This window comes from Atractosteus spatula, chromosome 16 (assembly GCF_055471065.1).
Source record: "Atractosteus spatula isolate fAtrSpa1 chromosome 16, fAtrSpa1.hap1, whole genome shotgun sequence".
NCBI lineage: Eukaryota > Metazoa > Chordata > Actinopteri > Semionotiformes > Lepisosteidae > Atractosteus > Atractosteus spatula.
In genome coordinates this window covers 1,488,800-1,560,888 of record NC_142721.1, presented here as the reverse complement: position 1 = coordinate 1,560,888, position 72,089 = coordinate 1,488,800, and the positions used below count along the sequence as shown (strand labels likewise).

General features: G+C 38.2%; 3 protein-coding genes across 4 annotated transcripts; 1 reads left to right on the top strand and 2 right to left on the bottom strand.

Moving 5' to 3' along the window:
- Positions 1-32,482: 32,482 nt before the first annotated feature.
- On the bottom strand, positions 32,483-55,321 carry iftap (intraflagellar transport associated protein). 2 transcript variants are annotated; one of them, XM_088934841.1, is made up of 8 exons: positions 55,265-55,285; positions 54,684-54,739; positions 48,178-48,304; positions 47,438-47,586; positions 44,535-44,606; positions 42,367-42,433; positions 37,276-37,403; positions 32,483-35,292 (listed from the first exon to the last, which is right to left on the bottom strand). In XM_088934841.1, the coding sequence occupies exons 3-8, from the start codon at positions 48,278-48,280 to the stop codon at positions 35,182-35,184; spliced, it is 630 nt and encodes a 209-aa protein (XP_088790967.1). In that variant the 5' UTR covers positions 48,281-48,304; positions 54,684-54,739; positions 55,265-55,285; the 3' UTR covers positions 32,483-35,181. The 2 variants fall into 2 exon arrangements, with proteins under 2 accessions (XP_088790967.1, XP_088790966.1); XM_088934840.1 differs by lacking the exon at positions 54,684-54,739 and having other exon boundaries at positions 55,265-55,321.
- A 2,318-nt stretch (positions 55,322-57,639) lies between these two features.
- On the top strand, positions 57,640-59,235 carry rag2 (recombination activating gene 2). Its single transcript, XM_088935006.1, has one exon. It carries the CDS (start codon positions 57,640-57,642, stop codon positions 59,233-59,235), a length of 1,596 nt encoding a protein of 531 aa, XP_088791132.1.
- Positions 59,236-67,149: 7,914 nt separating this feature from the next.
- On the bottom strand, positions 67,150-71,189 carry rag1 (recombination activating 1). Its single transcript, XM_088934929.1, has 2 exons — positions 69,800-71,189; positions 67,150-68,891 (listed from the first exon to the last, which is right to left on the bottom strand). Exons 1-2 carry the CDS (start codon positions 71,187-71,189, stop codon positions 67,150-67,152), a joined length of 3,132 nt encoding a protein of 1,043 aa, XP_088791055.1.
- Positions 71,190-72,089: the final 900 nt, after the last annotated feature.

The window sequence follows — 72,089 nt, the reverse complement described above, 5'->3', positions numbered from 1 at the left end:
TATATTTGTGTAACACTCTTTAATGTTTCATGATCTGATGCTTTTTAAATAAGACATTTTGCCATCTTGGCTTGTTCATAGAATTATCCTCTTGCATTGCAAGACTCGGGCTCATCAAAATAATAATGTATATATCTACAATCATGTTCAGTACTTTGCATAACACAATAAAATAAAAAAGAGAGCCTGAACTTTGTGATTGCAAAAAACTGAAGTGTTACAGGATATTTAAATACTCAGCCTTCTCATCATCCATACCCCCGTGCTCTCCAGATGGAGGCACAGACAAGGTTAATATTAAAATATTAACAGGATAATATTAAAATATTAATGGGACCCCCTTGAAAACCAGATGACCCAAGTGCGCAAAGCTAGACTGGAGTCATAAACATCTGGTCACATATATTTACAATTACAGTTTCAATTACCAAGTAGACTTGTTGTGACAGATCCCCCTTGCGTGGTAGCCAAGTGTGGGGGCATCTGCACCCATTAACCCCCTATTTCACCTAAATACCATCACCCCAATCTGTTCTGGGCTTGCTGTTGAAACTGGCCTTCTTCTTGATCTTTCAGTCTCTTGGGTGTCTCACTGTGAGCCTCCATTTCTCACTGTCCTCCTGACAATGAGGATCCAACCCAAACCTGAGCCAATCCCCTCCTAAACTCACTGAACACTTATACAGGGGACACTAATTCCCTAACAACCTTGTGTGTGCTCTTCTTATGTGTTTGGGGCGGTGCAGTGGCTCTGTGGCTAAGGATCTACGCCTGTGGCTGGAAGGTTGCCGGTTTGTTTCCCGCGGCCGGCAGAGGAATCCTACTCCGCTGGGCCCCTGAGCAAGGCCCTTAGCCCCAACTGCTCCAGGGATACCGTATAAATGGCTGACCCTGCACTCTGACCCCAAGCTTCTCTCCCTGTCTGTGTGTCTCGAGAAGAACAAGCTGGGGTATGTGAAAAGACAAATTCCTAATAATTCTGCTGGAATCTTGATGTCACCCCCTAATTCTGACACACCAGCTGTGGCTGCTCCATCACACTTGTCTGCAGCTGAGCAGAAGGTGAGATCTGTTTCTTTCACTGACTTGACAAACCAGCACATAAAAGCAGGAAGGTTACAAAATCCACCCCTAGCAAGTGGAATAAACTGAATCAAAGAAGATGGAGGCCTATTTGTCTTCATGTCAATAATGAAGGCAGAAGAAAGAGGGCTTGAAAGGATGCTAATGGTAACAGCTAACGGGGTCATTTCAAGTTCAGTCCTTTCCTGATAAAGAATTATTCCTTTATCTTGGCTATTAACTGGCTATGAGTTACTTATAATTATGACTCTAGGTCTTATTAAATTTAAAGGTAGTTTTTTCACAGAAGCTTAACATTCTGTTCAAATCTTACGAGCATTCATTATCTTCAGGGCCTTCAACCAAGCAGTGAGGAATTAAATACTGATGATGATAGTTACGTGCATATCTTGGATATATTTTCCAGTTGTTCTTGTTCTAGATTTTGTTACAAAACTGAAAACCATTGTATGAATATTATAATTTTTGGGATAGTACCAACACACTTAAATGCCGTATATTGTAATTTTATGAGAGGCTTGAAAATGAACACTAATGCAGTAATAAAGGAGATAATGTAATTCAAAGGCGTTAAGAGGAAAAAAGTCCTAATCTTCGTGTAAAGAATCAAGTGCTTTTTTTTACCAATACATCTTCATGGAGAATATGTTCTTTTTCAGAAAGATGCATGTCAAAGCAAAAAAGGAAATTAAAAAAGGAGAGAAATCAAATAGGTCTTATTACATCAAATAAGCTTTCCTGTTAACAATAAAATAGACATAACAGAACTCATCTTATCTAGCAGAAAAATGTCATAAAGCATATGTACAGCCTTTTATGAAATTCTAAACAGTTAGGATTAGCTGAAAGAAAAATGAGGTGACAGATATATTAAAGGAATATAATGCCAGCATAAAAAAGAGACTGCCATTGTCTGGTATAATTTAGTCCCTCTTTTCTCACCAGGCATGTGGACTTTTCAAGATTAAATCCTGCATTTACATTGAAATGATTTCTATAGAAATAATAAAAAGTATCACTCCCTATGCCGTGTCCTCGAACAGTACCAAAAATGTCCAATTATTGATCTTACAGGCTTTCATCTTGCAATACAATACTAAGGGCATTCTAACACAGCGAAACTTGAGCGTGTAGAATATGGAGGCTTAATGAATTAATGGCAAAGATTCCTATGTCTTTACACAGCAGTAGTGAATAACACATAGTTGAAGACAGATCTTAGAAGACTTATGTGACATAATTTGACATAATTTATTTTTCCTTTTTTTGCAGTTTCTGAGCGTACTCAGCACAGTGCTAGTTGCATGCCCCTGATACCTTTCTTTTATGGTAACGAGAGACTAAGGGGAAGGCATACATTAATAACTGCGCAAAATAATGGAAAGTGACCTCCATCTATCCTCTACCAGGTCTCTATCATATTTATTTCATTCTCATCCATTATCATTCAGTCAGCAAAGCTACAAACTGCAGGAGAAAGGACAGTATTTGTTTAAACAGGCCCTTAACAGCTTTCTTAGAAATTAATAGTTTATTTTTTTAGAGGTTTAAATCATTAACAAAGGTGAAAAAGTACCATGGCAGTTACAGTTAGAGAATTTTGATATTATTGCATTATAGCATTTTTATGAAGTCAGATTATACTGTGTCATTAAATTTTATAACAAGTCATGGTTTGAAAAGGAATGTATTGGTAGAGTAAGGCATGTTACACCGTTGTTTAACATCCATCCGTCAATTTTCTAACCTCTTCCAATTCAAGGTAACTGGGAGCCAGAGCCTATCCTAGCAAGCAACAGGTGCAAGGCAGGATACACCTCTACATCTCAGGGCAGACACATAAACACTCTCATACCAGGGCCAGTTTTCTCTGAATTGAACCCAGAGCCCCAGTCCTGCAAGGCAGCAATTCACAGTTTAACATGCATCGTGAATAGTGCTCTTGAACATTAGGTTGCTGTAAACTAATCATTCCAAAAATCTCTTCCAGCCACTTTAACAAATTTTGTTCCAGATGCCCTCAACTTCATGTGTCAAAATCCATCATCTACAGTATTTTTGTCCTTCTGCATGAGCTATACTTACAGCACTAAATAAGAATGATTTCTAAAGACATTACTTTTAACAAAATACTATCAAACTAGCAAGCATACAGTACTTCCAGTAGAGTCCCTTAATTAAGCAGAGGTAGTTTCAAACAAATTCAGCTACAGAATATTAGTTGATTTGTCTGTCTTCCTGTCAGGTGTGCTTTTTTAACTCCTAAATACATATACTGAATATAAACAATTATTTTAGGCATTTCTGAACACATACTTATACAATTTCTCAAGCAATCTAACACATGTGGGCATGCTCACCCATAAAGTAAAGACACACAGAAAGAGGTTATCATTATACTGTATGGTGTAACAGTGAAAAGAGAGCTATTCAGTACATACAGCAGGGTACAGTATTTTATTACTGAGATGGTGTCTGGACATGTTCTTTCTTCCAGGTGTAATGCTGTACTACTCTGTCTATTCAGGAGCATTCACAATAGAAAGTTTGGAAACAGATTTACAAATTATAGATTCTGACTGTAAACCTCCCCTTCCCCATGATCCTTTACTGGATAAGTGGATTCAAACCTGTATATGAAATAATAAAATCACCAAAGTTAAGAAATAAGACAGCATCATTGATATATTTAGATACATTAGAACACATTGGCATGGGGAAAGGATCAATACTTGTACAAGCATGCCTGTGTCCTGTCACAGTGAACACAAAGAAAAGGCTGGGGAAATGAGGACTTGGATTCTTCCCCATTATTTACCAAAATGTAGAAAAATAATTAATTTTATTAATTTTAAACTTTTATCTTTAACTTGTATTTTTAATCTTGAAGTTTGATTATTTAAAGTGCCATATACAGTACCACGCTGCTGTATTCATGCAGTGCTGTGATGAACATGTTGTTTAACTTAGTAGTTAATATAATAAAGTACTATGCAAGCAGTATTTTCCTGCTAGAACTGTAAACTGTCGTGTCACTTGATCTCTTGTGCTTCTTAGGGAAGGAAGAATTTCTGTTTCTGCATTTAAGAGTTACTAAATATGGGAATTTCTAGTAGTTTATCATATTTTTATATTGTATGTCTCAGTACACATCTACTAAGGGGATGGCATTATAACTGTCTATAAACAACCACTTTTTATTGTCTTGGATGAGTGCAATTTTAATGTAGTTTTATTTAAATATTGGGACAGTGACGTGAAATGCCATTTTACTTGTTGAAGAGGAAACTGACATTCTGTACTTTTGCCTCATATTAATTTTTTTATCTGAATTATAAATGTCAATGGTATACAGCAAAAAAAAGACAAATTTCACTTTCCTGTCCTGATACTTTCCACCTCACTTATGAAGTCTTTATCAGAGAGGAAGTTGAAAGCACTCTATTTGATTTGGAGTGCCGCATGCAAAACAAGAGAAGGGTGATTATATTGATTTCCATGCCTCTCTAATCTTTCAGAATTCTTTAGGCAAAAATAATTAAGATCAAATGTGGAAAAAACAAACAAGCTAATGATGTGATAAAGTTAGTTGCAGAGTTGCAAAGCTAATCTGTGTATTTTCCTTAGCATTCTAATCTTTGGACCTGCCTAGGTTGGATCTGACTCAAACTTTGATAAATAAACTTTGAGTTAATAATTTTGTAGCTGACTTTAGATCAAAATAATAAAAAGAACAGCTGTAGACATGCAGGAACTGTACAAATAGACTTTGAAAGATATTGTTAGGGTGTTGCTGGCCTTAGAGATAATGTAATTGCAAGTTAATGGTACAGCTTTTAGGGTGGCACAGCGGTTAGCATTGCAAATTGTCAGTAAACTGCGGGTTTAATTCTGGACCTGAAGCACTGTCTGTGTGGCGTTTGTCTGTTCTTCCCATCTTCTAGTGGGTTGACCCAGTGTACTTTGGTTTCCTCCACAGTAAAAACACAAACTGGTAGGTCAATTGATTTGTGGAAAAAGTGGCCCTGGTGTGGGTGTGTGCATTTCTGTGTGTTCCCTGCGATGGACTGGAGTCCCGTCCAGGGTCTTGCACCTGTTGCTTGCTGGAACAGGCTTTGGCTCCTAAGCTACCTTGAATTGGAAGAGGTTAGAAAATTGATGGATGGATGTTAAACAATGGTGTAACATGCCTTACTCCACCAATACATTCCTTTTCAAACCATGACTTGTAAAATTTAATGACACAGTATAGGCTGACTTCATAAAAATGCCATAAGCACTACAATAATATAACAATTCTCTAACAATAACTACCACAGAACTTTTTCACCTGTGTTAATGATTTAGACAATATGGTGAAGCAATGAAAAAGGCTAACCAAGGTGAGAAGAATTAAGAGCAAGGAATTTAAATCAAGGACTATTGTTAAAATTGTATAAGGCACTAATAAGGCCTCATTTAGAATAATGTGTAGAATTTTGTGAGATGCTTGTGCACAATAAAAAATAATTTTAAAATGATTTGCCAATTAGGCTACATGGACCAAAAGTCCTGTTTCATTAGTAACTGTTCTTATGTAGAATATGCAGGATATAGGAGAATCCACTCACTCACTGTAATATGCAGTTCTCTTATGTGCCAGCTGTGTGTTCAGCCTGTTCCTCTCTGGATTCAGACAAATCGTCATGTGCTGCTTTTAAAACATCTTCAGGAGTTCTGCGTGTGAGATACTGTAATATACACCTAGCACAGTGATGTGAAAAACATCTCACATCCATTATATGTCCATTTCTGATAGAATGAGTTGACTCATCCCTGGCCTTCCGGCTGTATGAAATTTACCCAAACTGAGTTTTCTCTGGTGCACAGTGTATGTACGCATTTTTTATTTATTGTTAGTTAGGCAGATAAGCACATAACAAACCTTCTTAACTTTTGTTAAAAAATGTAAAATTCTGTTCATTCTGTTGCTGATATTACCTGATGTGTTAGTCTCTGCAGACACTGTACACGTCAAGGCGCTGCATCGAACAAGTCCTCATCTGCAGATTGATTCTAATGTCACAGTATTCAATGGCTTTGTTGCAGGAAAAGAATGTGACAGTTCTGCCAGGGATGTCACATTCAGTTTCAAGCAATGGCGAACGACCTGCGGTCTTCAGTCACCTGACCAATGGGAGGAATGCAGTGACAGTTTAGCTGCCTATGGAGAGGGACTCAAACCAAAAGAAGAGTTTCTGAAGTTTGAAGGAGAGCTCAGTTTCATTTTGTACTTTCCAGAACTAAGTCTAGTGGAAGCCTTGTAGGATGAAGCAGAGGGTTCCCTGTCAAAAGCAAGCATAACAAATTAACAAATTTGTATCTGATCAATAGCACACAGTATCAGTGAACCTGCTAGACAGGTAGACAAATATTTTCAGTTTCTTATAATGCTCAGTATATTTGACCATATCTGTCACATTCATTACTAATCTACTCTACCGTTTATATACTTTTTAAACTTTGCTTTTTAGATGCTATGTAGATTTAATTTAATGCTTGTCACAATGATTTACATTTTAATGTGTTTCCTTTACATCCCTATAATATGCTTCAATTAAGTTAACACTCTTTATCTCAGAGCCAACAGTAAGGGCATCTGCTGTATACATCAATTTTCTATTTGCTTCTCCCAATACAAGGTCATAGGGGAGCTGGAGCCCATCCCAGCTAGCAATGGGCTCAAGGCTTGGTTCACCCTGCATGGGACTCCACTCCATCGCAGGCCTCACTGACACTCACACCTACTGTAGGGCCAGTTTTCCCAGAAGCCAATTAACCTACTAGTATGTCTTTGGACTGTGAGAAGAAACCGGAGTACCCAGAGAAAACCTACACGCACATGGATAGAAAATACAAACTACACACAGTCAGCACCCCAGGACAGGACCAGAGCTGGACCCAGGGCCCCAGGGCTGTAAGGCAGCAATACCAACCACTGTGCCACTGTACTGGCTAAAGGCAGCCATATACAGTAGCATTAAAGTCTTTCTTTGTGGATACAACCACCATCAGTGTGTGACAGAACAGCATGGGTCTCTAAGAATGCAGATATTTCACACAATTGTTCCATAGTGAAATGTCTTGAAGCCTGAGAATGAATCTTTATAATTTTAATCAGACCACTGAAGAAAAAGAAACAGCCCACAGATGGCCCCAAGAGTCCCAGGAAGCCTTCCACAATACGTTATCTAAAACCGTGATAAGAAACCCAGAAGTCTGTGATCCAATATGCACAATCTCTTGCAGGGAATTGCCACCAGCAATATATTAAAGCATATTAAAGGTATTTGTTATTTTTTCTGGAGATAACAGTTCTGTAATTAAAATGCATTTTTCTATAAATAACAGAATTTGCACAGCTTTCTCTTGGCTTATGAAGTTTTCCTCTGGAGTAATTCCCTCTAATGAGCATGGGAACACCCCCTGTCTGATTTAATTAACCCTTTTGCTTCTTGAATGCATACAGATTTCAGCAGCTAACCAGGCATTTAAAGTCACTTCCACAAGATTTGCAAAGTTCTATTTTTTTGTCCCCAATGGTTATTGACTTATCATTATTTATTGCTGTCTGTGATATTGAAATAAATGTTGATTTAAAACAAACATGGTCTAAAGAAATCTTGCACAGATGGCTGAATCATTTACATATTAAATAAAAATATTCATATAAAATACAGTAAAGCTTTAGAACAATGATTACATTGAGTCTCCACAACTACAGTATGTCACATTGGTTTAAAGGTTACATCTTATTTTCATTGATTCTACTCTTAACTATGTATGAACTAATCTCAAAGTGCTTAAAGAGCAGGTCATGGACTTCCTGATGAATTTGTCTCACATGTAGAACTTTGGATTTTTGAATGGAGTTTTACTCTTATCCTGATATACTGTAATATCCTGATAATATTACTCTAATCCCAAATATACTTACTACTAAGGAAAGGTTTCAAAGAAGGAGTAGTGGGTAGCAGTAATGCTCTGTATTCATTTGTTATTGGATGTTATGTATAAGACATTGAACATATTCTTACATAATAATTGATTTATTTTCTAGCTTCCAGTGTGAATTACTGTAGCTGCTGCAATGTAGATGTTGTGTTTATATGCCTCATGTGTTTGGGACGTTCGGCTTTCAAAGAACAATGCAATGCTATTTATTTGGGTCTGCTGGCACCTGATGTTTGCATTGAAAACTAAAAAGTCATCTAGAGGACAGATGTGCTTCAAAAGTTTAAAAGAAATTAATCACTTGCACCACCATTCACTCTCAGTCATACAACCACAGATGTGTCTCCAGCAATATCCTGTCATTTATTGCCTAGCAACCAAACAATCAATGCATTGTCTCGTAAAAACAGCTTATAATCTCCTAATAGATAAACACCAGGTAGATCTGGCTGTCCCATCACAAGAATAGAATAAATCAATCCAAAACATAGAAAACATATATGAATAAGTACACTGCAGTGATATTGTGTGGAGGGACAGTTTCCTGACAGTTTCTCAGCTATAAACTCTGACCAAGAAGTAAGAAATTCTACAATGAAGTGCAGACAGATACACAAAAAATAATTGGCACTGTAAAATGTATTCACTACCACCTGCCAAAAAATTGAAATGGAAATGAACAGAATTGAAATAGCACATCTCTGATAGTTTCATAGTAGTTAATTTGTAAAAACAAAAGAGAGCTTTAGAATTTTTGCAAACTGAAAACAGTTCAAATTCAAAGGATTCATTCAAGATGTTGTGTTAAAACCCTAAGGGTTTACTAAATCTTGCAAAATTGGAAGAATGAAATCACAGTCTGATTTTGTCTTTTGTTTTCGTCTATTTTTAAAACATTATTTTACCTCTTGGCTTTTCTGCTATTAATATACAGTATGTCTGAGAACAAAGGTTGAGGTATTTTCTAAGCTGTTATATTCTCATTTCAAAGGACTGAGCTCTGTCTTTTTCCTCTATAATTCAAGAAGGCTGCAATTCTTTAACATATTCAGAAGGTTTTCCTTGGTTTTAAATAAGGTTTTCTAATTCATTTTTCCATATGACCAAATGAATTAATAAACATATTGATAAACCTTCAGGGGTTTCTCCTAGGCTTCTTATGATGTTTGACTTGGTTTGTATTAACTACTTGTATATTTATTGTCCTGCTTATGTGACATTAATATATCCTTTATGATAAATGTTTATATTCTGTAGGTGTCTCATATTCAAGCATTGTAAATTACATGAGGTTCGTATCCTTGGCAGAAGTCATTGAGAAGTGTCAGCTTTAGCTTTTTTCCTTTAAGTCCCATTATTTGGTATGTGTTAAATCCATCGGCACTGTTAAAATCTGTGCTTTGCATTCATTCATTGACTGACTGTAGATGAACTGCATCCAATAAGAGAATCTTAAGTTGGCATTTGGAAAAAAAATAATATCATCTTGTTAGAGTTAGGGTTAGAAAAACCATAAGGCTTTGACTTGAATCAGTGTCATGGTTATATTCCTAAAGTTAACCAGAGCACCACAATAAAACCCACCCCGACACAGGGAGCACATGTGAACTCTGCACAGAAGGTATTCAGGGTAGAATCAAACACAGCAGTGGAACAGCAGTGCTGACGTCCGCACCGCCATGCAAACCTATGCAAACCTATTACAATTAGCATAGCAATTTGCTTTGAATGTATGTAGAAAATACCACCTTTACTCATACAGTCACTCAAAGACCTCTTCATTTTATTCTGCATTTGAGCTCTCAGGAGACCCTTTTCTCTTCTTACCTCCTTCTCCTGATATACAAGACCAATGCCTCTGTTTTGAATATTACAACTTTCATGTCTAAAATGATAGACTACAGAAGCATCTGAAGAAAGAAGGAGTAAAGCTTTCAGTGCTGAACCCCCCTCTTTGTGTTGGGTTTCCAATTAGGACAAGTGCCAAGTGGGAATTCTGATATTTGTAGAAACCATCAAAGGGGTAAGTCCTTTGTATCTTCCCGTATTTTCTCTCAAAAGCTCAGGGGGGCATTTTGCATATTCTTTCCTGTATATTGGAGCATCCTAATTTGTAAAATAATAAACACTTAATGCAAAAAAAAAGATTGTACGCCCTTTGGCAAATAAAGAAAAAATATTTGCATAAAATAATATCCTGATTTAGGTAAATATTAATGAACAGACAGGTTGAAAGGTGTTAGAAATATCAAGGCACAAGGAGTAAGACCAGAAGGAGGAGAAGAAAATAGTGATTATGCTGACAATGAAGATAAAAACGGGAAGAGGACTATTGTACTAGCTCACTGCTGTACTCGTACCTAATCCCAGCGACACCGGAAAATGTACATTTTTTTTAGTCATGTGTGAATATTATGAACAGATTGTTTCTGTGAGACTCTTCATGCCACAGAGACATTGGTAGTATCTACAGGAAGTCTACATGAGGTGTTGATGAATATTTCTACTGTCACCAGTACTATTTGAGAGGGTTCTTGCTAATTTTAAACTTCATTTAGATATTTATAAAAGGTACAATGTTGAAGAAACACTGACCCAGGAGGAAGTTGAAACAGAAAGGAGCAGGGCAGTGGCTGGTTGAAGTTGTCAGTGACAGGAGCCAAGATGGGCATGCTGAAATTAACCCCAGTCTTTAAAATGGTCATTGTACCATGCATGTAATTCTAAATGAAATATGTGGTTCCTCCCTTTGTGAAGTGCACACACAGCTAAAAGTTACACTGTCTAGGTTGACTGCTGTCTCTAAATTACATGTGTCTGTTCTGGTACAGTCCTGCCACACACCCCGAGTTTCCAGGATAGAGTTGCCTCAACCCATAAGAGGAGTAAGGGACTTTCTAATAATGGATGGATGTATTAAATAATTACTGTATAGTACATGAGGTTATGTAGAACGTCCATTCTCATTAGTGTTGTAATTGTATCAGCATTAGCAGATGTTAATGTTGCTCTATGTGTGTTTTTGACGTCAAGCTGAAGTGAGAAGGGATCGACCTTGTTGTTTAAAACGGTGTGTCAGCCCTAACTTTTTATTCTAAAAGTGTATCTAGACTGCTTTCATTTAGCAAATGCCTTCGTCACTTTGAAGCCAAGAGGCATTTCATGTTTCTCTGCAGAAGGGGCATTACAATTCAGCTTAAAATGCACTTGTTTCTTACAGGTTATTTCCAGGATCATATACAGTTATTTTCAATGCATATAAAAGTATGTTTCTTTGAGAGTAACACAGGTTCATAGAGAATTTTTGCTGTTTATAGTTTGAGGAGCAGTGCACTTAAAACTTACAAACATTGGAAATACAAAATGAAATCATGTCCAGCCAATTGAAATAGTGATAAAACTGATTTGTTGCAGTCTTAGTAGGTGAAATTTACTGTATAGGGTTAAAAATGATTTAATTTAACACACTTTTTTTGTTCTTATATTGTTATTTGACCTTATATTTGCTTTGGTTTAATATTGGTTTTAAACTATTAACTGTGCTTTGCCACAGGAGATAACAAAATTAACAAAGTATTGTTACACATATGGGGTTACAAAAATAGAGAATACAGAAAATGACTGAGTAGGTTCATCAAGAATTAAGATAATTAATCATAACCCCCAACTAAAGATTTTGCCAAGAATGTACCCGAGTCGTTGGAGGCAGTTTCTCCCCACTGAGAGCACATTGCTGGTAGTGGTGGAGAGGATTCCCATCACCTGTAAAGCTCTTTGAGTGGAGTGTCCAGAAAAGCGCTATATAAGTGGAAGGAATTATTATTATTACACCCTTGACAGGAAGCCAGTCCATCACAGGCTACAAACAGACACAAACACTCACACCTGGGCCACTTTTCCCAGAGTACTCAAAAGAAAACCTAGTAAACACAGGTAGAAAATACAGTACAAAGTCCCCACAGACAGCAACCCAAGTCAGGGGCTGGACCCAGGGCCACAGCTGTGTGAGCATATCAAACCACTGCTCCACTGCGCCACACCCATGTGAATATCTGAAAAGCTGAATATCTAATAACCTATGGAATAATCCTGAAGGCAAATAAAACATAAATAATTTGAAAAAAGGGAATGGATTTTCACCACTTCTTTCTATAAAGGATGAGCAAATAGCAGGCCATGGTTAATATTTTACCAATATCATTACTATACCCATTATGTATTTATTTGTAATCTGTATTGATTCTAGAAATAAACATCCTTCTTTCAGGTGCAATATATACAGTATATGTTGGAATATTGTCAAGATATCAGTTTCATTACAGCTCCTGTGTGCTGGATGATCTTAAGCTTCCAACAGAGGTCATTCCAGCATTAGAGCAGCAAAAGAACATACAGTAAGACAGGTCACAAGTTGAAGAATGGCAAAGGAAATTACATTTTTTAAAGGAAAATAGCAGCATTTTTGCTCCTGAAATGAAAGTACTGAGGATCTGGAGAGATGTTGATTGTTCTGCTTCTATCTTCATTCTCTTCTCATTGATTTCAGAAAGACTGGAGTGGATTTCAAGAGCTCGCAAAGTACTTTTTTGAAGGTCCTGAGTTACAGATGACAGAATGACCACGTGCCCATGCTTGAACTCATATAGAATGACCAATGACCCTCACTCGGATATTACAGTGGAATTGATTTTAAAATCTGCATATTTCTTGTTACTTAGCATAAAAAATGCACTTTTCTTGCTTATAATCAAATTCACAATCAAATGCTCACACATATTGTATCACAAGAAAATTGAATTTCAATCAATGAATGTACAGTAGAACAAAATAAGGCCAAAAATATAATCTCTTACTATATGTTTCTGTATGTAAATACAATTTGACATGACAACTTGGCATTCGGCTCAGTCTTGATTTGATTCACATGCATTAAAGTGCAGAACATATTTTCTTTTGAAACACTGCCTATGAACCATTACCCTCTTATTTTTGCCTGCATTTGCATTTATGATGCTTTAAAAAATCAAATCCTTCCAGCAGCTGTTCGGACTGTGCTAACGTTCTAATAGTTTTATTTTTGGCAACCCTGTAATTCACCGGTCATGCCAATAAAGCTCTTTAAATTGAATTGTGCTACTTGCTTTGTGCATTCAAGACAGCCAACCAGTAAGAGCATGTCAGCTAAGGTCAGAACTTCATATGATTACATAACAATTAGAAGAGCCTTATACCTATTGTGCCACTTAGTGAACTACTGTATATTCTGAGATGGTGCCATCCTTCTACTGGCAAGCAAGCTCAAGCGGGATCATTCTGTCATTCTGTGGGGACAGGTGTGCTCTCCATGCATGGTTTTCTCTTTCTGAGTGTTCTCTGTCCCTCTTTTTCCAGGGAACACTAAACAACCTGCACAATGATGGACGTTTCCTAAGATGGGTTTTTAAACTGTCTTATGGGAGAACTGCACCTGACTCAACATATTGCATTTTACAATAACACAATGCCCATCCATCTCACTGCCTCTTACTCATCGTTTTCAAAAACTATTATTTTGCTCAGATACTTCCAGTTCCCAACCACTCAGAGTTATACAGACAAACTGCTCTGCACCCCAGTGTCACTTTTAATAAAACTTTTCTCACTGAGAAACTAAACCTATGAAATACTGCCAAGGACACATTCGATATCTGCTAGTGGTTGCATACTCTATACCACAGCAAATCAGTGATCACTGTCTCCCTGCATTCTCTCTCTTCTTTATAAGTCTGCAATGTCAGCCATGCTAAATTAACAACGCATTCAAAATAATTACAAAAATGTTTGAAATTTGCACCAGACCATTATTCCTATTTGGTACAAATTACCAAGATATGTCCAAGAATATCCTTGACTTCTCTTTTGAAAAGCCCATTCTAACTGCCTTTACATTTTTATATTATCAAAATGGACAGTCATGATACTATTGAAAAACAGTGACCTCAAAGCCATGCCAAAACATGTCACTCCATTTCTGCCTGTGGATGATATAATACCTGACCTTGTGTTTACAGAGTCACATTACAGTCTATTACTTGCAGATTTTGCAATATGCAGTAACTCCTAAGAAACACTGCTGAAATCAAAACAAAAAATAACCCAATAAAAATAATAAAGTCCTTAATAAGAGCCTAAAAAAACTCAATAAATCTTGCTGAATAAATATAAGGTTATCTCACCCAAAACTCTATTCAATAACATTGCATCCTCTGTGTAACAATAAAACCAGAAGATACTGCAATTCACATCAAGCCAACATTTCAGCTTTAAACTCATCTTTATTATATCAAAGTGGACTAGCTACTTACTTACTAATACAGCTGAGCTGTGAAGACTTCTCATTGTCTTTAAGTAATAAAACAAGAGGCCTTTAATACTACAGGTAGATGAGAAATGTTTTTTATGGAAAAAAAGAAGAGTTGCATAAAATTCATAACTTTTACCCTGTCTCCTTATTGTCAGGGTTTTTACAAATTGTCAAGGATGAAAAAATTATTGTATGCAAAATTCTGAAATGACTCAGGTTGAGGGTAATAAACAAGAATTAAGGCCTGCCATACAGTAGCTTCGCGTATCTTGATTCAGGAGGTGCATCACTCTTCCCCTGTGATACTAGTGAGTACCGCAGCACTGCAGTACTGCAGCCGAGAATTACCTGGCACAGCTGAGATCTCTATAGGACCGTCTTCACTCAGCAAGCAGTCAGTCAGCTAATTTGTCTGATTTCCTTGTTTTCAAACTTGTTATCCCAGCACCATTCCCTTTGTGTGTCAGCTCCCTCACTAGAGCAGTTCACAGATCAGAGGATTTGTAATTAAGAAAAAGTTGAGACTGCCGAGTTACACCACAATGGAAATATTGCTCTTTGTGACAAAGTGGTGAGTGGATGGCATACTGCTACACATTGACACATTGCACACTGGTTGTCACAGATCAAAATACTCCATACCGCATAGAAAGGTTAACACTTTTCCGAGCCTTGAAGAACGTCTTTACAAAATGCACTGAATATATGTTTTAAAAGATTCCACAACTACAAAAGAAAACTCTCAACAAAACTTGCATGCCTGATCTCAGGCAACAGATGAAATCCAATTTTTACTGTAATTGCTGTGGTGTCTGAGCTTCACAGGCTAAGAAAAGTCAGAAGAGAAACAGTCTTAAACAAAAGGTCTTTAGATCTGGTCCCTGAAAGTTACTGTACAAGGTCCATTAGCTTTCAGTACAAACCAAAACTCAATTAATTGATTAAAAAACACTCTGGTTAAGAGTTGAGCTTTATGATACTGTTAATTGCAGCATCCTATAAATCACATGGAAATTTAACAAAGGATCAAAAAACATCCTTTGCTTGGTTTGGTTTCTCTTTGGCTACCAGGAGCCAGTGCGTAAATCATGGTTGTTTTAGATCAGATGTAATCCCACTTACTCTGTGTGTTCTGAAAGGTCCTGTACTGTGACCTATTTAGTATTTACTTGTTGATCATATCTCTCATCATTATGGACTTGGGCATCATTTTATGCTGATAGAACTCAGGTTTATTTGCAGACCAAATCAGATAGTACTGCTGCAATTCCTGCACTTTCCTGATGCCTGTCATTTTGACATAAAGATATGAATACAACAACCTTTCTCAACATAAGCTTAAGTTTATCTTAAGAGGTTGGTGACTATGACTCATAGTGTAGTAAAAGTCAAACAGCACCTGTTAATGAAAGTTAGAAACTTTGGTTTAACCAAGAAATCAAGGTTGGTGTTACTTTCAAACATGCTGTCATCTGAAGTACGTTAGAATGTCATAATCTTCCATGTACAGTACAGTACATGTAACACTGCTTAGATAATATTTAAGCTCAAGTGCTTAAATTTTGATACAGTACAAGTCTGTATTTCATCACATTCAGAGTACTGTAACATCATAATAACTAAGGTTCTAGAAAGACTTTAGTACGTTCAAAATTATGCAGCATGTATGCAAACTACAATTACTCTGCATCATTAGTCATCACACCTTAGAGGATTTGAAACTTCTCCTGTTCAAATTCTAAGCACTGAATGGTCTAGCTTCAGGGCATTATAAAGATTTATTGAATGAGTCTAGTTCAGCCCTTGATCTGAGATCTGCTGATTCAGGCCTTACTCTGCTAAAAATCAGGCTGTACAAAGATGATGGAGCTTTCTTATGTGCAGCATCAGGTCGGTGTAACTTACTGCCAAGACGCAATTCAGATGAGATGACGGTAAAGTTTTCCAATATAGTTTTAGTCTTGGTTTTGCTAAATTGTTAGCTTTTTTATATTATTATTATTTTTTGTTAATGTTGTTGTTGTTGTCATTGTTATTATAGTAGTATTATTTATGTATGTGTTTTAATAGTTCCTTTGTGCCCATTGGATCATGTCGACAGCATCCTAAGGCATAGGAAAAGCCAGAGACTGCTGCCAGGGTACTGTGTTATGCACAGTCACAGTTTTGGCATTGATTGGACTCAGATGTTCTAACATAGAGGTTAATAAACAAATCATGTTTATGGTGTGACTGATGACAAAATGTTTAACTAGACATTTCACATGCATTTCTTACATGACTCAAACGCTTCAATCATGTACAGTACAACTGTTCCATTCCTATAAATGTTTAATTTGTTATTAATGTGCCTGTGCCAAATTGTTAAAAAAAAACAGGTTATCCACTTGCTGTATACAGAAACTCAAAGGGTGTGTAACCAAACCAGAAATTTATTTTTATTTTTCCACCCGATTTTTTTTTATTTTTCCACCCGATTGATTGATTAAACCAAGCTTGTTCTTTACAGAATTATCAGCAGCTTGTCAAAACACTTCTCCCCATGTTGATGGAAGATCACTGCTCAAAACAGCAGAGTAGGCATCACGAGTTCAGCCTGGTGATTATTGATGGAGGTTTCAGCTAAGCCTTAAAATACCTCGGTCAACATCCTTTACTGTGAAAATGACTGTATGTGAGAATGACTGAGAATTCTTGTTGTGGCATGTTCAGTGCTCAGTGAAAGTGATGCTGTTGTGTTCTTTTTCTCTTGCAAGAAATTGAAGGTTCTTACGGTGCTGTTTATATTAGTTCTGAATGTTCCTTTCATCCACATCAAAACCTTTGTTATTTTTTTAGAACAGTAGAAAAATTTTCAACCATTGCCAACAAACTTTCTTTTGCTTTCTTCTTCTACTCAGAATTCAAAACCAAAAAGGCTCTTGCAGGTGACACTTTGAATGACTGGAGTATAAGCAAATGATAATGCAGAGCCAAAGTAAGACTTGATGACTGACACCCTCTGAATCACATGGAAACATTAAGCTGTCAGAAAGATGAGTTTGAGCAGATAGGAAACAAAAAGTATGATATGAATAAAAAATAAATAAACTTACCAGAAATCCAGCAAATGATTTCACGAGCATTTATCAATTGAAATCAATCATGTTTCAGAATAAGTATATTATACATAGAATGCTATTACATAACTCCACTAATTGTGACCTAAACTTAAACATCAACACTTTTCAACTGACTGAAGGCCAGGAAACAACAAACATTACTATTGCAAAAGAAATGTCAAATACTGTACTGTATATCCATACAGTTGCTTAAACTGCTGTGGTATAGCAAAGGAGGAAAACAAAAAGAATAAACATGAAAGAGATAAAGAAAAACAAAAACAAATCAGTTTCTTGTAACAGCTCTGAAAAAAAGAACTATAATATTTATCTGAAAACTGCAGGGAAAATAACAGTTTAAGCAAACTGGTTGGGTTTTAAACAAATAAAATCTCTTTCTTGCCAGAGAGGTCAGAATAGGCTAATTTAATATATGTCACTTGTTCTCATGTACAGGAGATAGTAAGCAGTTGGGGCCTGTTGTGATATTTATGAAACAAAGAAGGCAGAGAGGCAGGAAGTGTCTCTTGTGACGGCCTATTGTTGAGACAGGCATTGTGATGGGTAAAGAGGAGGCCTTTGAAAAGCCCATAGACAAGGGACGAACATGGGGCTGTGTCTGTTAATTCGAAACCAAAGGAAATGTCACATTTCCATTTCAAATTGTAGCAGTGCACTGACTCACAATTTGCTATCAGTCAGAGCGAGGTCCCTTGACATCTCCAGACACCTTCAAACAATAGCATTCGGGCCCAGCACCTAAATCTTTTATCAGAGAAAATTAAAAACAATACATATATAAAATAAAATCATCAGCCAAGGAGCTGGAATGAAAAAATACTTCTGCTTTGGAAATGTCTAGTAGGCCCTGCTCAGCGGCAAGTGAGGGTCATCAACCAAAATGCCCCTCATGAAGAGCAGACCTAAAGCTGTATGAATTCAACAATATTGGCTATATGATATAAATCTTTAAAGAGTTTTTTTTATGGCCAAGGGTTTTACACAGACTGTATTCCCTTTGCCGTCCTGTGTTCCCATCTCTTTCCCTCTCAGCAGGTCCCTGTCGTAATAAAGTATTGTTCTGTTCTGGCGGGTGAAGAAAGCAGGGTCCTTTCTCACAGAATGTGACTATAGAGACATGGAAATACATGTCTTTTACAAAGGCTTCTCAATGAAATGAGAAGGCACCACACAATCTGAACATCATTTTTTGTTGCCTTTTTTATGTCCTTTGCAAATAAAGTATGTCATTTTCAAACAGGAATAGCATGAAATCTCTAATTATGTACATGATTTTCAAGCATATGCTGTCCCAACCCCTGACTGTGAGCAGGAGAAAGGAAGAGCAAAACTGGCCTGGAGAGTCAGACCATACAGTATGTGATATCACATAATCTTCCTGCTGAGGAAGACCCAGCCCTGGGACTTGGAGAAATTCATCACTCCCTGAGGAGACACTGAAACTTGGAGCTCTGAGTTTCTTATCCTAACAGCAGCACAGATCTGCATATCATGCATACACCACACACATCTAATAATGATTGATAAAACTGTGAAATCTGAAGTGAATCTGTTTGAATGCAATCAACCCAATGGTAAAGCACCACCTGAATATTCGCTATAGTTATGTCCTGATTTGCAGGCTAGGATTGCACTGGTGATTTTCAGTTACACTGAAAGTGTTCCTCATGCTCATACAAGGGTGAAAGAAAGGGGGAAGGAGGATGCACAGGTAGTGGGCAACAGTGGAAACAATTGGGTAAACAAGAAAGACCAAGTATGGTGCATTGAAAGCAGAGCTAAGTCGTTAATTAAACAGCATCCCGACCTGCTTATGTATAAAAATCTGGACAGGCCTCATTGCCTTTAATTCTGGCTTGCATGACTGCAAGAAGAGACCTCAGTCACTTTGAAACAACAGTGTTTGCTGGGGCTTGTTTGGAAGACGTTTTTGTGACCCAGATGGCTGAAATTGCTGATGTGTCACAAGCACCAATGTCTAAGGTGGTCTACATGGATCTCTGAGGCAAAGACGTTAAAAGGAAAGGGCATCAGTGGGCAGAAGCACTGTGATCATGATACACGTGCATCATTTTGAAGTGCAAAAGAAACTGCAGAACAATTGATCGCAAATTTTAATAGGTGGCGCGAGCAGCCAATTTAATCAAAAACTTTCTTCCCAGAACTCCACTGAGTGGGACAGCTCAGCAAATTTGGGCTAAAGTATACAAACTGCTCATCACAATTGGCAATGCACATTTGAAAGTCTAGTGGTGCAAAGAGCACAGGTAATGGAATACCGAGCAGTGCAGAAATTAGATACAGTCAGAAGACTCTCCCTTCACTGTGTTCTTGTTAAATAGATAAGTGCAAGAATGGCACTAACCTAAAGACCTCTACAGCCTGGAATACTGGCTTCAAAAGTGAATATTGTTGGATACATTTTCATGGCATGGTTTGGGTACACTCCTGTCACACTGATCTGTACTTAGTGATTACCTTCACCACCTGTGGCATTTCTTACCTGCTGGGATGGCTGTCCTCCAGGATGACAATGCCTCCATCCACAGAGCATGGGTGGTCATTCAGTGGTTTAAGAAGCATGACACAAATGTTATCATGCCCTTCTCCAACAGATCTGAACCCAATTACTAATTTCTAGGATATTCTAAAATGACACCTTTGACAACATTTTCTACCAGAACTCCATCAAACAAGACGTAAAATATTCATAAATCATTAACTGCTTCAGTCCTAAGAAACAGTTGTGGATTTGACCAGTTAGGTAAATTAGTTCAATTTAAACCAAATCAAAAGTGAAAAGAGTATATCTGAGAAGAGGAACAAAACAGCTGGATTATTAAAGATTCCTCAGCACCAACTACAGTATGTCAACACATAGAAGCTGCACAGAATCAGGATCTACTTATCCACTTCAAATTTTCTCCAATATTTCAACACCCATAAAAGAATAAAAATAATGACTTTTTATATTGCTGTTCTTATAGAGAATGGCATCTCATGGTATTACTGTTTCCATTTCACAAAGTCCATAAGAATCATCTTCTTTACTGTCATTGCTACTGCTGTTCTATCAAATGTGGTAAACAGAGAAAAATAAAAAACAGCACAAAACAAAGCCTAAACCACCTTTTATATAGATGACTGTCTTGACATTACAACTCCTTGTTTCCTCCTTTTACAAAATAAATTAAACTACATCAGTAAAGATTGCCTTGAAGATTTTAACGTTAGCCTTGGCTGCTTTCATTACTTGCAGGCAAAGTGGGTGCAGTAGATCTAATCGTGCTCCAGAAACCAGGCCTTTGCGAGAGAAGATAGAGATTGAAATGGAAAGAAGCCTTTTTAATTTCCTGCGCTGACTGGCAGCTGCTGGACCTGACTCATATTCCATGACGATACACATCACTACGCCCGGGACTCTTTCAGCACACAACTTCCACTAAATTACTTTTTTGGTACTGTTCATTGAAGTCCTTTGAACCTCTTAGGATCTTCAATAGCCCACAGTCTGTGTAACATTGCTGAATATCTCTAGGTGTCTCTGGTTCCCAGATATGTGCAATATTGTCACAGAATTTCATATTAACCCCAAAGGGAACTTGATTTTAAGTTGCTTTTGTTGATTAATTTGTCACACCTACGTTCCTGATGTAATACTCAGATGATCTTAATTATTTTACTGCCATCACAATTTAGAACATTTTGCACAGCTCTTTCATGGTAGGAAAACGTACAAAAAGAAGGAGAAAAAGATGACACACAACAAGCTAGTCAATGTGCTGTCTAGTAAAAATCAGTAAAAATAACTGTAGCAAAACCAAGTTCTTGAGTACACACTTCTTCAACTCCAGAAATAGTATATGTCAGTGTTTTGACATACAAATGCCTTACATACACCTTTAGCCAGATAAGGATTGCATATAATCAGGAATTCCTTTATTGTTAGGATTTTAAGTGAGGGGAAGCCCTATTTTAAAAGAAACAATCATAAAGTAAATAAAACCATCTGGCCAAAAATGTAAAAAATATCATTTTGGTAACAACCCTATATAAAAAATAAGTAAATACATATCAATCAACATAAGTTCAAAATATAATTAAATGTAGATAAAAATTGACCATTTTTAAGTATTCAATCGACAAGGTATTATGCTGCTCCATCCCAAGGTGGCCGGCGGTGGTGCAGCTGCCGCCGCCTGTTCACTCTCCGCCATACCGCTACGACAAACGCAAATCTGCGTCATACGCGATTGTTTCCACAAATTCCACATAATTTCCGCTAAAAAATCTGATCGGTTCCAACCAAACTGCAGTCGTTTTCTTTGCTCGGTGTTTGGAACTCTGCATCGGTGTTTTTTGCGGGTCTGAGCAGTCTTACCCATCTAGCAAGGCTGCCGTTCCCTCAGCCAGGTAGGCTATACCAAATATCTCTCGCATTTAGTGGGATCTAATCAAACTACTGAAATTTGGGAGAAATGTTAGATCCTCATCTCGTATACTTCTGCTAACCTGCTGCACACATATGTCTCACACCCAGGACTTCTTGTTGTGTATCTTGCTCATATGCCTCAGGCCTCCCCACCTGCACACCTGCAGCATCTGCGTGGCTCAGTTCTCATATACTGAGGGGAGGGAGATCTGGGCAGCCTCACGTTCCTGGCTAGACTGCCATTCCCTTACTGGGCAAGCTGCACCACATACACTCTGTATACCTCTTCTCTATCTCACATTTAATAGGATCTATCTGAACTACTGAAGGATATGTAGTACTGATGTTACCTGGTAGTGATGTTACCTATTACCTGTTTCCTTTTTACATTTACGTTGTAAAATGTGTTCTGTAGTTTTTGGATAATTCCATTCTGCTTTTTGAAACTTGTGTCCCCAAGTTGAACTCTTCGTTTCATTTCTAAGGAATTACATTTAAAATCAATACAAAAATATTCTGTATGTCCCCTTCAAGGTTTGAGTATTGAGTACTCTCCATGCTCTTGCATGTTAATCGGAAGATCTTTTTTGGGGTAATTGAATAGAGTTTTTAAAAAATACTTATTTCCCATCACTTTGGTGTTGCCTGTCTCAATTACTTGAGCCACTAGCTGCTCTGGCATAGAAAAAGGACAGGCTTGTTTGTATTTTTTTTTCAGTTAATTTTGAATTTATAAACTGAAGTACATTTTCTGTTGCTCTTCCAAATAAACATCATTTTTCCCATTTGGTGGCAAAGACATTGAATAGCAAAAGATCTAACTAACCAAATGCTCGGGGGCATTATCGAAACAGGACTTTTTGAGATGGATAATTACTAAGAGCAAAGGCACATTTAATCCGTCTTCTCTGTTCAGTTTAGCCAACCTTCCAGACTCCCAGTCCTGATACTGTGGTTTGTGTGTAGTTATGCTAATCCTGCTCTTCTTGTTCTCAATGCTATGATCCTGCTAGGCATGTCTTCAGGGGACCAACTGCATGAACTGGTGATTGTCAGCCCTAAAGACATTACATAAATGGCTCTCTGGAGACTCCACTGCCCACCCAATGTAAGGAAACCCCCTAGGGCACTGAGCATTTATTACTGCATGTGTTCAATATTTCTAAGGCACATTCGTGTTTTATAAATCAATAGTATGTTAACACATTATTGAAAAATAAGTTACAGAACAAAAATTGGCAACTTCACTCCACACCTTCTTCATACAAGGAGGGGTAAATTTAAGCAGAACAGAATTGCTCCCTTTTTAAAGAGCATGACAACAAAGGTACAATTGTATGGCTAAAAACAATCGGACATGAAATAGATGCCTCTCTCCTCAGAGGTAGTTTTTCTAAATGTATAGTTTCTTTCATGCTTTGCTTTGACACTCTGCTTCAGTGGAACAGCATTGAAAACTGTTACAGTTTCCATTACATTTGCTTTGGCATATTTCGCAAGTGACAGTGCTGAAGAACAAACTCCCAAGCTACTCACTTCAGTATCAAAACCGTGTATGAAGTGCAAGATTTAGAGTGCATTGCAATAAGTACATTATGTGAAAGTTAATAATAGCATCAAAAATTATTTTGAAATTGGCTTTTTAATTACTGAAGCCACCTAACATAAAAGGATCTTTAAAAAATAAATATCAATATAATTTCAGGATATGTTCAAAAAACAAATAGAGGGATCTCAGTTACTGTGAGAAAAAGAATTCTAGCATTAATTTAAATTTTAAAATTATGGTACCCTTTGAATTTTCTAAATGTTAATCTCCATGTTAATCATCATTGATTATCTCATCAACATGAGGCCAGAGATTTTCATCCACTTCACATCTGATGTCTTTATTTGCAAGATACCATGGGGAAAATCTGTTCTGAGTGCCTTGTCCACCACTGGGACTGCTGCACAGTGAGGTCTTCACAGACTTCATCCATGGCCTGAATGTCTACAGGCATTAATCCTTACACCATGAAGGGTGGCTTGCTCGTGAGGGCAGTGATCATACATCTTCCTTCTTCAGGCAGAAAAAAGCTCCTCTCTATGGTTGTGAAAAGATGAATAACATAGTAGGAACATCACAATGGATGTGCAGTAAACAACAGTCGTAGTACCGACACTAAATGACGGAAATTGATATTGTCCCAGACCATGACAAGTGTAATTGCAGCATTTTGGATCAACAAGGCAATTGTGCAGCACTTTCAGAAAGTACAATAGCAGATGGACTAAATTGGAGAGACCTAGCACAGGGCTTCATGCCACAATTCCTTTTATGGTAGTATGGTAACACACATCATTATATTCCCTCTGCACTGGCCTGGCACACCGACTGCAGCATGCTGGCTAATAATGGGCTGACCAGTGCCAGCACTGGCGAGCTCCAAGCCTGCTGCATCAACAAACAGGAGCTTACAGCAGTCAACACTCGCATTAAGCTCAATGTGTGTGAGATACTGGGTTTAAATTTGTATAACAATGTTCACCTCCATCCTATTGTACTGTAATGCACGCAGACACTTACGCTGCTTATCTAATATGCACCTCACTGCTCATACCAAGTATGTTATAATTGCAAGTTTCTGTACACTTACTTCAAAGTGTTCATGTCAGAATGCCATCACTCCTTCCTAATTTTGTTGAAGAGGCACCAAATATTACTGCTTCATAGTTACTCAGAGCCTTTTCGAAATGTGTCCACTTGTGGTTGTGTTGATGGCAGCAATCCCCTGTAATCATGTTGTGCTGGATGTCCTTTAGGCAAATGTATTTCTATGCCAGCACTGTAAACATCTTCTGTGCTGTAGTGAGAATACTGCCGTGCCCACCACTGACATCTTTCCTTTAGATTCTGAAATACACAATTTAATTGCATGTACAGCATTGTATAAGTGACTTGCCAATCCTCAGTCCAAAATATTCTGGCGACTGAGACTACAGCTGGTCATCACATCCATCTGTTCTCATTGTCAGATCTGTATTGCTCCATTTTAATTTCAGGTGACGACACGTATTTGTTGTCGACTTTGATCATAACCACAACTAGGACCATGAGTTTGAACTCGAACTCAACCATCTTCACATCCAGCAATATCATCTGCATGTTGCATGTTGTTACAAACTACTGCTGTTCCCTCATGGCCTGTTGTTTAGTGGTGATTGTCTATTCAGTTTCCTTACATTCTCATGTAGACAAGACCATCTGCAACAATGAGCCGTCAGTGATAAAATAATTTACTGTTTTGAAATTAAATTAAGCAATTAGCATCTGAAATAGATGTGAGACAATAGTAACGAAAGATCTGAGTAGATGATTAAACATTTTCAGTTTACATGTAGCATGATTATGTTCTGCATGTATTATTCTTCAAAATTTACAACTCAGTTTGGATTGTTTGTTGTTTTCACATACGTATTGTAACAAAAATCTGTAAAACCTGCAGATTCTTAAGAACACTTCTAGTAACTGGAAAAAAGCCCATTCCTTTGCACAAGATTACTTTGTTCCTGTCGGTACTGCCTCTCATGCATTAGAAAACTGTAGCAGCTTATTACTGTACATTGGTGGAAGTATTTCCTGCAAAAATGTCATTCATAAGTAAAATAACACCAATGTACAGTACATCTGACAAGTGTTGGTGCATTTCTAATTGATTATTATTCACCATCCTCATGTTATAAATCTTTGTAGAGTTGAAATAATAGAATTGCAATGTGCAGTATTTTTAATAGTGCTTACAATTGCGGTTCCCCACAAATCAGTGAAGAGTACCATACCAATCCAAGGACTGGCTGGAAAGAGTTGGGAGTTGAAGTGTCAGGAGTCGAAGCCATGTCTCCTGACACTGCTGACAGGCTCATTTGGGAACTTGGAGAAAAGACACAAAACTAAAAACTGATATGACTGCTGGACGAGTTGTGAAAGGACTGCAGTGGTTGATCAGGGATAGATGGAGGTGAATGCTGGGAGACATGTAAGAAGGATGCAGTACTAGTTTTTAGTTTTGGATTTTAGGAAGATATGTTTTTTTTACTTTTGATTTAGTTTCCTTTTCAATTCAGCAGGAGCTTTGTGGCTTACTGAGTCATTCAAAAGAAAAAGGAGAGCCATGGAGAATAGTACAATAAGGTCTGTCTCAAAATGTGAAACAAACATGAACGTGATTAATCAAGAAGTATGGTATTCATATGTATAGTAGGCAAGTAGACGTGTGGTTCTGACAGGTTTTGACTTCCTGTATGTTTAAAACTCCATATATCAGATGCAAAAAGAAATAAAAGCACCATAAACTGTCAAAACAAGAGATAAACTACTGTAAATGTATACATTTGTATACAACAATTGCGGTCTTCAATGGATTTAAACAGAGCTCCACAGACAGACAGTGTTGGCATTATTTGGCTCTACCGCCCATTGCGTGGATCCAGGTTTTCAACACAGAGGGAAGGTCTAAGTTGGCAGATCTAGGACAAAGAGTTAGATTATACTTAGGATAAAAACTGCTCTTTATCTTAAGTCCTTAAGATAAAGAGAAGTACAAGCATAATTTCAACAAGATGCAAAATGTAAATAATAGTAAATGTTCCAGCATAGAATCTTGTGGAAGATCCAGGGCAAGACGGATAACACAAATTTAAAGCAGTATGTTTCATGATTTTTTTCCTGGTAGACAAATAGGAGAGAAAATAATAATAAAGAACAGTGCCAATCATCTCTAGATAATTTCCATGTGATCCTTTAGGATGCTGTGATGGACAGGATAAAAAGCTGCAAAGGTCTGTAGTTGAAGAATATTAAGCAACCCTGAGTCAAATGTCATCATCAAGTTATTAAGTATTAAATTAAGGACTCTTTTAGTACTCTGTCTTTTTGTCTTAACCCTGACTGAAAAGGTTCAAATAGCTCATTAGATCTCAAATGAAATTGTAATTGACCTGCCACCACCTTTTCTGAAATTTGTGCAAGAAAAATCAAATTGGAAAGAGGTTGGTAATTGTTAACAACCAAATGTCCACATTTCATTGTGCCTTTACATGAAAACACATACTGTAAGTTGAACAATAACCATTTGCTAAATTGAAGACATTGCTTAATTATCACTAGGCACTATTAAATATAAGAAAATAATTTCTTAATTGCATTTTCTTATTTTTCAGTTACTCATATCGACAACTTTGTGCTTGCCCTGTTAATTTGTACATCTTCCTAATTTACACAGATGTTTTTTTAAGAGGTCTATAATGAAACTCAACTGTTCTGTACATCCCATCAGTGGAATCTGTGGCTGACAACAAGAAAATAAACAAATTATGTTATTCTGCTCAGTTTAACACATTAATTTGTTTCAGTTTAGAGGTAACATACCAGGCCCATCCTGTCTTAAGGTGTCTGTTTGATCTCGGGCAGTTGGACAAGGCTAACCCAGACCTGTTCTTATTAGAACATATGTGACAGAAGCAGATTTTAAACCTACAACACAAGTCCAAATTTAATGGATTCACTGGTAATGTAACTTCTTTCAGCTCAGGGCTATGGGGGAGCCAAGTCTACCCATCAAGCAATGCAGAAGGCAGGGTACACTCTGGATAGGGTGCCAGTTCATTGCAGTCAGTCCAACAGACACAACACTGACACACACATTCACAATTCCAGTCCAGGATAAACAGAGAAACAAGGCCCTGAGGGAACAAGTAGAAATTAAGACAAGTTACATTTAAGTCACTTCTTTATTCTATTCAGAAGGGTGTTGTAGCCAACACAGTCATGTTGTGGAATCAGATTTCCTAGGATCCTCAAGAAACAGCTTTTTTAAGAAAGAAAACGTAATCAACTTAGTCTGCCTTTCTTTCTTAATTATTGCCTCCACTAGCTGCACCACTCAACACCTCAAATCATCCTGCTGTTGTGTTAAAATGTTAAATCATTGTTACAAGTTTCAGATTCATAGGGTCTTACCAGAACTCTTTGCCAGGGGTCTGTCTATTTTAATCCTAAAGAAATCAGAGCTTCATCTGGTCTTTTTAAAATCAACCACAGTGCAGACCACGGCTGTGTCCTAGGGATAAGATAGAGAAGTGTTATGAAAAGGAAATAAAGTTAATTTAAATCCAAGTGACGAATCAGTAGACCCCACAAATACACTTCATTTTGAAGAGCAAATAAACTTGTATGCTGCCTGCTCTACCATTACTCATTATATATTCAGCATTTAATTTGGAAAAGCTTGCATCTCATGCCCAATGATCACTTATCTCCATTATTCAACAGAAGTAAAAAATCTGCTTTTAATCTTCTAAGCTGTAAATGTACATAGAAGGCAAGGCTTTTTGTTGAGTGTTGTTTTATGTACTGTACATAATTAATGCACGAGTCAGGAGCACCAAGTGGCTGTTACATAATTTGTGCTGTTTTAAAGAACCACAGAGAGTTCTTTTGAAACTGAGAAAAAAAAAGATCTCCGTAGTATTTCATCTGCCTTCCCAGTTTCCGGACAAACAATGGTTCATACTTTCAGCTCTGTTCCACCAAGATATTCAATTTCCAAGGACATCAGGCCTGCATATTCAATTACCAAGGTTGTGGAATCAAGGGGAAATTAGTAATGTAATTTTGGGAAATGTGCTGGGATGGTTGAGCCAAAAAGCACAGCTCTCCATCTGAGTGTAGCACCTAGGGCTTTCATGACACTTTCCTTCCATTCTGTATCAGCTGTGTGTGGATAAGGTCAGCCTTCTGGGTTTTCGTCTTCATTATAGCATTCCTTTCATGATAGCATTTGTTCTGTAAACAAAACGTCGAACAGTAATATCAATTGAGCAATGCAGTCGGGCATTCACTGAAAAATGTAGGCCTCATGAGGAGACAAGGTATACAGCAAAGGGAATCAGTTGTGTGTTCCAGTGCTTAAATGCATTGATCCCTTTTCTCCATTAAGAATTATGACCATATTGTGTGTCACGTCTACCAAAATGAGAGGGAAAATATGCAAAATGTACAGAGAAAGCTTTGCTACTCCTAGCACGGTGTCATTCTCTCGTCCTCTTTGAAGTCCAGGGGTTACTTGGTAACAAAACCCAACATGATCAAAATAGGCACTCATAGTGTATACCACAGAAGCAAAAGTGTTCTAAACATCACACTTCCTCATGCCAAATGGAAATAAATTCATTATTTAGGTAAATTACACCAATGGCACCACATGTTTTACAGAACAAATTTCTACTTCATATACTCCATAAGACATAGAGTGATCCAGACCAATCCAGGGTGGAAACCTCTGCCCAGCCTGTGCAAGGTTTTATCAGTGCTGTCTGCCTCATGAACCACTTTGTGTACACCTGGGCTTTAGGTCTGCGGTTCGGGCATCATTTATTTACTTCTCAGGTACGCTCCAAGTACCTGTGTGACCTGTCACGTGGCTTCTGGCCCGTTCAACGTTTATAAACGATAATGTGCATGCAGGTGATGATTGTCTGCAGTCACATCGCTGATATTTATTACTGGAGTTTAACAAGGAAACAGGGCCTCAGGCAGGTCACACTTTTTAATCTGCAGTGACACCTGCTGGCTGAAACGAGAAGCCCTTGGAAATGTGCTTACGGTGGGCACAGTACCTGTACATACTGTACAGTTAGAGCTGGTAAGAAATGGCAAGTTAATTTTCTTTGTTCGGTACTGTATCCTTCTAATTACATGTCCTACAATTCAGTATTGTTGCCAATGTTAATATATAGTTTGGACGATATATACTTCTATATCACAGCTTGCTGGGATGAAAAAATGAATATTGCAGCCTTGTATATGCAGTTTGTACATTTTAATAATGTCCTGGTCCTTAAAAAAGACTGAATTATATGTTAAAATGGCACAAATTAAATGACGTACATATTTAAACAAAATTAGTGGAATAGTGTGATCTAATGAAATACAGAAAACATGATGAAGCAACCCAGTGCTGCTGCTTATTCTCCTGTGTCTATGTGTACAGACTGTCATTTTATTTGCTGTTATCTTGTATTTCTTTTTTCTCAGGTTCTCAAAAGGAAACATCTAAGAACACTCTAGTCTCCTGATAGAAAAATGTTATCTTTTTAAATAATACATCTTAAAATTGTTAGTAAACAGACTGGATAAAAAGACACACATAAAGGTATCTGGATAATATTTATCAGCCTAAACCCCATACATACTTTATAATGTGAAAACAATCCAAACACTTGTTTCTGACACTACAACTAGAGAAATAGCATTACATTATAAAAGACATTTAAAGAGAGTTTTGTACCAGTGAAATTTCTTCCAAAATGCAAACATGATTCATTCAAATTGTCTAACTTTCAACATCTTTAGCTGGTTAAAAGGAAAAAAGCAACAGGTACAGGGAATCTGCATTCATATACACAATATACAGTATTTCTGCATACAATAATAGTACAGTTCTTCTATTCTTAATGCTCATCTGGATATTTAGAGTTGCCAGGATCTTCAATTAACAAAGAACACCTTCTGCTCAGTGCCTCTGAACAGTGACCTAGGTAGAGCATTTTTTAAAGTGCAGAAAATTATGTTTTATGGCTATTCAAGCACTGACCTGACATTCCTGTAAAGGAACTTAGAATAATCAAAGAGATGTGGCCAGAGAGATGACTGGGGCTGTATTCCTGGGCCAGACAGACACATGAAAACACAAAGTCCATGCCAAAAGGGCAGAACAGGATTGGATCTATCTACTGTTGCTGTCTGCTGGCTGTCTCCCATCTGCCAACTAAACAAGCCAGCTGAGCCAGAGCTTAGCATCAGTCTACTTTCAATATTCTCATTTTGGTTAAATGTATGACCATCAGATCAGTAGAGTAAATACATGCTGGCAACATCTTATTTAACATCTGAAGTACCAGACAAAGCACTTTTCAGACCTGACAACCGTGGCTTATCTGAACCTCTTGTCATATCCCCCAGCCCACCATCACATTTAAGTGTAAGAAGTGGATGCACTTTCACCCTTTGCTGTAGATTTTGCCACTAGATATTAATGACACAGGACAAACATATCCTGCCAGAATTCATTAAAATGTAACAAAGTGTCTATATAGTAGCTGTAGTTATAGTGTTGTATCAGTCTGCTTTTAATACCCCTGGTTCCACTATTGTTAGAAGAGAAAGCAAAACTCAAGAAGGAAGCCTAAACCATAAAGCACATCCAAGAAAAGCCTTACTCTACTTAGAGAAGTTCTTCAAATCTTAAAAACACTGATGAGAACTTCAGTACTTAATAGTGTTGGCACGCAGTATGAGGCACAGAAACCAGAAGAAGGCTAATCGCTCCACATCACAAAGTTGCTTCATTTTTTAAAAATAGAATATGTGCTCTAAATCAAAGAAGTGTGTGTCAGTGCCATCAGTGGAGCTGGGGAAGATGTCCCGAGAAGAGTGCTGTATGCAGCTCTTGAACTCTTCCATTCATTTGTGGAACACGTTTAATTAAAATCAGACCTTACAATTCAAATTTTAGCAGTGCTATATCGTTATCTAAAATGTGAAAGCTTAATGTTCTTAGTAAATGAAAATTCCAGCAAGACCCGAGTAAGAGTTGAGCTCAGTGCACTAAAACTAAAGTGTCACTGTTGTGCCTATTTTACTGCCCAAGGAAATACCCTTCCCCAGTCCATAGGGGGTGGTACTGCTCTGCCCTGCTGATGTCCTATTTCACTACAAAAGTACTGCCTGACTGTTCCACTCTCTTTTATTGTGTTATGTCCTGAATAAAGTGCATTGTGCATTTGGATAAACATCATTGCTTACTCCACTCACAGGAATTAAAATTTACTTTAAACGTATTAGATGCCTCTTCTGGATTGTGCTTCATCCACGTTCTTAATCACAGGCTAACTTATTTCTATTTCAATTGGACGTTTCTTTTTTCCATTTCATTCCTGCTCTTAAAATGCTGAACCAGATCTGTTATTGGTATGTACCCTGCAGGACCACACGCTGGTCCACTAGCACATGTACCGTAGGTGTGCGAGCTGAAATCTAACCAATTGGAGGTTGACTAAAGAAGAAGGAAAAACACAGGTTCACTGTAGGAGGTGTTTGACAGAGTGTCATTTTCAACAGTGTCTGTGCAATTGATCACCTATTAAGAGCTCTTTAATCAAAAATAAGGGAACAGATTCTTAATTAGCAAGTTGAGTTGTTGGAAATAATGCACTTCAGGGCATTCTCAAAACCAAGCACAGACTTGCAGGCACCAATTAGCACTGATGATTAAGGGCTCAATTGTAACAAAAAATCAGTAAACACAGGGGTACCCCAGGAGTAGTACTGAGAACAACTGAACTAGAACACGGAGGGACATAGGATAAAATAAAATCCATTCAACGATTCCTTTAATTATAAATCATGTGCATAGAAACTAACCAATAAAACAACATAAAGCAAATGGTAGGACACTCAAGATTTCACATCCAATTCATACATTTAATATTAAGCTTGCTGTAATGTTAAACATCAAATAAATTGCATAACATTTATAAACATTTATTTTCTGTCTGTCTGACTAAATCATTAGATGCATAAGGGTTATAAAGCACAGAATTCCAGGGACAGTACTTCAGAGATAAAGATGATTCTATCTTTGCATTTTGACCCTGCATCATCATCATCCCAATCAGTCAAGGTATTATCTTCTGCTGCAGCCTTTGAATTTCTTTTATACAGCAGACATGTGTGCCATATTGTATATTCTCAAAGCAACAATATACTTCAGATGTGCTTTATTGTCACCTGTGGCAACCGTCTCTATCCCACAACAGAGCACCTGCGAGCAGGATTGCCCTTCCTATCTCTCCCCATCTCTCTGCGGCTCTGCTAACTGAAGGGCTGCGGTCGGACCGTGGCAGCAGGGTGAGGTGCCAGCAGGCAGTACAGTATCTGAGAGACGATCAGAAGGCAGCCGGGGATTCCACCTGTTGTTATTCAAGCCATACACGGCTGGCCTGCCCCACTGACTCTAGACACAAGCAGCCCAGTGTTCAAAACTTCAGAGTTTCATGCGTTTATTCCACTGGTTGATATCAACTGCCTTTTGACATTTTTAATCCCAAACATCCCTGTTTTCCCCCGAATACAAACGTTTTTACTGCCAGCTGGAGGGAGGTCAAAAATGTTCTTTTCCCTGAAGTTCCTGCTATGAAATGAGCCAAATCCTCGCCTTTGTTAACACATCCTCATTATGCAACTGTTTTCTTTTGACGATAAAAAAGTTGCACAAAATACAAAAATAAATTGTATTTTTATCAATATTTAATTGGATGTGTGCAATTTCCCCCTTTGCTCCTTAGTTTTGGGTTCAATTCACAACTCGAATTGACCTCTGCTCTTGACTTTCTAGATTTCTAAACCATACTATGACAACAGACTCTTCATCACAAGCTATCCAAAACAACACTACAATAAATGATAAGATCGATCTTGTTTTTTTATTATCTATGGTAGAAAGATAAACATTTATTCTCATTACATTAAAAATGACTTTAATTTTATTTTCCAAAAAAATAATAAATGTGCTTTTCTAAGAACATCGTTCTTCTAACAATACTGACCACTGTGCCACTGTGCTGACCTAGTGTCTTACATGTTGAAACAAAGACAAAAGCATGTGGCAAACACACAGGGTGATAATAGGAAACCAGGAGCACATCATCACACAAATAGTACAAAACAGTGTGAAGGAAAACTGCACCTTTTCAGAGACCCAGCTTGATTAATGTCTTTCCAGCAATCCACTGCACCTTCACAAATCTACATTAGTAGAAACACAGATTCATTCAAAAACCGGACAGACTCTGTAGTACCATGATATAATCTGTTTATTTTTTTCTAATCTTTAATTAATATCATGACCTTCATCTCCACAAGAAATGTTAGAAGATGGCAGACATAAATAAAGGCAAACATATTTTGTCACTAAATTAAGTTATTGCAATTTCAATGAGTTAATAAGACATAGTTTCAGTGACAGTAAGCTACCTTAGCAAAAGGCTTCATTAATAAAAATCTGGAAAAAAAAGTGGGGAGAAGCAGAAGAAAAAAGGGAACGTGGGGCAGTGTGTGATGCCTTTGGTATAGCAAAGACCTCAGGAAATGCCTGCTGTGTTTTTCTTGTCCACATCTCTTTAGTGTTTTCATAATGTTTTGACACAAATGGAAAGAAAGGAACGGAGCTGTTTGCACTACAGTGGCCCAGAAATGGGTAGGTAATTATGGCATGCTTGCACACAGCGCTGCATACAAAAATGAATGTATTCCATGTGAAGTGGTTTTAAAGGCAATTATTTCAAACAGAAAGGAATACACTTGTATAGTGATTTAAACTAAGAGATGTTCTCTAGCGTTGTATATTTTTATATGTCATTAATTTGATTTCTTATTATAGGACCTGACTGACATTCACAATTAACGCAGTTAACTAAATATCCACTGCCAAAGCATCATAAAAGCACTGCAGGAAGACTGAGCTTGCAAGCCGTATTTCTGTATTTATGTCCAAGCCATTAGATTGTGGCAATGTTATTCATGGTGTGTTCTCTGATGGCGGTACTACCACATGTCAGGGAATTTTTTCATCCTGGATTACCACAGTACTGTGAGGCTCCTGAATTAATATATCTACTTTTAAAGCTTTTCAATTAGTTGCAAATATAGGTTCATATAAAAAACATCAGATCAAAACACCAGATGTGCTGGAATAGAGTGAAAAGTGTATTACAATTATGTTTTCTTGGCATATAATGGCTTAAAAAAACAATTGGAAATTAGCAAATGTGTGAATTTTAGAATGTGCCCGTCTGTTTGATCTCCAACTGCTGATAAAGCTCCAGACTTACAGTATGTTTGCCCCCACTGGCTAAGCAGCACATTTCCTTGTAATGAAGGAGATCCAAAGAAAAGCCCTGAGTCAAAATTGGTACTAGGTAACTGGGTCAGGCTTTAGGATCCTGAGCCTTTGGTGTCTCTTCAGGAAGTGTCTCAAAGCAAGGCCCTTGGATGTTAGCTGCTTGATGCCTGCTGACTCCTGGATTCTTGTAGTGTAAAGCAATCTTCTCCCCCAATGTCATTACAGCTTGTTCCTTGCCCAGTACAGCTGCCACTACAACCTGCATCATCTTGGACTGTGGGCTGGTGCCTCAGGTTGGAGGAATTTATGTGAAAGCACAACATAATCGTAGTCAAAGTTCTCATCTAAAGAGAAAGGGACCACCTCTGTCACCACCTGGGAAAGAGAGACAAGTTTTAAAAGTATAGAATTCCTTTCAAATTCACAAAATGTAGTATTAATAATAACAACAATGATACAGATTACAGTTGTTCAAAACGTCTGATAAAGTTTGCTGTAGCAAACTGTAACAGAATATAATCAGTTTTGAGGAAAGGTAAAAGTGCAATGCTATGCCAAGGTTTGTTATATTGACAGAAGCCAGCACAGAGACACAATAAAGCTGTGACAAAAACACAAAGCGCAAAATGGAGTAGACTAATCTCACTGAACATCTGCAACAGATTTCTACCAGTGATCAGAAGTATTTTCTGGGAAACCGAACAGTTCTCCTAGATTCGGGGATGCTCAGAATTAAATATGAAAGGAGTCAATATCTGACCAGAAAATGTATTTCAGTTTTTTTTCTATTATGTTTTTTTTAGGATTGCCTGCACTTTCTTAAATTTAAGTTCTGATCTGGCTCATTCTAATGGCTCATCCATACAAAACAGTTCCTTGTGGAAGACCTCTGGTAAGGGTGGATGGTGGAGAATCAAATTGTATCCCGGTAAAACTCAAGTAACCCTGTAACCCCACCACACCGGAGGCACCCAGTCTAACAGTGCCTAACACTAAACTCCACTGGCTGAAAGAAGTCGACATAAAATACCTGAAATGACCATTTAAGGAAAGTAAAACGAAAACAGGAAAAGCTTCTCCTCAAAGTAGTGTTTGTGGATCAGTGTGTGGCACTCTTTCCTCTAACCTACAAAATAGCAATTGATATCTCAGTGTGGAATTCATATGGTAACAATAGGTGCTGTGTCCAACATACACACAGTCTAATTAAAGACCTCATGACACTCTCTGAAAGAGCACAGACACTATCCTCAGTTACTGTACCTGATTGAATTCCTATACTTTTTTATATTATTCTAGCCTGTCTGAATTATCCCTCTGTTTAATTCCTCTTTTCTCCATCTCATCTTCTGAGAGTAACAACTATCTGCTGGGGACCCCTGCTTCACTGGGAGCTCAGATCAGTCCACTCTCACTGATAAAGTACTTTGGGATCCTTTGCAGTCAAAAACATTATTTCAAGGAATTGTCATGTGTATATAATGCAGCATTTTAACAAAATATCAGCACAAACATCAACTGCAAACACAAACATTTCAGTATTTTCTGTTCAGTTTTTGGATGTGGTTTGTTTGACCTTTTGAATCTGCAATTCCTTTGTAAGGAGAAGATTAAGATTCTGGGTTTGTGACATGATAGGTTATAATTTGCATCGCAGGCATGTGAATTTACACACTGATGGAGACACATGGTAAATAGGTATATTTGTAAGACCAATGTGAAACTCTCAGGAAGGAAATGTCTGCTCTAAACTGGTTATTTGCTCAGTTAAATACCCTTTAGTCACAGCTAAGCCATGAAATGCAAACCATGATGAAAGACCAGCTTGTTTTCCTTTCCCACTCTACATTGAAGTGTGTTTTTTGGAAAACACAGCCTCATACTGTCAAATAGCTTAAGCTGATAAGACATACACACACCAAAATTATATACTGTATGCATAAATAAATAACTAAACATCACATGAATGACAATGGAAAATACAAATATATGTAATGTTAGATATTATGGGTTTTCCTATTTCATTTCCACACCTTACAATGTTAAAAACTAAATCGCAGCTGCTGAGACTCAATATCAATTATGTATTATTTCTATATAAAGGTCAAAGCTAACTAATGACTATGAAACTGAAAAGAAATGTAGAATTTGGGTGAAGTTGGGTTCATTTCCTAAACCATAAAGTTATTAATCTCAAGGCTGTTTCCAAACATCATTTAACTTCCAATTCAGGGCATAGGTTATGCCTGATTTAATGCCAGAGATGAAAACACAAGCAATGACATGAGAATCTGTAAAGTGGTAAAACGGGATGGAGGGTATTTTGTGAACCCATTACTCGCCTGGAAGCACCCCTACCTCACACTCGGAGCTTGAGGCCTTGAGCTGCTGTTTCCCCGTCCTGCAGTTCAGCTGGGTGTGGCGTAGAAACGATGGTATATAAGATGGCGCCTCTTCCTCTGCTTCTCCAGGAAGTGTTCCCTGAGCTGGGGCCACGACAGAAAGCAGAGTTGAGCAAACTGACCAGATGCATTACTAGAGCAGACTGCGTGAGGATCCTTCAAGGAAAATGTGGATGAGATCTTTGGGGCAATAAACTGAGCATGATGGGTCAACTGACCCCCTTTCACCTGTAACCCTTTTTATGTCCTTATTAAAAACAAATTTTGTACCCAGTGGACTTAACAGGAAATTTGCTGCAGTCGCACCTTTGTTGTAAACCCTATTTCCTCAGCTGCCCTGTGAACCCAAAAGAACTGCAGCCTCCAGAAGGACCTGCTGCAATGGCAGCTGCGTGTCACCCAGGTGCTACACCTCAATAGTGGAAGAAATGTGTCCCCGCTTATACTGCATATAAAATACTTTGGGATTGTTTGGAATTTAAAATGTCCTACATAAATGCAAATAATTATTATTGTCATTAGTAAGACACTGAGATGTCCTCCTAAAAATGTTCATAAACTACCTGTCAGCTACTGCCTTGCAGCCACACAAAATTTATTTCTTCTTTTTTTCAGCATGGAATAAACCTATTACTTGTTCCTTTGCAGCCTACGCATGCTGACGTAGCTCCCCACCTGAACTACAACAAACAGAAACAGCCACATGATCAATTCTACCACTAGTGATTTCGGGAGTTGGCACAGATCTAACCATGAACCTTAGCACTTACTAAGCAGTGCTCTACCAATAGAGACACTATCACTAATCTGTACGTATGCATGCATGTATGTATACAGTATATGCATACACTATGTACTCACATACATTATGCTTCTGAGAATTTTAAATCAATTTATAATAACCACAAAGACATCCTTAAGATAAATTTTCAGACACTATTTATCATTATGTTTTAAGTACATTAAACATGATCCAATTGCTTACATTGGTCACATTTCCAGACCCTTTCATCACAGGACCTTCTATTATTAACAAAAGCCTGTACAACCCCAGGAGCAGCAAGCCAGTTTTATCATAAACCTGCTCTGCATTCATCTCTCTAGACAACCAGAATAATCATGCATTCCCTGCTGAGAGAAAAAGCTCCCCCACATCACATAATAGGCTACTGTAATACCAATGACATTACCTGATCTACCGCCTTATGTATCAAAAATCCTGTACAATCACTGCCATGCTGATTCTACGTAGACACCCTTGACTCTATAACCTTTATCTGTGGAGGTAGCTAACCTTTCAAATTCATGCATTGTACAGTAAATAGAATGAGTTGCATCTCATGCATAGAGTTAGCAAATCACATAAATGAAAAAAAGAAAAAAAAACTAAATAAAACATCGAATGCCAAGGAAGAAACAGATGAAATTCCCGTTTGATGTGTCACCAGGGAGATAAGGCTTAATCTCCATTGAAACTAATCAACCAGCAATAATCCCCTTCATTGGGGCTGTAATGAAATATAATCCAAAAAATGTGAACGTGGACCTTTTGATAACACAGTAAAGCATCTGTGAAGTTAATCAGAAAAAAAAAGTGTTTGTTCAAAACGACTGTCAAGAAGTGATTTCTTATTCTGACATGAGAAAAGGACTTAAAATGTAAAAGCCATTAAATATTGACACTTCTCCCTTACAGCCTTTCATAGCCCTGTAGTCAGCCTTGGCAGTAAAAAGGATGATAATCCTAATTAAAGCAACTAATTAGTTTCTCAGTGGAAGCCATTAATTACCAGCAGGGAAATAGACAATTCTGATGCCTCCCAGGTGATGATAGCGTGGTTGAACTGGGAAGGCAGCTTGCCCCATGCTGCAGCAATAGACAGGGCTCCAACAGGAATACAGACCAACACGTACCCCACAAATGCATCACTTTCTGCAATGGAAATTGAACACAGAATCCCTGGCAACAGCATGGAAAGACTGCAGCTATGATGTGAACAAGCAGCTCTCCATCCCAAGTGACTCCCCTGGCTCCCCAGGCCGTGGTGTGGCAGAGGAGCAAAAACACAACAAAACACGGAGCCCCTGGAGACGTACCACCCTTAAAACATCAGACAGAAAGCGATAGGTAGGATTTTTTGGCAGCAGCATATCACAAGAACACAACCATCCCAGCACAAGTTGTTTGAGGAGACATTTTGTGGCGAACACTAGAATGATGCCATCAATAATGCTGGGAGATAAGAAGACACCAGTGTGCTCTGGGTGAGGAATTAAAACTAACCAACAAGTGTCCGAGGCATTAACAAATGGTGGATGTGGCATGATTAGTGTACTGAGTGGGGATAGCCTTTGAGATGCTACTGAAGAAGAAGGAAGGGGGAAAGTTGAGGTGGCTGAAAATTGAGCTGAGAAAGTAAATGCAGCACAGAGGGTTTGGACACAACAAAGACAAAAATAAGATTTTTGTACTAATAAACTGAAGGTGAAGGGAAAACTGACCAAAGAGGGCAGAAGTACATGTAAGAGAATGGAAGCTCTCCAGACTGGCTGTATTAAGTGATAAGAGGTTTCATCTATCAGATTAAAGCGCACCCTCTTAAGATTCTATGGTTTTACAGGTTAACACATATCTGACCTTCAACTAGTGCTCACCAAGTCCTATATATACAGTACAGTCCTATACTCTCCAATAGACAGGTGGATGCACACTTCTTGATAATCACTAATAATGTTCATTTGTTTAGTAGCACCTGATTTTAATTGCCTTCCTGGTATGGGAGCAGTAAGGGTGCACCTTGATTTTCACATTAGGCTACTGAATGTTGGCTGATTTTTTTGTTTAATAATGACAAAGCAAAATGTGTGTGTGTGTTATCTGTCACTTGAGGTTAGCTCTATTTACTGTTAGGATTTGGGGAGGACCAGGTGAAGGTCAGATGGTCAGATATGTAAAACCAGAGAATCGTAACGCGGTGTACTTTCTTTTGCATATCACTGTAAGGAAGTTGAGTGAGATTCTACCTACATGAAATATGTTTAAACACTGTTGCACTTTTTCTTATCATTTGGGAGCCTGCCAATGCTAACATCCTTAAGGACAGACAAAGGTCCCTATATGTTTTCATGTGATCCTCTCTTCCTCTTGTTTGCTTGAATTGTCACATGCATCACCGAAGTACAAGGCCAAAGCTACACTGGAGTGGCTTAAGAATTGATCAGTGTAAGTCCTTGAGTGGCCTGGTCACAGTCCCGACTTGAAGTCCATTGAGTGTCTGTGGGAAGACTTGAAAACCGTTGCCCACAACTGATCCCCAAGCAGCTTGAGAGAGTTTGAGCAAATCCGCCAACAACGGAGCAAGCCTGTGTGCAGAGCTGGTAGAAACTCACCTAGGAGACTTCCAGTGGTAAATGCTGCCAAAGGGGCTTTCACCAAATATCGAGCTCACAGGTCTAAATACTTATGCAATCAGCATATTTCAGTATTTTCTTTTCATTTTTTTGAGTTACATTCACTGCAAGTTATCTTACCCTTTAAAGTCTTCAGTTTGAGGAAATTAAATTTTAAAAAATGTGTATGCATCATTTTGTAATTTAACAAAAAAGCACACCATATAAAGGCTCTGAATAATTTTCCAAGGCACTATAATCAAATTATGACAAGGTCACTATTAAACCTACAGTATAAGACTTCCCCTGAACAATGTACATCCTTTCATGACAAGCTACTGTAATTAGTTAATATGTTGGTGGAGATCACAGGAGATATTTCACTTACCTTTTAAACATTTAACATACCCAAAGCAGACATGAACAGAGGACAGGAACTCATTGATATCTTCCATGTGTTAATTATTAAAAAAGAAAATTTCTTAAAATAATACATTCAGAAGATATAAGTCAACTTTTTAAGCTTGATTTTATAGGGAAATAGTTATTCATCTACTAAAACAAGATTTTTAGAGAATGACTAGCTCTGCAGTGTATAGGTTTAATACTGAAGTGCAATGCAGAAAATGAATAATTGTCTATGCTAATCAGTGTGAAGCTAAGTGTAGCAATTTCCATTCGTCAGCTTATTTGAATGGCAGTGAAAGTGTTGGAAAATTCTATGAGTAATGACATAGACCAGACCTCAAAACATGACCTCCTCTCTTGAACTAGCAGTAGCCCTTTCAGTTAAATCTATACTATCTGGAGTCCTTAAATCATTTTATACTACTACAGTATAAATAAAAGTTTTTTTTTCCAATTTATAAATAAATATTTTATCACTTTAATATTCACCATGTGTAGCATGCTAGTGTGAGGTTTTCAGGTTCAGGGTTCGACTTCAGATTTAGGGTGGTCTTTAATGGGGTTTGGCATGTCCTCTGCATGTCTTCCTCAGGACGAGACATCCAGGCTGCAGTCTCTACATTGTGTGTGTCCTGCGATGGCCTGATGTCCTGTCCCAACTCTAACTCTGCCTGCTGCCCTGTACCTGCCAAGTTACAGGAGGCTCTGACGCCTCGCTCCTCTCTAAAGATGAAGTGGTTACTGAAAATGCACGGAACTCAAATGAATATCCATCACTGTGTGTGACAAAAATTTCAACAGCCCCTAGATAGTAGGATAGTTCTCCTTAAAACTCAGGCTCAAAGCTTACTACTTTCTAAAACATGCCTGTGTTTCTTTAATGTTAGCTCTGTTTAAAAGCAAGGAAACTGATCTCAGCTGCAGCAAAACTAATGTATATACTGTACCAGAACATCACAATGAAGACTCGCTCAGAGATGCTACAGCTTACAACACATGGCTGCATAATGTTATTTTAAATGGTGTTAAAGACCATGCTTGTTACCCATAACAGCTAAAACCTTTACCAGCCATCTGTTGTACACACAACTACTAAGGGCTAAGTGTTTAAACAAACATTTCCATGTTCCATTCTTCTACAAAATTAACTCTTAGGAAAAGAGAACGGAATAATTTAATAATTTCAGACAGTACATTATGTAATATATGACCTGTGGAAAAAGGGAATACAATGTATAAACTAGTGTACCTGTTCCTATGGTCAGGTCACTTTCTTCATCACTGCTTAGATGCACAGATTCCAGGTAGTTATCCAGCTGTGAAGAAAAATGTCAACTATAAATGCATCTCCTATCACTACCAGACCAGTGTGGGTATTGGCACGTTTCACTTTTCAAAATGGATGGTGAGTTTTTTTAAATAAAATAGTTTATATAAGACATATTTATATCATTATTTCCACACAGTAGTCATTCAACTGTTATATACTGAGCATTAAAAGACACACCACTATGCATGTCTGCTTCTAGATAAAGTTTAAGGATTCTGGAAACTGACTAAATGTTTTTTCAAGTCATTCTGATTCACAGATCATTCATGACAGACCATATACACCTGGGGAGATTATGACTTTCGCATAAGAACTAAATTACCTCATTAGAGAGAAAGTACAGGTGATGAGATCCATTAATCTGTTAAATGCAAAAGCCTGGTAAAAAACAAAAAAGAAAAACAGAGAAAGGAACCAATATGCTCTGCCTATGAGGTGAGAAGTGCCTTCACACCATCGGCATATTGGAGCAACATCTCAAATGGATTTACTAACAAAAGAGACAGGATCTCTTTTGCAGTGAATTTATGTTTTGTGCAGACCTCCCTGGTGAATGTCAGTGAGCATGACGCAGACAAGCAGAACAATATTTTAATTGTGGTGTACAAGATCAAGATCAATTTATTAGCCATATATAATTTCTTGCATTAGAAATTTGTCTTTTCGCATACCCCAGCTTGCTCTCCATGAGACACACAGGCACACACAGAGAGAGAAGCTAGGGGTCAGAGCGCAGGGTCAGCCATTTATACGGTGCCCCTGGAGCAGATGGGGTGAAGGGCCTTGCTCAGGGGCTCAAAGGAGTAGGATTCCTCTGCCGGCCGTGGGATTTGAACCGGCAACCACCCAGCCAGATCCTTAGCCACAGAGCCACCGCTCCGCCCCTGAAAAAAGACCCATGGATGGAGAGGGTGGTTCCAGTGTGACAGCAATCTGACTACATGGTGTTACACAGATTAAGTCCTGGGACCTCACTACCTGTCTTTTCTGTGGGCTCATCCCAATGTGACAAAACACCAGCAGAACTCCTCATGCTGCTCATGCAGCAGAAGCTTTCTTGGAATCTGAAAATGCGAAGGGTTTGCTGTAGGTACAATAGTTTCCAGATTTTCCAGACTTGAGCCACCATTTTTGGGATGAGCTCAGACAACATATCTAGGGCTCAGAGACCAGTGAACAGGCACATGCCCGCACAGACTCTATAAGAGGGATGAAATGGATTCCCACAAGATAGCATCTGTAACCTAGTGCAAACTGTGTGTTACAGATGTACAGCTTGTATTGCTTCCAACAATGATTACACATACTAGTAGCCTGTAATCTTTACTGTAGACTCCCTGTCGATAAACCCTGCTGATGACAAATGTTTATCTGCATAATGAGTTTATCTAAACCATATCTGTTCCAGAAAATACCAGTGTATCTGCTACAGAAAAGGTTATCTTTTTCCTGATCATAACTTGGTGAATTTGTCACAGTTGTGCTTCAGAAATAAGGTACTATATATACTGTATAATACAGTATTTCCTTTGTTTCAACTCTGTGACAGCTCTTAACACATTAACTGCATGATTAGTAAATTACCACTGACTAAGGCTGTGAAAAAGAACTGTATTGGAATGATTGGAGAGTCTAACAACTGAATGTTGCTGAACCAAGTTACTCAAATAAAGTCAAAAATTCTTACACTATTTAATGCTTCATCCAAAGAACAGAATAACAAAATTAAATAATTTCAACTGAGAATACAGTCACCTTGCTTTATACCATCCATCACCCTGGTCAAACTGCCAGTTTCACTGCCTGGCAGTGTATGCGAAATATAATACATCTGAGAGGTGTGATTAACGCAGGTTGGAAGAAAATATGCGGGAGAGAAGACTCAAAAATCCCAAAACAAGAAAGCAGTCAACAAGAAACGTTATGTCAAATTAACACATCATTGCTCTGAATAAAGCAGCGTAACGAGAGAGCAGGATTACTGTACTAAGAGCTACCTACAGTATGCCAGTTTCATTCATAAAGGTACAGATAGAGGGAAAAGAATTTCCATGAGCACCTACTGCAGAGTTTAACACAATTCTCACCTTTAGCTTTCCAGCCAGGCTCAGCTCTCCACTGTGTACACTTCCCATCCTAACGCCTGCATCCAGCACAAACTATAGGCAAAAAATATTGATATTTTAAAACATATACTGTACAGTACAGCAGGTACCACAAAACAGTTGTATTTTAAGGTAATGCAGTATACTGTATCACAATGCATTAATCCTTTACACCACAATATAAAACAGTCTTTTAATCTAATCTGACTATATACAGTCCATACTATCTACCTATCTATTCATCTATACATCTATATGTTATCCATATTCTGTCTTTCTTCGTGATAAGGTCAAAAAATACCTTCAAAAAGCAGAAAAGCAGAAAATCCAAATTGGGTATAAAATGAAAAACTAACGCCAACTCAGTCTGGAAAGGAACAACCAGCTCTGTTACATACAGGACAGTAAAACACAAATGGTCTCCAGCAGGATGTCCAGTTTTCATATCAAACCATTAGGCATGTTTCACAGGTTCCTCAATTAAAACAAAAAATCATTGATGACATATTCCATTGTCAAAACTCAACTGCTCACTAAAGACTTCTTCTGCTTAAGTCTGTTCACAAGAGTTTCTACAGAAGTATGAGGAGGCTTTCTAATTATTTCCCCAGTGTCTCTGCTGTGATTACACCATGTTTTACAAATGCACTGAGCAGGCACTTATAGTCTCTCTGAAATCGCTTTGAGTCATGAGCTCTAATGGATAAAAATGTTTTATGTCAAAAATATACATTCTAAGAACTTAATCTGATTCCCAGGACGAATGTATTTTTCTTAGTTTGTGACATTTCTTGAGAGACGAGCAGACAGAGCACTGCATTAATGCAGCCTTCCTGCACACAGTGCTCTTCCCAAGGGCTGCAGCTCTGCTCTGGAGAAACACTGACCCCTGATTTGGTCATTCAGCCTCACTGTGCTTCTTCCCAGTGGCAGATCAGAGCACAACCATGAAATCAAAGGATAAAGTGTGTAAAGGGCTCTCCTTTACAGAATGGTTCATACAGTACGTGCCTGGGACACACAACTCATTCTTTGTTTCTAAACTTGATTCCCTGGGATCCTTAAAGAAAAAAATGGTTAATTAGGTGCTGTCAAGTAAATTAACAAGCTGGGCTGAGTGGCTTCCAATTACCTGTAAGCTTATTCATCTAACCATTTTATCTTGTCTAGATAAGACTAGATATGAAGATGAAAACCTCTTAAAGAGAAATTAACGAGAAGCTCCTCACCTTATAAAAAGATCTTGATGAAAAATTCATTATTTCATATACGAAATTAAGCAAATCCCACTTCCTTAAAAAGGGGAACTTGGATCTGAGTCTTTGAAGGAGGACACCACAATGTGCCTTTAGCTCTTATGGAGGGGATGCAAATTAAAATCAAATATGCATATCCTCTCCCTTAGTTCAGATGGTTTTGTAAAGACTGTAACATGTATTTACATGTAGTGATTCAGTCATAAGTCTTTATAATGTAAATCCAAATCTTGTAAATGATGTAAATCTAATGTAAATGCAAATTAAAGCCAACGAACCAGACACCTACTGTATGTATGCTGAATTTTTCACAATAAAGGTGTTTCTTAAGATCTCAGTCTGAGGAGGAGTATATTTCTTTCATTTTTTCACTTTCGCTTTTGGCTTTGGGTTTCACACTGATGTTGAGAAAAGCATGCTGATTTCTAAATGAGGGGAAATCTATTCATAGAAGCCTTTTAGAACTATAGGACAGCAATCTCTGAACAATGTTATAACATGTCTGCTGTAGGTTCCTACTGTAAGCCTTTTCTTCTTTGCTCTCCAATAATATCTATTCCTTCTGTATATTTGAATTTTGAAATGGGCCAAGCATTTAGAAATAAAAACATTAAAATCAATGTTATAGTGCTTAATTACACTGCACCCTAGAGTGAATCAGAGCAAGGGCATCCTAGGTTGCCTGTTGTTATTAATTATAATAATTACCTACAAGTAAAAAGCAAGGGCTTTTCCGTGCACATCTTTTTTGAACAAACCACAAGACTTGCTGTACAGCAAACAGCTGAACTTTCTTTTTGTTCTCAATCTCATCCTGAGCGTGTTTATGGAAAAGTACAAAAAATCATTCTAAGGAAACTCAATTATAAATTGTAATAATTACAAAAAAACTGAAAAGCTTTTAAGAATGCACATATAAAGAAGCATAGGAAAAAAATGCAAGGATCACATACACCAAATAGAGCACAATGTTTTCAAATGATAAGATTGAGAGGGCAATAATGTAACAGATTGGAAAACATCCTTTAGGTCCTGAGTCTCAAGGTCTCTAGTTATGTGGTCATTTAAGATTGAGGGCAACATTTATTGCATAAAGCCTTGAGGGAATGAAGACAGATGATGCAATTATGAATTCAAATACCCTAGAATATTCAAAAAGGCTTTTACTCTCATTATCACTTGATGAAACCGATACATGTCTGTCTTGTCATGACAGATGTCATGTATATTTTTCCAATCCTTTTTCCTAATTTGATTTTTTTATACATGAAAAATGTAGCTTTTTCTGGCTTGATCATTTACAGTTCTACTTAAAAAAAGGTACATTCTGGTATCTGGAATCACAATTGATATGAAAATTACAAAATGTCTTTTACGATGTTGACACATTTTGAATTCCACCAATTGACTGTAAAAACAAACGGTGTCAAACAACGAATGTCAGAAATGTACCTGGGGCAAATCATATCTTTACAGGTGACAGGTGAGGAAGTCAGGTCGTTGCAGTGCATGTGGTTAATAAGAGAACAGAAAAAAAGCCTTTAAGTTGAGCACCCCTCCACATTAAGCCTTTAGATTTAAACAACGAGGCTTAAGACATTTAAAGGAAATCTATAAACAGTGAATAACCTCCTTTTTTTCTTCAAGGCGCACTGCGTGACAAGGGGATGTTCTTGTTCTCACGTCAGGTGTTGCCTTCTCATCCTCGTCTTCTGAACTAACATGGGCCGCTTGATGCACCTCATCAGATACTGAAGTCAGCTCATTGCTCCCTGTGCCTGTGGGACAAATTACTGCAGTAGAGTGAGATGCTACAACCCCATTGTTCTGCCTGCTGCACTTTTACTCTGACATACTCTTCTGTTTCTTGAGAACCACAAGTCCTCCAGTAGAATCAGACTCTAAAACAGCAGAAAAGGATGATGGATGTGAGAATCTGGAGAACACAGTTTCATTTTCTTCTCTGCAGTGATTTCAAGTAACAAACGTAGAAAACAGAACTCAGACTTATATTAGAATCCAGAGCTAAAAAATGCACTTAAAACCATTTCATACAATGCTTTCCCAACATTGTAAACTAAAAATATGACATAATTTCCTGTAGAGCTAGCTATTCAGATGTGCGAATCCGAACATCTAAAATGTTTTGTGTTTTATTGTTTCTTTCCACTTCTAAGGATGAAATTACTACTTGTTCTTTTCACAAACTGACACAGCTACTCAATCTAACCTCTTCATGATACTTTCATGTTCAGAGTTGATGAGCTATTTATGTTTTGACAACATCCACATCTTAATGATGCTTTGCAACAAGATAACAGGGGTAAAAGTCACGTTTCCTTTCAAAAGCATAACGCCCTGTTGCTGACCTGGTGACAGGTGGGTGAAGGAGCCCAAAAACTCCTGGTATGTCTGTTCAGAGGAGCTGCAGAAGAGGTGCAGGGCTTCCTGAATAATCTGCTCCAGGTCCATGGAGAATATCAAACTTCTGAGCACCTGGAAGACACAGAGAAACAATATTATACCAGAGATCACACTATCTACATAACATGCTTAGAAATGAATAAGCATCATACGACGTTATGATATTTCTGCAAGAAAAATAAATAAAATGTATCCTGATTTTATCGTTATTTTATTATATTCATTATTTTGATTCATTTTAATTTGAGACATTTGAGAGTAGCTTGCAGTAGTATCTACAGTGTTGCTACAGGACAAAGCATTTCCTTTCTCAAAATGCACATTGCCAATGCCCTAGCCCATAAAGGGATATATTCAAATAATGTTAATTACACTGCTCTCTTAAAAAGTAAATATCAAGGGCTATTACTGCAATGAGAGAACAGTAATATACCTGCAGATGCTCTGATTTTCTGGTGAAACCAATACCACATAAAGCGCGCCCTCCTTCTGCAGGAGTGTATTTCCCTTAATCAGCAAGTATAAAAATTACTTTGCTCAACTAGGAGCAGACAGCTTTGTCATCTGCTTTATTAAACTATATTAATTTTAAAAAATACAACGTCTACATCTATTGAATATTCATTTATTATAAAAAATAGTAGTTAAAATTTAAACAGGATTTTTAACTGTTTCTAAAATAGTATAAGTGCCACTTTTCTCCTTAAGAAGGGGAAAAAAAAGGGAAAATGTATTTTTGTGAGTGTATACAGTAGCCCCTACAAAAGTACTTGAAAAATTTTCCCCTATTAATTCTCACATTTCCACAATATCATTCCCTTCTGGACTGGTAATCAATTATTTTCATCTGTGTTAACTGTATGGAAAAGACGAACATATAGTGTATGAGAGACTGTTTTGGGAAAAATAAATTGTTGCTTTTTAGGTTGACAATTTTACATAGCATCTCAGTGTTCACAATAACAAAAACAGGAACTGGGCCAATCAAGAGTAAAAAAACATCTTGGTTTCCCAGAACTGCTAAACAATCTTCCACTATTAAACTGCCCTTGAACCAGGACTTTGTTCAATCCTATCAACCTGGAGGACAGATTAAACCACAGCCTGTCGTTCAGAGCACATCAGTTTTGCAGCCCAGGTTACAGGTGTGAAAGAAGATCTGCAGTTGAAAGTTGAAATAGAAAAGAAGACACTGTTTTGGGTTTGTAATGCCCCTCACACGCACATTCTTCACTTAAACCCCCCTTTACCCTAAATTTTCACTCAGACTCACCACTGTTCATTCGTCAGCACTGAAAAACAGGTGCTCGCGTGTTTGTCTTTCTTGGAGTAACGTTCAACAAGACACTTGTGGTCACACTCGTCTTACATGGTCTCTTTCTTGTTTCATAAAAAACACAATGCTAATGAAAGCCTGACATCTGCTCCACACAGACGTTCCCTCTCTGGGGGAAATGAAGCAGCAACCAACACAGTAACAGTTAATGAAAAATAAAATGAGCCTGAAGCAGGAAACAAAGCTATTAGTTGTTAACACTTTCCCCTTGAGCTTCAACACAGCCTGCTACAGTACATGGCTCCTGATACAGTGCCTCTTGTCAAACAAGACCACAAATTGAATGGGTCACATTACATAACAGCATTACTGTATACAGTAGTTGCCTCAATAAAATGCAGGCATTAATACCAGTTCAAAATGTTCAGGAAAACAGGAGATCAAAAACCGTGCTACAGTAGTCAATACTGAAGTCAGGTTAGCAGATCCAATCTCTCTCTTCCATGTTTCTATTTGTTTTTTAAAGGTCTCCTAAATGATCCTAATATGATCACACAGCTACTGTATAATGGAGCTGCCCTGCAATAAGGCTTTAACGACGTCAGTAGCAGCACCTAAAGCCTCCACCTTCACCCTCACTGGCACTAGGGATTCTAGCTGTGAAAAGCAATTTCATATCAAATCTGGCCAGGATGTAGTCTGTGTAGGCCCCCAGCACAATGCAAAATGCTTTTTTGAATTATGTTATTGGGTGTAATGGAAAAAAGTAAACAGACCTGTTTCGAGAACCACCTCTGCAAACTTCCAAACCATTTAAAAAGGTGACCATAGAGTCTTCTGAAGAGACCTAGGATTCTGCCTGACTATTTTCTAGGATTTTTAAGGCAAATTGTATGCCAAATATCACAGGAATGGCCTCACCTGCGACAATCAAGTCCCTATTACAGATAGTAACCACTGCTAACGGTTTAATTGTACTCTAGGGACATAATAATAAAAAGAAACATAAACAAAAGAGCAATCTGTTTCTTTTGCCAAGTTTACTGTGATCTATAGTCCTAAAAACAATTAAAACTGGATCACTTTTTTACATGCAGTAATTGAAATAGGCTGAGTTATAAATCATGGCTCATGAGTAAAGATACTAAAAGATTAAAATACAATTTATGGAACTAAGCAAAAATGTCCCCTATTCTGCAAATAATTAAGAACATTGTGCAAATCCAAAGTAAATCTAAACACAGCTCTCTACAAGCAGGTGAAAATCTGCCATCCAATATAAAGATGGCCTTCCTACATTGGCAGTGCTAAAAAAGAACAAGAAAGAGATTAAAATCTCATTAACTGCTGGAGACTGTAATCATGCTCTGATCTGATATCTGCTAGCTGTCCATCAAAGTGCAGAACAAACTCTTATTCCTTCATATTTATTCTATTGAAAAACTGAGCTGAATGTCTTGCTATTCATTTCACCTCACTGATTTCAGCCATGAACTCTTCAGTTATTGCAAAATGTCACATTTTCCAATCACTGTTTAGGTGAAATTCAAACTCTGTCCTACTGCAGGCCCTCCAATCGTACTCCTTTCTGCACCCCTTTCCAGTTCATGTCAGCGAGTTCTCCCCAGCAGCTGCTGACTGACTGCTTGTGATGAAGGATCACTGTGTCTGCAGCCACCGCAATGAACTGCAGATCTCACAAAACCTAAGCAAGGTGTCAAGGGCAACCCTCCCCCAAACACAGGTGCCCTTCACACCGTACACGCTTTGCTAACACAACTCATATTGTACATCACTGCATGATGTACATTTACATTCACAGATCTGTTCGGAATACAGAAAAGGCGTCCTTAACAGTGTGGGACAGGCTACTGCAGCAGGACTGTAAAGAGTGCGTTGAAAATTAAGATGATAGGCTTTCAGAACTAGGTTAATGCCTCATTTTTATAGCATGCAACAATCTGGAGTGAAACGAGCTCAAACGGGGATTAGAATGAATATTTTGTGGGAAGAGAGAATTTACAAGAAGAGAAAACTCCCACCTATTATAAATTGTAAAAAAATGCACTATACCCTTAAATTACAAAGACAGTGAATTCAAAGTTCCCACTCATAATTAAAAAGGATTTTTAAGAGTACTGAGATTAATGAAAAAAGACCAACACTGCAGTGTTGATATATTCAATATTCATGAGCAACAGGATCATGCACTAATTGTACAGAAACTGCAGAAAAGTGATGCATTTTATATTATTTGAACTTGACAGTGCAAATTTACTCAAAATAAGGTAACAAGCTTGAAATATCTAGCATGCGAGTTACCCTGCACCACATCTTCCAAATCACAAAACTTGAAAGTTAATCCAGCTACCATGCAATAGGACTCTTATCCATTTTCCCTGGTGTTAAATTATGTCAATTTTTTCATTGTTTTTAGAAACATAGATCACAGTAAACTTGGCAAAACAGACTGCTTTTCTTATTTATGTCTCTTTTTATTTCAGTAGAGTACATACATGTATAAACCATTAGCAGTGATTACTTTGTAGAAGAGGGACTTGAGTGTCGCCGATGAGGCCATTTCTGTGATATTTGGTAATGCATCTTAAACAGAACTGAGCTACAGAATGACAGATTAAAGAGATTATTAGAACCACACTACAGTACTACCAAGCAATACCACTTACTGTATGATCTCAAACTAAACAGTGGCATTGATGTTAGCAAACAGGTGTAGAGAAACAAGGGAACAAGGGAAACAAACAATGACGTAATTAAGAGCAATCTGATAACATAGACTATAATGCTGTCCCATACTGTGTCAGCAATAATCTTTAAAAGAGCAAGTTATAATCTGCACCATTTCATATACTGGAAGATTTGCCGAAAATAGATTTTCCTCACCACTGAAATTCTACAGTCTTTAGTGAAAACCATGTCCAAGGAGCAAAACATCTGAGAGAAACATGCGTCAAGTGCATTATGTCAAGAACCTGATGGCATCTGCGTTGCAGTTTATTGTGTGAAAGCTGTGAGCAAGAGAAAAGCTAACTGCCTGGAGACAGCTAAACACCAGGAAGGGATTACACTGCCAAGTTGTTATTTCATTTAAATAGGGCAGATCAAATGTCATCGCAAAGAGCACAAGTTGTTCTGTCTCAATAATCAATAGGAAAAACTAATAAAAGGTGCAAAATAATCAAGTCACTAATGTTACTAAGAGAATGAAATTATTATATTTTTATCCCCAATAAGGTACTGTATTAATGATGAGTGAAGGAAGGAAAAAGGAAGATGAAATCCAGCACAGTTCTCAGACTTTTTTACTATTCCAAGGAGGAGCCAGAGCAGCTATAGGGAAATCTATCTTAGTTATGAAGTGTCAATTTAAGCTGTGAAGTCTCAACAGTTCCCCGGGGGCAATTTTCATCAGATATGGATTAATGAGATGGCAGCCAGCAAATACTTGTACATAAATACACATTAAGTAAGAAGCCCACTGAGAACATGTATGTGAAGAAAATCAGAACTGTTACCGTCAAATACATTCCTGATCAATAATGTAATAACCTACAATATGTACTGTTTACATGTAATACTTTCCTTGAAGCTCTGAGCAAAGTTGAGAGCTAGCGGTGACCAGAGAAGTAAAGTTATTACTATTACTATTACATTTGCAATTTACTTGTAATATTACTTGGTTCTGGGGATGTGGGATCTGCTACAGAACAACAATCCCGCTGTCCCTCTTCATAGGAATTGTTTTAGATTAAAGCAAATACTAAACTGCACATGCATTCTACATTTGGATGATTTCTGGAACTTTACAACATTGGCTAAATGTGCATAAAATTATTAGTACTATAATTCTGAGGTCTTCAGTGTCCATTTCAGGAGCTAGTTCATTACATCCGAAGGACTATGATCTCAAGGTTATTTAAACCCATACAATGTAATTTACACCCCTAAGCCTAAAAGGATCTAGATATACTGTAGTGAACATTAATGATAAAACGTCTTGTTGGAATACAAATAACATGCTCAATAGTGAAGATCAAAAGAAGAGCAGGCAGAAGAGAAACATACCTAATTGTACTAAAGTATATGGGCTCTGTACAGTATAACCCAGCAGCAGTAAATTAACAAGTTTTCAAAAGCTTTGTTGTCCTACAATATTTTTGTTAACACTGTAAAAATATAGTTGTAACATGTATGAAAATGTATACTGTATATACAGTATGTCGCAATCAACTTTTTGAAAACTATTCAGAACCCACCTTCGAACTAAACTAAAACAAAGGAGTAATGGGGAGTCTTTTCAATTTAAATAGCCTTCTGTCAATTTCTAAGGGAAAAGGTATTATTTCATTGTGCTGCAGTCCAGTGCCTAATGCAGTGTTGCTCACTAAGACAATGGAAGGGAGGTCTTTTGGTCGTATTCACAATCCATAAGGAGGCCACAGGCTCTTGCAGTGACTTGGTTTTCTATGCAAGCTGTCTCAGAGTGAGGACTCTAGATGGCTTGCATTACGTCTGCAGATCCCCTGCGCTGCGTTCCAGGCTGAGAGAAAGACAGTGTGCTCTCTGCACTTGCTAGCAACACATCTGCTTCACAAGTCATAGCCAGCTGCCCCCGAGCCCTCATCTGCACACCTCATCTCAGCCTGGCGGTGTCTCTGCCTCTGTTGCCTCTCCAGCTCTGCAAGGTGAAAATCACACACACAGGCTTTTCACAGGATCATCCCAAGAGCCCTAGTGGAGACGCTCCCCCAACTTCCCTAAGGTAAGAGGAGGATTCCCCTCGCTTAACAGGGAAAAACGGGGCCTCTTTCCCTAAATGTTCAGAAGAAGAAAGCTTAGCAAAGTGTACAAACTCTGCAGTGAATTCCAGAGAAATCACCCACTGCTTTATTAAAGGTGACTTACTGCTACTAAACTGTAAAATAATAACAGTGCAAAGGGGGAAAATAAAGGATTGTTAATACAATATTATCAGATAACACAATAGGCAAAACAAAATGTCATGACTATTTTGATGAACAGTTGTAGACCACAGCAAGTACTTTACAACAAAAGGAATGTCCAAAGATCATGCGAAAGAGTGGATCATTGTGGTCAACGGAAAGCAAACGGAAACTGACAAAGTAACAGTAAAATAAATAAAAGATAAATTACCGAGCGTATTTACTGGGGTAAATTTCCAATGGGAATTTCTTGGGATGTTTTCACTCCTGAAATTAAATATTGTATCGTGATTATTACAATGAATAATTGTAATTTATTATTCTCATCATTGTAATAACGATGTGAAGAGAAAAAGATTCCTCTTAAAATAAAGGGCAATGACAGATGCTGTAACAGAAAACCGGCGAAAGAACGGTACTGTAAAACGCGGGGGACACGTCCGTATACAGTACATGTACAGTGTACGAAAAAGTGAATTAAAGCATTTAAATGAATCTTTTCACATCCCGTAGAACTAATGCTCAAAACACAACAATAATATAATAAATATAGAATAATAACGTTCTAGGCGATTAAATGAAAATTAAATACCGGTAAATCCAACTAATATTGAGAGGTCTATTATACCCATGCAATCACACAGATTGCGTATTTGCATGGGGAGTTACGGAAAACATTGCACATACTGTACGATAGCTATCATTAATTATATTACCCTGGATGTTCTTGTTATAAGATTAAAATAACTTTAACACGCGAAAAAAAGAAACAACATGAAATAAAAAACTTACGTTACTTCCTAGTTTCCAAAACCTTCCTACATCACCAAGCAACGGGTTGGAGCAATGTTACATGGGAAATGTAGTTTCCTCTGGCACTTCCTGTGTCTCCGCACAAAATAGACTATGAAGTCCGTAATCTGAGAATGGCACCAAAAAATTACAGTAAGGTGTCTACGATAAAGTACGTTAAATAGGTTTACATGATGCTGTAAAAAAGAACACAATCTGTGGATTCCTGAATTACGGAAGCGCATTGCTGCCACCAAGGAAAAAAAATCCTCACCTTATCTCGTAATTACGAGAACATTATCTCGTAATTATGACTTAGTAATTCACGCGTAATTTATGAACTCACGTGATAGCACAATTGTTGTATAATACCTATATCACGTAGGTAGCTGTCTGGATGCGTAGGACACGTTAAAGGTTTATTCCATGCTGAAAGAGAAGAAAAGAAGCACAACGTTTTGGCTGTGAGGGCCTCACAGCCGACTTGTTGTGTTACTTTTTTCTCTTTTCAACATGGAATAAACCATTTGCTCTGGCACACCTAAATTAATTTAGGTGCAAAAAATATCTGAACAAGCCATACAGTTTCCTCAGTTTATGTGCAGTGATAGTGATTCACATGATTTCATGTCCTCTCTGTAAGGGGAAGCTTGTAAAAACTGATGTGATCCTAAATGGAGCAAATTACTGGCAAATCTCAGAAGAAAATCTGTTTTAGACCTGAATCTGGGAGCAATTTGGGCATTCAGGTTTTGAATAAAATAAGAAATATTAAACATGTGAATGCATCTTTTTTATAAATTCTCCAAAAATTAAATACCATACAGTAGGAAGGGTGTGAATACTTTCTCAAAATCCTGAAGTCTCGGAGACCAGTATATTCATGGGTTCTACAACTATATACTGTAGCAGCATTTCCTGACAAATCCTGCAGGAACATTCTGTAGGACTCATTTCATGGGGGTATTAGAGATTTCCTGAAGGGGTCCTGTAAGACACCAGTAAGAGTCCATAAAGAATTTCCAAACTCTGGAGAGTTATCAGTGTGGGCTTTGCTGATATTATGTATTTGTGAGGACTAGGAGCTCAGATGGTGTCAGCATGATAAGTATTCAAAGAGACCTAAGGTAAGCAGTTCTCTACAAAAAGTATTATTTATTTTTTCATAATGCAGTTATGAATCCCTCATGACTGATGTAACCTGCTCCAAAAACCCTTTTGAAAACAGTAAAATTATTTTTCTTTTCCAGATCATTCACGGATAGTTGAGAAATGTGTTAAAGGGCTGGGACTCCGGCTGTTAGTGGAAAAAGAGGAGCCTGTAGAATTGCAGTGAGTCGGGTTCCTGTATGTTCCTTAGGAAAGAGAATGGGGCTCACTGTTTTCAGGGTTAGCTGGGTTATTTCACCTTTCTTTGTGGGCAGATTCTTACACTGTCTCTGAGGAATAAATACCTCCCTTGTAAATTAATGATTTAATTGTGAGTTATAAAGTAAGTGGTGAAAGTCAAGATTAAAAACAGAAAAACTCAAAATTAGACTGTCCTTGAAATGCTTATTCATATGCAGGAGGCTGAAGGACGGAAACGTCCCGGAGGTGAAATGAAACTAATGCTCAGTTTTCAATGCATAATGATTATATTTACAGCACAATGCAAGCCAATAGGAGATTCAAAGCATGGCAGAGCCAGATATGGATTAGTAATAACCTAACTTAACTGCAATTTTAAACAAATCTGCATTTATGATTTCTTTTAAAATGAAGCAATGACCTGAAATTTTAGATAAGTGTCAGACTTCAATTTTCTGCAGACAAAGAGTTCTGAAATAGCCTCCCATTCAAAAGTAATGGAGCCAACACAGAGAGCAGATTGAGCCATCAGTCTCGCTTTGCTTTGACAGAGAATTTATCAGACAGAGATTCACTGAGATGTGGAAGGCATGAGCTTTTTAGAGTACAACATATTTAAACACAGCAAATGGTAGAACTGTCATTTTTGTAGATACCTAAATGGCTCCAATAGTTTCAGCTTATGTTCTATAATGTCATTTTACAGGAAAAAAATGAAAAGGTTATAAAAAAAATAATTTTCCTCAGTCAAATTGCTTGTGTCCTGGAAAGCTTTTTTAAACTCATAAATATATATCTACATAGTTACAAGGAAAGGTTAATTCCACAAGGAAAAGCTGAAAGAAAGGAAGAATTTGATGTTTCGCTGTTGAGTCTTTTTCAAGCGTGGACATCTTCACACCTGAACCTTCTTCAGCTTTAAACCTGTGCTGTGCTTTTCCTTTCTACGCTTCTGTGTGGAATTCGTTTCTGCTATACTGTATGTTTTTGTGTCTCACACAGGTCCTAAAGCACAGCAAAATACAATGTCCCTGCACTTGGTGTCAACTGTGAACTGCTCCAGCCTGATCCACCCTGGCTTCTCTCTGATGAATTTCGATGGAGATGTGTTCTTGTTTGGCCAGAAAGGTTGGCCCAAGCGATCTTGCCCCACAGGAGTCTTTAACGTCCGCCTCAAGAAGGGAGAACTCAAATTGAGGTCAGTTTTGTTCTCCAATGACTCATGCTACTTGCCACCTTTGCGCTGCCCCGCTATCACCCACTCAGGAGCTGAGGATCTAGAGTCAAGTGACACTAAGAAGTTCCTTATTCATGGAGGCAGGACTCCCAACAATGAGCTCTCCGGTTGCCTCTACATCATGTCCCTGGACAGCAGAGGATGCAACAAAAAGGTGACCCTAAAGTGTGTGGAGAAAGAGCTCGCCGGAGACATTCCTGAAGCCCGGTATGGTCACACAATGAGCATGGTCTACAGCCGTGGAAAACGAGCATGTCTGCTTTTTGGTGGCAGGTCGTATATGCCCCCTGGGCAGAGGACCACTGAAAACTGGAACAGTGTGGTTGACTGTCTTCCAAAGGTGTTTCTCATAGACCTAGACTTTGGTTGCTGTTCTTCTTATACCTTCCCACAGCTGACAGATGGCCAGTCCTTTCACGTTTCTCTCTCCCGAAAGGACTCTGTCTACATTCTGGGTGGCCACACCTTGGCCAACAACACCCGCCCTGCCAGGCTCTTCCACTTCCGTGTGGAGCTCTTGCTGGGCAGCCCCATTGTCACTTGTGAAGTCCTGAACACCGGACTCTCTGTGTCCAGTGCTATTGTGACAAGGGTGGGCTCGAGCCATGAATACATCATTATGGGCGGCTACAAGTCTGAATCCGAGAAACGCCTGGAGTGCAACACAGTGCTTCTGGAGGACAGCGGGATCCACATAACAAGCAGAGAGCCACCGGAGTGGAGTGGAGAAATCTGCCACAGCAAGACCTGGTTTGGAGGAAACATGGGTGAAGGGCTGGTACTCATTGGAGTCCCTGCAGATGGAAGGCACAATGTTCCAGAAGTCCACTACTTTTACACAGTCAACTTCCGCCAGGAAGAGGAACCGGGACAGAACTGCAGCCAAGAATCCACCGACCAAGAACTGGAGGACTCCGCCCCACTGGAAGACTCGGAAGAGTTCTACTTCAACCGCGACCCCAGCGAGCTGGAGGACAGTAACGATGAAGACACCTACAATGAAGAGGATGAGGACGACGAATCTCAGACCGGTTACTGGATCAAGTGCTGCCTTGACTGTCAAGTGGACATCAACACTTGGGTACCATTCTACTCCACCGAGCTCAACAAGCCAGCCATGATATTCTGCTCCCGGGGAGAGGGTGGACACTGGGTCCACGCCCAGTGCATGGATCTTTCCGAGACCCTACTGGTCCGTCTCTCCCAGGAAAACACCAAGTACTTCTGCGTGGACCACATGGACGTGGTGCAGGGCCTGCGGACCCCTCCGCAGAAGATCCCACCCCTGAAGCGCACGCCCATGAAGACACAGCACAGAAAGGCACCTATCAAGCTCAAGATGAGCCCTGCAAAGAAGACCTTTCTCAGGAGGCTATTTGAATAATATCAGCTGTCTAATTCAGACAAACCTTTCTTGACCAAAAGGAATATGTGGAAAACAGAACATCCAATTTATTTCCTCTATTATCTTTTCTAAGATTATTTTAATTGAGTGCATTGTAGTTCTTGAAATTGTTTTTTTGTATTTTTCCATGTAGCACACTGGCAGCTTAAATAAAAATAAAAACTTTTGAGCTACAAATATGTCTTTTATTTTTTCATGTAAACGTTTGCTAGCAAAATGAAAAAAACATGACTTTGTCACATTATTATTTTATTATCTTTAGAACTCTCAACCAGAAACTAGTGACCTCAGTTGATTTCTCATAAAGCACTTGGCTTCTTAAACTAAAGCTATACATTTATACGTCATGCATTCGTCAGTTTGAGTTAAACTTTAATACTAATAAGGATAAAAAACAATGAAAGGGGTTTTTAGTTTTTTAGTTAATGGGATCAGCAACAGTAATTTTTTAGGTTTACAAACACCTTTCAGAGACAGCTCTTTAAAACTCCACAATAAGAAACTTGCAGACAAATAGAACTAATATTTTTTTTCTATGATACACATCACTGCATATTTATTCCTTTAACATTACTTACAATTGTCTGCATAATTCACCAGTTACTTACTATGAGTTTAACATCCACACTAGCAAAATGCTGACAAAATAACTTTCTCTCAGTTTGCCTTCACACACATGTCAGCTTGATTCACATTCAAAAAGAGGAACCGACAGAAAAACCCAAATAACAACTTCATGCTTCACTAGTAAACTAGGACCAGAGAATATGTGTGGCTGATAATAGGAAGCAGTTCTTCACACTTACATATTTGGAGCAAACCACATTGAGGAAGCTCATTCACTCTGATCCTTTAATTTCTTTTAGAATCTTTTTATAATCAGATTTATAATCAGGCAACCAATTAAGCGTGAAGGTCTTAATACCCCCCTCTCACATGCAACCTTCCCTGTGATTTTATGTTTTCTATATAACTGAATTGTGTTCGTATCACTCCACAGTGCAGGGGATTGGAGACCCGGACCTGTTAAAAAGATTTTTAATTATTAAAATAAAGTTCAGACCCCTTGTGCGTCCAATTTTATTTAAAAGAATGTCCAATAAATTGTGTTAATAAATACATAGATTAAATTGCTTGTGTCTTTATAGCTCAAAGCAAAATTAGGGAGTGGAGCCTTCAAATAAAGGTGCTCATTTTTAATTGAATAATTCAATTTATACATATTGTACATATTGCACCTACAATTTGGTCTTTTGAGGAAAGCATAAAAAAACTATTTAAGTACAGAGCTGCATCAGGATGTGTAGACTGCAAAGGAACAAATAAAGTTTTAATTACATGCCGAAAAGTGAAGAAAAGAAACACTAAGTTTCGGCAGTTTAACCCTTCTTCAGTTGTGCTTCACAGCCGAAATGTAGTGTTTCAGAATGGAATGGACCTTTGCCTGTTCCTTTACAGTAACACTGCAAGCATAAGAGACAGATTTGATCTAGACCTCACCTTAACAATGTATTTTTTCAATTGATCAATTATCTTTGCATTCTTTGCCAACCATAAATTGCTAACTGGCTTTCCTGTTTTCCCTGCATCCCCTGGTTTCACATAACAATACTTTTTCCTGCTAACCTAGAGGAAATCTGCCTCTGAAAATGTGACATAAATAAAACTAGGAGAATAAAGAAAGAACTGAGAAAGTGTCAAGACAATAACCAATCATTCCCCCTACATGGGTCACTGTGAACTTTCTGCTTTCCTTTTCTGACAAACCACTCAAAACCAATGGTCTTTTAAATTGGCTCCCGGCCTTTTTGTTTTCAGGAGACCAATATTCTTTTAACTGAGTCCACTGAAGGTCAGCCATTCAAAAGTCATGTTTCTCAGAGGAACACCATTACGCCAGGTTTATTTCACTCTATTTACCTCAAAGAAGCGTCTCGCATCAAGACTGATACTCAGAGTTGACGCAACGTTTATTTTTATGGTGTCTGCAACAGAAGAAGGCAGGAGTCCGAAAAAAAAAGGAACATTTTATTTCTTTGGCAAGTGCAGTTGAAAGTTGTGAAAAACACACTTGAATTCCAACGGCTATAACTGCATTACAACACTGCACTACTGTGTTTCCAACATCCATGGTCCAATTAATCCAAATATCATGGACTACTGGCTTGGAAGGTGAAGATTGGAGATTATATACTGCATTTAATGGACTTAACTCAAGTATTCAAAATGTTATGACATGATCACTCAGAGACGTGAGTTGATGCTCCACCAGCTGTGGAGCACATGAAAATTTGACAAACAGGAGCCCTAAAATGCCTAGAAGGAGGGCATGTTTCAAATACATTTGTATTGTGTGAGTCCAGCGCTTCAACATTGTAAAGTGATTTTTATCAGAACTCAGAAGCTAATCAAGGTTTGGCCTCATTAATACTGTCATGAAAGACCTCTTAGGAAAACCAGGATACTGCTAAAAGGCACGTTGTGGGCCTTTTTGACCAGACTTTTCCAAATAATACCCCAGTGTGGTGACAGGGGCACTGGGGATTGTAGGTGGTGTCTTTCAGGTGAGATGCTAAACCTGGAAGTCAACCTGGCGACTTGGTTGTTAAACATCCCCTTGGCACTTTTCACACAGTTGAATTGGTCCTGAACTACCTGGCTTTCCTCAAGTTCTTCTTTCCTTAGTGACTTAATTTCACACATATTCACCTCAGTGGCCGTGTGGTTGGGCTGCTGGTTCATATAGGATAACTGTATGGGTACTGCACTTCAGTGGGTCACCTATACAATACAATATATCAAGTATTTCAGAATTGTTTGGAATAAAACAATGATTATACAAGAAATGCAATGCATTAATTGATGTCCTCTTTTGAAACCAAGAAGTGGAAATTATTAGTGTTGAATCAGACAAGGATACACTGCAGTGCTTTACAGTACACCCTACTGCAGTACCCAGCTGCTCTTTTTTTCCTGTTCTTCTTAGATAACGTTGTCCTGGGCTCCAGGATTTAATCCATACCCTCGCCAAGAGGGATTGAATCAACCTCTTCAAAAACAGAACTTGCACAGGAAACCAGCCAAAAAAACAACAAAACAAAATCCCAACTGGGGCTTCTCTTTAGTGTTAAGCGGCGCCAGAGATCTGGTCAATATAGTTCAGAACAAAAAACTAAAATTAAGCAATGAAACAACTTGCTTCTTTGATGCCATGTATTGTATCTTGGAAATATCTTTGCATTGGAGGCCTGTCGTGACACAGCACTCAGTTCACAGACTGGAAATCACAGCCTGCCTTTCCTAACCCAGTGACAGCTTTCATGTCATCTATTATGAAGAATGATGGAGCAAAAGCAGTGGAGGGTTTTAAGCACAAGGTTTTTAAAACCTATAAACATCTTACACTGTGTAAGCATGCAGGTGTTTTTCCTTAGCCATCCATCCATTGCCAGAAAGCCAATTAATTCTATTAGGGGTCACAGCACAGGGACAATTAACTTGGCCAATTAAAACAAGCAGCATGTCTTTGATGTCCAGGAGGAAACCAGAGTCCATGACAAAGCCCCATGTGAACACAGAAAGAAGCACATTCCTCACAGAAGGCAACCCAGTGCTAAACCGAAGCCGAGGCAGAAGAACTGTGGGGCAGATTATTCTTCGTGTCATAGGGATTGATTTCAAACTCTTCTCAATGACAAAAGGTGTCTCCAATATTAATTTTATTACTGCAAATCACATACAGTAAGGGCTTAAAATTGTGTTCACGACTATGTATTGAACTAGAAAACTTTTGTGTTCAGTTTCCTACTTTTCCAGATAACTTTCAGGTGCAAAATAGTTTAAAATCAAGCTGCATAACTCTATTTTATTTCTTATCAAATTGCCAAGTAAAATAAATTGTAAACATCAACACTGCAAAATCCCAAATCCCCAAACCTATGAGTCAAATTTTAATATAAAGCAATTTTGCAGTTATGGCTACAGTTAATTGACTGCCTTCTGCAGTATTAAAGTCTTTGTTCTTCGGAAGAACTCTTGCTTCATATTTATGAAATTGTACAGTATTTATTCTGGTGAATCAACAACACAGAATGTTGGATTTCAGAAACATCTGTAAAGTTTATAAGAATTAAAAGAATTCTCACATTTTTTTAAAGATTTAAAATGAGGCCCAGAGTATAAATATTAGTTGACTACTAATAACATGTAATTAAACAAAGGACCAGCAGCGATTTTTTTCAATACCTTTATTAATTTCCTTACTACATAACATAATTATTATAAAACAACAATATGAAATAACAAAAAGTAAAACAATAAAATAAACAGAGATGTTGCTTTGCAAACAAGTGTGCATTGATAATTCACAAGTGGCAACATCGCATCTCAAGTGATGTCAAGTGATGTGGTCATACGTCATATGAATGAAAGTGCTTTAACTGTAATAAAACAGTGTAATTTTTTTAAACATGCATAAATAATCTCCAAGACTGAGCTATACCCCAATAGGAGTAAAGTGTGTAAACTGCAAAAAAACTGATTACTCCCCGAGGAATAAATCAAATTTAATAAAACAACAGTATAATAAAATATACCAATAATAAGTCAATAAACAAAAGAAATGAATGAATAATTCAAAAAATATTCAACATACCAACTTTTTTCCTAAAGTAAAAATTCACCACTCCCACTTTACACTGATAGGAAAATTAGTGTAATAACATAATACACAAAGTTCACAACTGGACTGAACATTTAACCTCAGTATAATGCATTAAATGTTTCACAAACCAAACTAAAGATAATGCATTTTATAATAGGTACTTAAATATTGTGTATGTAAATCTTCTGTATGTCTTACTATTCCTGGCATAGGTAAATATTATATTTAACTAATCGAAAGGGTTGCTTATTGATGGTTATGGGAGTCCACAAGACTATATGTAATACTTATCGATTATCAACTGATTATCAATTGAGCTTTACAAGCTGCTGGATCACATACTCTACACTCCTCTAAATGACTGGGGTAGACAACTGCTTTGTCGTCGCATTGTAGTACAATATACTGTAGGACAACATTATCAAATATTTATATCAGCAATAACACATAGTTAATATAAGACAGTACTAAACTGAAAATGATTTTAAAAAGTAACAAGAGTAAGAAATAAAGACAAGTAATATTTTTAGGCTGTAAAATATTTCATTTCTATGTCCTTTTCCAGCTCGCAAAATCTACTCGTAAACGTGCATCTCAATAAAAAATGTATGCAAATAAATCCCATATCGTTACATTGAAAATCTGTGCTAGATCATTTATAATAGGTTATCTGCAAAGAAATGCTCTTTGACAACAGACAGTGACGAATTGAATTGCACTTAAGAGTTTTGTTTTCTGCTCGTTTGCGGCGGAACCCACGCTATTGGTAAATGCGGAAGTGAGGAACGGTAACAACAGGATTGCCCGAAAGGCTACCCAGAGCTCCAGCGTTTTTATCTGCTTTGAAAGATCATTTTATTGTTTATAGAGAAACTGACCTATAGGCCACCTCTCTGCATAAACCTGAAATAAATAAAAGAAGGGCATCATGCAAAGACCTTCCTCTGTTCACAGATTCCTGGTTTAGACTCATTAATCTTATCTTTTTGTACTTGCATACCTGATATTTTCCATCCTTCTTGTTTAATGTAATATGGTTTGAGAAGCTGTCCTTATTTGCCGTTTGTACGTCTTTGAAATGTATTTAAATGCTCATTAATCTAGGCTACTTTGTTTAGTTGTGCCAACAATGCTTTAATACATGTTCTGCATCAGTGATTCACTTTGCTGCCAATACATGTCTACAATATTATACTTTATTGATATGAGTGTGTGTGAGAGAGAGATCAATACCAGATAGCATGTACTCAAGCTATATAAAGATGTATCTTAGTCCTACTGCATAATAATATCAGAATATTATTCAACGTGCAATAAAATAAGCAGAACAAAAATATGTTACTTAAAGTAGTTCAAGTGGCTTTGCTACCCTTTCTCACACCTTGTGTTTTCTTTCTTCTCTTTTCAGCATGGAATACACCTATTACTTGTTCCTATATTATTTAAATTCTGACATAATGTTTGATTTTAGTTGGGATTTACTGGGTGATCTGGACAGAGGAGACAAAAATCTTTGGAAAGGTGTCCTTTCCCATTTTCTGGAAGGGGAATTGGATTAGAAATGATCTCATTTGACATTTTTTTTGTCTTCAGCAGAAAAAAGGGATACAGTACAATCTTGTCTTTTTTGCATTAGGTCAATGATTCATTGCAATATGCTATTAAGCGTTAAGCATATTAATTGCTATTTCACTGCAATATGCCTTTAATGACTAAGAATATAATGCTTCACGCTACTCTAAATATATAAAGACAAAGATTCAGATTAATTTAAAAGAAATTCAACCAAAATGTTAACAGCATATTCCAAATGTCTTATTGATGACTTTAAGTTTTACTGTGATTCTTTTTATCTAAATTAGTTGACATTTATCTTGGTTTTGACATTAGCCAGTGGTGAGTGATTTTCATTGAGATAAAAGTTTAAAAAAAAAAACAAATCACAATATAAACATAAAAAATAATATTTTCTCCAGACTTAAACTTTACTAACTAACCGATTAAACTAAGAAACAAAATTATATAAAACAGTAAACATTATTAAATGTTTAAAATTAAAAATAACTAATTGAAAGTTCAATTGAGATTAATATTGTGCACAATATTGCTGTGAGGTAAACTGGTTAGTTTGTGTATCTTAATGGTTTTGTAAGAAGCAAGGTAAAAATTAAGCCTTTGGTGAACTCAAATTTACTGTCTTTCTGTGAAATCTTGCAAAAGAAATCTAGTTTTCTTACCCTATCAAGTGTATTTTCCATATCACCAAAATATTGACTGCTGCCCACAAAAGACAAATACATATACAGTACAGCCTGTTCTAGTGCTACAATATGCACTTAGTTCTGTTATTATTCTAAAGTTTTATAATAATTATATTTACTAATATTATTGGTCTTCCAATGTGAGGTAGAATATTTGCATCTCCATAAATTACATTTATCTCCAGATTTCTGATTGAAACTAAAACCTTCAAAAGACAGTCTCTCCTACACCGACAACAAAAATGTCTTTTAAAATGAAGCAATTAACACAGAGCATTAGTGGAATGGATTGTGCAGGTTTTTTGTTAGTTTTCAATTTTAATGATGCTCCAATTTTAGTGTTGTCTCCACGGAGCGCTGAAAAAACTACTTTATAAAAAACATGTGATTCAAAATAGATATACTGTAGATTAAGTATATAAATGTAATTCTCACTACTAATAAGTTGTTTTTCCTTATTCAATATGTAATAACTGCCAGTGCCATTTTTGAAAATGACTCCTGCCAATTTCATCCCCCAGTTCTCCTCAGGAACCAACCGATATTCCAACTAGTAATTTTTTCATTTAAATGTTTAGAGCAGAATCTTTAAAAAAAAAATTAAGAATTCCTTGAAATTCTCAAATAAAATAACACTTTTGCCTCACAAAAACAATATACTTCCTAAATCCTCAAAGCCACATCGGCATATACTGTAGTAATTTGTGGATCTTTGTTAAAAAGTGATATGCTTCTTTCTCTTCTCTTATGACTGAACTGTCAGCTGTAGCATGACATAGGCCTTAAAGAAAGTCTTTTACTTCCTCCCTTCCATCACTCAACTAAATCATATACAGTAAGTGCCTGAACTCAAGCCGCTCGGCTGTCGCAGCTAATTTGAAGACTGTTTTCCTCAGTCTTCCTGGCCAACAGCCTTAGTTCTAAACAAGAACCAGTTTTCAGGAAAACAACAGCACTGCCTTGGCTTGCTCAAAATTCAAGTGAGTCCATGACATCGATATCTTCGTCTTGGGTCTCCACTGGATTGATGGTGGCTTCCAGTGCTTTGGCTGAATTCTTGTGCGCCTCCATGAACTTCTGGAGGTATTTGGAAGTATAGAGCCAGTGGTGTTTGAGAATATCTTCCAACTCGTAGCTTTTGGACTGCCTGGCATTCATCTTGCGGAATCTGCGGAAGAGCTTGTTCCCGGACTCGTTCCCTTCGCTTGCCCAAGCCCCAATGGACCCGTCTCTGTCGATGATCTCAGGCACGTGGGCGAGGGTCTTGTGGAGGTAGTTGGTGATTTTTCCGTCGTAGCGGTACTTGAAGGTGGTAGACAGGAGCTCAGCAAAGCGCTGGGAGTTGAAGCTGTAACGACAGAGCAGGTCAGGGCACTCTTTGGCAGGACAGGTGGAGCGCCAAACAGGCTTCATCTGCAGGTAGAGATGCATGAGCTCCCTGAGGGCCTCCTGCCGCTCCTTGGAGGGCACCAACTCGCAGACTGCCTCCACCGTCTCTCTGCTCATCAGCTTTCGTGAAAAGTTGCCGTTCATTCTCATGACTGGCTTGAGGTTCATTTTCTTCCTCAGCTGTTTGTCAAGAGCAGATTGCCACCGTTTCCTCTCCTCCTTGGTGGGGCTGCTGTTCAGGTGGACTTCTCCGATTTCATCTTGGAATATTTTGTAGAACTCAGTGGCATTCCCGATGTCGCAGTGTAATGCATCAATGCATGCCTGGGTCTCCATAAAGGGTTTTGCCGAGATTCCTTTGACCCGATCACGCAGGTCATCTGCAGACTCTGAGTAGGGGTTGGTTCTCCAGATCTCATACCTCTCCAGGTTCTCCTCATGGCTCCTAGTTATTGCATGGAGCACCTTGTTCTTGGAAGCTTCTGCCCTTGTCGAATCACAGAGGGTGCAGATGTAAGTTGAGCCAGATGCCTCAAGTCCTTCTACGTCCCTAACCAGTTTTTCATCATACCCTGTTCCCCTAAAAATAAATCGAAAGGACCTCAGGAGACCTCCGATGGAAAGGATCAGACGGCTTTCTTTCATGTCTTCCCGTTCGGCCATCACAGGCCCCAGGATAGCGGTTAGTGTTTCATGGTCAGATTCATCTGCGAACATCAGGCACAGGGGTTTGCAGCAAAGCTCAGAGTTCGGTTTCAGCTCCTGGAAGACTTTCACATTTTCCCCTTCTTCATTGCGAGCCAAAATGGACATAATGGTGAAGGAGAAGCGGACGGCTTTCTCAGGAACTGCTGGGCCACTCCCGTGTTTCTCACTGACATCTCCCATGCCATCACAGGACTCCTTGACCACAACAGTGAAGCCCTCAGTGGAGCTATCATCCAACCCCTGTTCCTTCATGCCCTCCAGAATGTCCTCTTCCAAGTCTTTCAAAGCTGCAACAAGAGCCACATCATAGCGAAACCTCCGAGTGATGGTGTCCATCTGTTGGTCATCCACAGAAGGCGTCCAGCCCGAAAGCCCATCTATTATCCCGACATCTGTGCTGCTGGAGACGTTCTTCAATGCCGGCTGCCACTCAAAGTGGTGGTATCCTGGGAGCAGGGCCTTCTCTGCATTGCGGAGGGTGTGCAAAGGCTGGAAGATCTGCCTCCCGCTGGTCGCTTTGACAGTGCGGTACATCTTGTGATACTGGCTACAGCTCAGGAAGGTGTTGACTCGGATGGCAAGGCAAACAGCAGGATGTAGCCCATATCCTCTTCCTGAAAATACAAGAAATTGCACTGTCAAACGAATCGAATTTAACCACTACATAAACATTACCACAACTTAAAAGTATGTTTTTGGTTAAGATTAATATACTGTTACTGTAGCTCATTTTGTATTCATATTGAATAAACTAACATTTTCACCTGCCCTTTGATTATACTGCAATTATTTGCACTGGCTGTAAGATTATTTATGTATATAAAGTAACAGTACATTGTTTTTTACATTTTTAAGGTGTCTTGCAATGACAATCATTCCCTGAGGCATTATTTTAATGCTAAATTAAACGCATAATGCATTTTTGTTTTGAATGGAAGCATTCAACAGAGAAATTAAAAAGACATCCAAACTACTCCAATAAGAGAATAAGAGGTAAAACACATTCATGGATAAATATATTGCAATCTTGACTTCCAAGACACTCTCTGAATCACAGAGAAAAAGCTTTTAAAACTACCTAACTGTAAACATGATTTTAGTTCCATAATAAACGATTTTCTTGTGTTAAATGTTCAGTAATAAAAGTAATTCTTAATAACAATAAAAGGATTAGATCAATCTTGTGGTTTGAGATGAAAATAAAGGCCATCTGGTTTTATTCCCTAGAGAGGTGGACTATGGTTAAAGTGAATTATGTGTGCTTATGGTATTTTTATCTGCACACAGTCATTGCATATGAGTAAGAGAACAATTTTCCTGCCTTTCGTTTAGCTTGAAATTATATGAATAAAAATAGCCTCTGGTTACAATTTATTTCTCAGCAGGAACTCAGCAGCAGCCCTCAGAGACATACGTTGCATTATATTCAGTTAAATAACTCTTTTACTGAATTTCTTCATCAATTAATCCTTCAATTATAATTTTTGCAAATTTTTAGATCAGAGATCGTAACAACAGTGACCTTGCATCATGGCCTCCAGCTCGTCCGCCTGTCGGTGCTCATTGCCTGCTCTCAGGGCCAGCAAAAAGAGGGTGAGACAGACGGACTTGATGTCTCCCCCTTCTTCCTTCTCTGCAAACACCTTCACCTGGTGCTTCAGCCCCCTCAGTCGGTGCTTCTGGGCTCTGCGGGTCAGTGAGAGCAGGTGCTGACGTGGTCTCCCTCCTTTATTCACGGGCAAGTAATTGTCGTTGCTTTGGCCTTCTTGGTGGCTCAGGGTATGCGCCCCGTAGTCCTCTAACCGCACGTGCTCGTCACAGTCCTGCGCTGGGCACCGGATCACGAGGGAGTGGAGAATGACCATAAAAGCTTTAGCTGGAGTGACCAGGTCAGATGGGATGCAGGGCTGCCTGCAGGCAGGGCATTGGGTTCCAAGAGCACGGATGTACTTCAGGATGCACGCTCGGCAAAAGAGGTGCTTGCATGATGACTGGACAGGGTCAGCAAGCAGGTGATCACACACTTGGCAGCTGACGGAACGGACGAAATCAGCTGGGTAGTCCCCAAGAAGGAGATTAGCGCTGAGGTGGATGTTTTTGCAGCCTGTGATCTTTTTGACCCATAAGCTTCTTTGAGCATGAGGTTTGGCCCACGCCTTGCCGTTGCCCAGATTTTTGTGTTTCCGGCCCCTGGCACCCCGTTCATGAAGGTCTAACCTGGTCCTCTTGGCTATGTGGGAGCTGGGAGCCTTGTACTTCCTTTTGAGAGACACGCCTGTCTGGGAGCAGAGCCTGCAGTACGCTGAATGCGGTTTCCACTGGGGAACTCGAGTGTTAGAGAAGCAGCAGAAGCCTCCCCCTCGCATAGCCACCTTCCAGCAACGGTGGCAGAAGGAGGTGGGGTGAACTGTTTCTAGGTCACTTGTCACGTCCACCTTGAAGACTTTCAGAATGACCTCCGGCCAGCCTCGGGCTTTGCACCCCATCTTCCTTAGCGCATCTCGGCTCGTGTCATCCAAAGGGCCCTGGACTTCATGCTCCAGGTTGGTCTTGCCTCTTTTCAGAGCCCCACCACAGAGCCTGCAGAGAGACCCCAGTCGCACCATGTGGGTTTCTATCTCCACAATCTTCAGATCCACTCGACTGCTCTCCACAGTCTCCTTGGTCTTCGCTCCCAAGCAGAGCTTCATGACACCCATTGAGGGACTCTTAACCCCCGTCATTTCTTCATCTTTTGAAGGTTCTGATAAAATAATCTGGGCAGTTTGGGTCTCTTGTTCCCGGGGAAGTGGAGCCTTCTCAATGGACTTGATACGGAACAGCTTGAACTTCCAGTCAGAGAACTTGGAATAGGGATGCTGGATCTCATCTGGCATTGAGCGCCAAGGGGTTTCTGCCAGTGGCACTGCCATACTTGCAATTGTTCAGTTCCTACAGGAAGAAAATAAGAAAAGCCATGTAAATATTATAGAATGTTTTATATTTCTACATCTATAAAAACTAGCTCATTTATAATATAGAATACTGTAACTTCTCTAAACTTTCTCTCATAATCATGACAAAAAACTTTTCCATTTTCTTAGAATTTCAGTGTCTCAATGAAATATAATGCACACTTTTGCAAACTGTTCAAATTCAACGTCAGTGTGTCAGTCATGTTCAATACCACAGTACAAGTCAACACCCAAAAGTTATAGACTCTTAGATTCTGTCTGTATGAGTGAAACTGCCATGAAGGTTTTAATTTTCAGTGTTATTAAAGGTTTATGTTTCCATGGTAACTCACTAGACTTTCGTCTTCTGCATTACACCATACAATCATTACTAGACTGAATATTGTTCGGAAATTATTAGTTTCATAAAAAAAAAGCTCAGCACTCAGCAATGTAGGACCCTACACAGCTTGAGTTTAATTACATGAAATTTTCTAATTTTGTATTTCTGCAATTATGCCATGCCCATGTGTATTGTGAACCTTATTTGTGCTAAGTTATTGACACCTTTTATTTCAATATGAAAGACTGTGTGAAGGTTCAAAGAAAGCAGTGTTTCAAAGACGTGGTTCACCTCTTAGCAAGAGGATCTTGGAACTGACAGCAACTAATTTAGTTAAAAATAAGTTCAGCATGTAGCAGTAATATGGAGTAACATAACATCACTTTATTAGCCCTATACAATTTCTTGCATTAGGAATTCATCTTTTCGCATACCCCAGCTTGCTCTCCATGAGACACGGACACACAGACAGGGAGAGAAGCTTAGGGTCAGAGCGCAGGGTCAGCCATTGTACAGCATCCCTGGAGCAGTTGGGG

What these genes read in the sequence shown, in the direction of transcription:
- rag2 (XM_088935006.1), top strand. Translation starts at nt 57,640, where the DNA reads ATGTCCCTGCACTTGGTGTCAACTGTGAACTGCTCCAGCCTGATCCAC.
- iftap (XM_088934840.1), bottom strand. Translation starts at nt 48,280, where the DNA reads ATGGACCTGGAGCAGATTATTCAGGAAGCCCTGCACCTCTTCTGCAGC. An exon ending in GCCTTGAAGAAAAAAAGGAG is followed by an intron (nt 44,607 to 47,437) that starts GTTATTCACTGT and finishes TTTTGCCTATAG; the next exon opens with TTTGTGCTGGATGCAGGCGT. An exon ending in GCCTGGCTGGAAAGCTAAAG is followed by an intron (nt 42,434 to 44,534) that starts GTGAGAATTGTG and finishes TTTTCTTCACAG; the next exon opens with CTGGATAACTACCTGGAATC.
- rag1 (XM_088934929.1), bottom strand. Translation starts at nt 71,189, where the DNA reads ATGGCAGTGCCACTGGCAGAAACCCCTTGGCGCTCAATGCCAGATGAG. An exon ending in GCTGGAGGCCATGATGCAAG is followed by an intron (nt 68,892 to 69,799) that starts GTCACTGTTGTT and finishes TTGTATTTTCAG; the next exon opens with GAAGAGGATATGGGCTACAT.